The sequence below is a fragment of the Sapajus apella genome, unplaced genomic scaffold (genome assembly GCF_009761245.1).
Source record: "Sapajus apella isolate SASKATOON/1434 unplaced genomic scaffold, GSC_monkey_1.0 scaffold2, whole genome shotgun sequence".
In the NCBI taxonomy this organism is placed as follows: domain Eukaryota; kingdom Metazoa; phylum Chordata; class Mammalia; order Primates; family Cebidae; genus Sapajus; species Sapajus apella.
In genome coordinates this window covers 22,311,984-22,378,113 of record NW_022436942.1, presented here as the reverse complement: position 1 = coordinate 22,378,113, position 66,130 = coordinate 22,311,984, and the positions used below count along the sequence as shown (strand labels likewise).

At 51.2% G+C, this 66,130-nt stretch overlaps 2 long non-coding RNA genes across 3 annotated transcripts; one reads left to right on the top strand and one right to left on the bottom strand.

The window, feature by feature from the left end:
• Positions 1-8,042: 8,042 nt before the first annotated feature.
• Positions 8,043-18,513, bottom strand: LOC116560540. 2 transcript variants are annotated; one of them, XR_004273011.1, is made up of 3 exons: positions 18,259-18,513; positions 13,228-13,370; positions 8,043-8,322 (listed from the first exon to the last, which is right to left on the bottom strand). It is a non-coding gene; the product is annotated as an uncharacterized LOC116560540 (long non-coding RNA). The 2 variants fall into 2 exon arrangements; XR_004273010.1 differs by lacking the exon at positions 8,043-8,322 and having other exon boundaries at positions 13,201-13,370.
• A 19-nt stretch (positions 18,514-18,532) lies between these two features.
• Positions 18,533-24,955, top strand: LOC116560536. Its single transcript, XR_004273008.1, has 3 exons — positions 18,533-19,114; positions 23,844-23,944; positions 24,033-24,955. It is a non-coding gene; the product is annotated as an uncharacterized LOC116560536 (long non-coding RNA).
• Positions 24,956-66,130: the final 41,175 nt, after the last annotated feature.

Sequence of the window (66,130 nt, the reverse complement as noted above, 5' to 3'; positions counted from 1 at the left end):
CACACACACACACACACACACACACACACACACACACACACACACATATCTTAGGGAAAGAGTAGGAAAGAGGGAAGCAGAAGACATTATTTGAAGACCTACTTGTGCAAAAGGCATGAGTAGTTCAGGCATTTCCATGGATACCCCCAGCTAACCCGCTACCAAAGACCCTTTCCTACTTACCCCTCTTGCCCCCGTCTTCCCCAACACTGTGTCCAGCACCCATACAGGGGTTGTATTCACAAGATGGCACTATCGAGGAAGAGGGTGCTGTTATGACTCAGCCCCCTACCGCACATTGGCCCTGAAGCCACAGTTGCAATAATGCCCTCTCTATGGCCAGAATGAGATCCAAACCCTTCCAAAATTCCATGTCCAAACAAGGACTCCTCATTAGAATGACGAATCATCAGAGCTGGAGCTGACCAAAAGAGCATTGCATTGTTTGGCCCCCTCCTGGTATTTGTGGGGCAATGGAGATCTAGAAAGGGTCTGTGATGTGCCCCAGGTCACAAAACCATTGGTAACTAGCTGGGTGCAGTGGCTCACGCCTGTAATCCTAGCACTTTGGGAGGCTGAGGCGGGTGGATTATTTGAGGTCAGGAGTTCAAGACCAGCCTGGCCAATATGGTGAAACCCCGTCTCTACTAAAAATACAAAAATTAGCTGGGTGGTAGTAGTGCGCGCCTGTAATCCCACTACTTGGGAGGCTGAAGCAGGAGAATTCCTAGAGCCTGGGAGGCAGAGGTTGCAGTGAGCTGAGATCGCACCACTGCACTCCAGTCTGGGCGACAGAGTACAACCCTTTTAGAAAAACAACAACAAAAAGTCATTGGTAACAAAACCAGTGCTAGAATCCCAGCAAGTTAGTGGTGGAGCGGGAATTAGAATCCCAATCTGTTGACCGCTTAAATATATACAATTGGTATTCTAAGTGCTTTTCACAAACATTATCTCATTCAATTCTCTCTCTCTCTCTCTCTCTCTATCTCAATAGGATCTCACTCTGTCACCCAGGCTGGAGTGCAGTGACATGATCATGGCTCACTGCAGTCTCAAGCTCCTGGGCTCAAGCAATGCTCTCACATCAGCCTTCTGAGTAGCTGGGACTGCAGGCACATGCCATCACACCTGGCTAATTTTTGTATTTTTGTAGAGATGGGGTTTCACCATGTTGCCTAGGCTGGTCTTGAACTCTTGGGCTAAAGAAATAATGTTCCTGCCTTGTCCTCCTAGAGTGCTGGGATTACACGCATGAGCCACCGCGCCTGGCCTCATTTAATTCTCACAAACCTGTGTGATAGCATCACAATTCCCACCTATAGATGAGAAAAATGAAGGTCAGGGAGAGCCATGATTTGTCCAGTGTCATACACAGTGGAAAACAGATCCAGGATTTGAACCCCTGTTTTACTGACTCCAATTCCAGTGGCCTCTCCACTCACTTCTCCAGCGTTTCCCCCTACCCTCCACACAGCCAAATCAGGCCAGTTTCCCACTTATCCTTCATCCCTGGACATCTCCAGCCAGAGGTCTTTTTTTCTTTTCAGCCCACCTTCTCCCACCCAGGACAATATTCTTTGCCCCAAATTCGGAGGCAGGGGTGTGGTAGCCCCTGCCGTGGTTCTGGGTACAGACCTCCATGAACTGAAGCCATGCACAGCCTGGTCTCCTGTGCACAGCCCTGCTTCTGTTCGTGGCCACGGAGGCCTCAGCCATAAATCCCCAGGTCTCAGCTCATAACCATTAGCAAGCGATTGGGCTCATCAGGACGCCTTTATGAGACTCAGGTCAAATAAATGGATTGCCGGAGGTCAGAAACAAGGGATCTCCCTGCCTTGCCTTGCTTCCGAGAGGCTCCAGAGGCTGGCAGATTCTGTTTGACTCACATCTGTAGGTGGAAGTGGGGGCGTTGTCACAGTGGGGTAAAGATGTACAGTATCCCCTGGTATTCCACACCTACAGAAGGAAAAGGACCTGGAGATGCACATTCTCAGATAGCCGGCAGTCATTAGGGCTGGAGGAACATACACAGAGGCACATATACACACTCAGACCCCCATCTCTGATTCAAATCCATGCCTCAGAAACCAACCCCCCAACTCCACCCACCTTACATCCTCTGATGTCCGGACACTCGGTTCCCTCGTTGAGGTGTTTCCTGAAACACTGCTTCTCAAACACCACTGTACGGCTGGGCGCAGTGGCTCACACCTGTAACCACAGCACTTTGGGAGGCCGAGGTGGGTGGATCATGTGGCCATGAGTTAGAGACCAGCCTGACTAACATGGTAAAACCCCATCTCTACTAAAAATATAAAAATTAGCCGGGCATGGTGGCACGTGCCTGTAATCACAACTACTCAGGAGGCTGAGACGGGAGAATCGCTTGAACCTGGGAGGCAGAGGTTACGGTGAGCTGACATGAAGCCACTGCACTCCAGCCTGGGTGACAGAGCGAGACTGCATCTCAAAAAACAAAGCAAACAAACAAACAAAAAAACCCACTGTGCATACAAATGACCCTGGACCTGGTTAAAATGCAGACTCTGATTCAGTGGATCTGGGGTGGCACCTGAGCTCTGTTTTCTAGCCAGCTCCCAGGTGAGGCCAGGGCTGCTTCTCCAGGGATTTTAAGCGATGGTCCTCCTACGTTGGAGGGGTGGGGTTTTCAAAAGGTAAAAGAGATAGGAGTGTGCAGTACAGGAAACCACCTCTCCCACCCCCATCTGCCAAATGCTGCTGTGCACACCCAGGTGACTGAGCTGTTTCTAGAGTGCTGTTGCCTCACTGTTTACATGGCTCCTTCTCAATCTTCAAACCTCAGCCCAAGTGTCACTTCCTCAGAGAAACTTTCTCCAACCACCCAATTTAAAGGGCCCCTGCTCCGCCCTGTCTGTGATTACTCTCTTAACAGGTCTCACAATTACATGTATGTATTTGCTAATTTGCTTACTTATATTTTTGTCTGTCTCACTCTCTGGAATGTATAGTCCTTGAGTTCAGGGATCATGCCTGTCCTGTTTATTCATGAATTCTTGGCAACCAGTGCCCAGCACATGGTAGATACTCAGTAAATATTGCTGAATAAGCCAGGTCCACGGTGGCTCATACCTGTAATCCCAGCACTTTGGGAGGCTGAGGCGGGCAGATCATTTTCGGCCAGGAGGTGGAGACCAGCCAGTGTGGGGAAATCTCGTATCTACTAAAAATACAAAACTTAGCTGGGTGTGATTGCACACTCCAGCTACTCTGGAGGCTGAGGCAGGAGAATCACTTGAACCCAGGAGACAGAGGTCGCAATGAGCTAAGATTGTGACACTGCACTCCTGCCTGGGTGACAGAGGGGGACTCTGTCTCAAAAAAAAACAAAAAACAAACAAACAGAAAAAGATTATCTGAGAGTATCTGAATCAGGAACTGAGGCCATAGGTAATCTCAGAAAGTATCCTGGAGGAAGGAAAATGGGAGGAAAAGAACATTGTGTGAAGGACTTAAGGGAGGTGACTCAAGGAAAGTGGGGAGGCAAGTGTATCCAGATAAGATTGGCCCCATTGATATGGCAGGGGCGAGGAGGGGTCCTGGAGGGAGAGATCCTGGGGTTAGCAGCAGATGCTGCAGGGTCTTGGAAACCATAGCAGGCAATAAAGAAGACACGTGGGCTTCCCACCACCTCATGGGCAAGGACCTTCATTTATTCATTCTTTCCTACACTCGACAAATTATTACTGAGATCTTGTTAGGTGCTGGGTGCTGAATACTCAGGAATGAGCACCATGGGCCTGATTCCTGCCCTCCTAGAGATCACAGTCCAATGGGAGAGACTGACATTAACCATATTAACATGTTACAGTTGGGCCAAGTCTACAAAGGATAGTGTATGATAACGGGTGTGATAGGTGGTTCCCGAGGGAGAAGTTTCCCTAGGGAGTGACAGTCACCCAGAGTCCTGATGGGTGGGGGTCTTCTGTGCCAGCTCCCTGCCAGCTTTCATCCTGGACATCCCTGCATTCCTCTGCACTGTCCCTTTAAGAGGAGCATCTCTTCCCTGAGCAAAGGAGGTTCGGGCACACAGCCTGAGCCTGCCAAGGTTGAGGGCTATAAATCAACGCTGGCACTCCCTTGGCAGTGGGCTCTCCTCTGAGCTGCCCAGATGGCGGGCAAGCCTGGGGCTCCAGGGGCAGCCAGGCACTCAGGAGGGGGGAGGTGTGCAAGGTGGGGACACAGCTGGGCCCTAGGCCCCTGATGGCAGCTGCCCACCTCTGTCTAAGGGCCCTGGACCAGGGAAAATGCCAAAGTCCTTCTATTCTAGTCCCAGGGACCTTCTGACTCCCAAGTTAGGCTGGCATGGGGCTGTGGGGTTATTGTCCCACCCCTGCCAAGGACCAGGGCCTCATAGGCATCCTCTGAGACCAAGGGTCATGGATGACCTCTTGGGGTCACAGTCTGCTCCAATATTCAACCTGAAAGTTCTGCCTGTGGTTTGACCTTCTTTCCTCTTGCTGTAGCTAAGGTGTCTTCTTTTACACTGCATGAAAGAAGAAAGACAGTAGCTCCCCATTTAGTAGGGCTTTGGGACGGTGGTGAGCTCTCCTTCTGCCTTCATTTTAAGCCTCCCAGAAAAGCAGGATACAAAGATTCTTCAAGGTCAGCTGGAGAGGTAGAACTCTGCCCTCTTGGGGGTTGCCATCCCTCTGCCACCCTCACAGGTGTTGTGACAGAGGGAACATATGTTGCTTCCACCCCAGAGAAGAGAGACAACATCTTAGCAGCCACAGCCCCACAGAGCCAGGCTCAGCAGGCCTTGACAGAACTGGAAAGGCAGCCTCTCTCCTGGGCCTGGCCTGGAACTGGGCTGTGGGTGGAGGGGTGGAAGCAAAGTGTGTAGACCCCTCCCAGAAAGGAATCAACAGGCTTGACTGCTGTCCCCACCCTCACCCCCCAACAGTAGAATAGTGTAGACCTGTGGAAAATTCATGGGTTCTAGAACAACAGAGATTTCCTGGGATGTCCTTGTCCTCAGATTCTCTGTGAGAAGTCAGAGCTTACAAGTCCTTAGAGATTCTTTCTCACACACTCATCGTACTGATGAGAAAACTGAGACACAGACAAGTTCACCCACGTCTTGTTCACGTTGTTTTTACTGCACCATATTTGCCACCTGAACAGAAACTCCCAGAGCTACCGCTAAGCAGATGTATTAGGCTCTAAAGGTAGTAGCATAGATGAAGGTTAGATAACAAATAGAACTTTCTCAGAATAGTAGGTCACAGAGGAAGATGAGAAGCCAAGTAAAGAAAGCGCATTCTCTAAAACAGTGGGGTCGGGGTGGGGAGGGATGGAGCCAAAGAATGAGGTTAGAATTTCGCAAAAAAATATGGAGAACACAGGAGAGGGAGTTGTCAGAAAGCCCAGAGCAAGGGCAACTGGGGTGTGGAGCTTCTGGGGTTCTTCCTTCAGGACTCCCAGAATTCATCTATTCCGGGCTTCTGGGTATCGACAGTAGTTTAAATTCAGGCCTTATTTAGGCTGATTCTCTTGGCTTTCTCCTTGTTCTCCCGGGATGGCTTATCCGGTTGCCAGAGTCATTTGCCATCTCTAATTTGTGTTTAAATTAAAGTTCCCACAAACAGAGGCTTAATGTGGTGTTACCAAGAACTCCCGGGCCCCCTGCAGCTCTGGGAAGTTGAGGGGGCTGCAGAGAGAAGAAGTCAGTCTGTGCGCAACCCATCGAGGCTGCTCCTGCTGGCACTGGACCTGGAGTGGATGGCCCAGCTAAGTGTCTCCATCCTTATTGCTCCGTCCAGAATGGTGATAGCAGGGGGCCGGGCAGGGCAAAGCATGCTCACAAAGGGCCTGGGATCCACATGCCTGTTCAGGGGCTCCTGGGTGGCCGTCACCCTTTTTCGGGATGATGAGGAGAAGGCAGAGGAGGTGGGCAATGAGACGAGGGCAGGGGTGGAAAATGAGAGAGGAGGAGGCTCCATTTTTTAATACTTGTGTATAGCGCTCACTGTGTGCCAGCCCTGTTCCTGGGCACCTCATAATTACAAATTCATCCTTCTCCACAACCTGCAAGACAGGTGTTCTTATCATTAGCCCCATTTTTATAGACCGGGAAACAGAGGCACAGGGAGTTGGGGAAACAGAGGTATGCCCAAGGTCACACAGCTAATGAGAGCCAGATCTGAGGAGTCAAGCCAGTGCCATTTCGCTCCAGATTCCCAGTGCTATGCTGGTACTTAAGCCAAGATTTATCTGTCACCCTCCCAATCCGCTGATCGCAAGGTGAGGCTTCTCTTGGCCAGAGCAACTGAGACAGAGTGAAGCTCCCATCCTGCTCCCCGGATCTTTACCTCTCTGGGCCACAATCTTCCATCTGTAAAATGAGACTAAGATAGTCGGAGGGGTTGAGGGTCTCAGCTTGGCAGTGACCAGCACAGAGTGGGTCCCAGCAGTGGCTGCTTCCCCCGCTGTGGTCCAACCATGAGCCTTCCTGCACTGCCTCTTAATTCTGCATTCAAAGGAGCTAGTGGCAGTGATCCTCACCCCTTAATGAAAACCCTCAGAAGAGGGTTGTCCCTCTTCATTTGTCCAAATTCTCTCTCTCCCTCTGGGAAACCCTGAAAAAGAGGAATAATAAAGCTGACCTGGAGTCCGGACCTGCTCCGTCCCCACCTCCTCTGCAGCCAGGTGAGCCAGTCAGGGCAGCAACAGAGAGCAAATGACACATTTGAAAGCGTTTCACCAGAGGGTTTAATGATGTGACAATTTCTAAAGGCATAGACTAGATGAAGAAACCTAATAAGAGGAGGGTGGCACCAGGATAGAAATAGCACTACCAAATGGGCAGCACTGCCGACGCCAGCTGGGCTCACGGGACACAGGAGAGAGGCCGCTCAGCAGAGCTGTAGCCATGGAGGAACCACAACCACCACCAGAACTTCCGGCAGGCAAAGAGGGAGGCTGGCAGGGAATGGGGGAAACAAACACCCTGACTCTTCTCTCCCCCTTCCCTGCCAGGACCTCTGTTGGCCGAAAGATCGGGGGTCCAGGTGACACAGTCTGCACAGGTCAGCCTCTCCGGACATAGCAGCACAGAGAACACAGGGGGCAAACAGAAAACCATTCCATCTCATCCCATCCCACCCATGAGTCCCTGCTCCGACACCAAAGCCTTCTCTCTGCTGCTTTTTGCTGCCCTTTTTTCTCCCACCCCCGCCATTTTTTTTTTTTTTTTTTTTTTTTTTTTTTTTTTTTTTTTTTTTTTTGCGCAGGTTGGAGTGCAATGGTGCGATCTTGGCTCACCACAAACTCCGCCTCCCAGGTTCAAGCGGTTCTCCTCCCTCAGCCTCCGGAGTAGCTGGGATTACAGGCACGTGACACCATGCCCAGCTAATTTTGTATTTTTAGTAGAGACCAGGTTTCTCCATGTTGGTCAGGCTGGTCTCCAACTCCCAACCCCAGGTGATCCACCAGCCTCAGCCTTCCAAAGTGCTGGGATTACAGGTGTGAGCCACCACATCCAGCTCTCTGCTACTTTTACTGCCACCTCTGTCACTGCCTACAGCCAAACAGTAACTGACAGGGAACGAGAGTCAAGACTCCTTCAATACAAATGGTCCAGCTCATAAGGAAGGTGGGATCCAGGCAGAGGACAGCTTGAGGGAAGAGAGCTGTGTCTGAAGGGCAGCTGGCCAGGGGCTGCTCACTCCCAGCATGGACGGACAAAGAGAAGGGCCGCACTGGGGGGTGAGGATGTCAAATGGCGATAGTAAATGACTCTCTTTCCTCGGCAGATGATACAAATCAGTGTGGATCTTCTTTCCACCGCCCCTCTCTAGAGCGTGAGCCCCTGTGGAGCAGGGATTTTGTCTTGGCTCATCCTCGACATGTAGCACAGTGCCTCTTAGGGCATAATCAGAATTTATTGAATAAATAAACAAATAGATAGGTAAACGAATGAACAAACCCATTTGCAGCTCATGTGCACAGCCCTGGGCCCTGGTCAAGGAGCATTGTTGAATGAATGACACGCAGTACTCCTGCAGAAATTTTATTTCAATCAATTCAATCATCTACCATCTCAGATTTCCTTGCAGCCACTCAGCCATGGGCCACACAGCCCATGTTTGTCTCCATGCTGGCCAGAGGCTACGCTTTGATAGCACCCACTCAAATGTGCAGTGACTTCATCCTCCTGATGGAGGAATAAGGAAAGTAGCAAGTGACTTCATTTCTCACTGCAGCCTTCCTGTGAGCTCTTTCTCGGGAGAAATCTTGATCCATGGCAAACCATCTGTGGAATTCCCGGCTGCAGCCCTTGGTAAGAGATGGGAGGAGAGAATGACAGTGCCAAGGAGGCAGCTGAAGGATCGTCGCCCTGGGAGCCACAGCCCAGGGTTGCTTTTTCCAATAGGCCGTTAAGTCTGAGGGAGTCAGGTGGAAGGGGGGGAGGCACCAGACAAATAAACTAGAGTCTCAAGTGCAGTCATCATGTGCCCACCTGGTGAAGTGGTTATACACAGACGCCGGGGCTGGGCTCACAATCCCTGCTCTACCACCTGCTGGCTGCACAACCTTGGGCAAGATATTTGATTACTGTGCCTCAGTTTCCTCTTCTTAAAAATGTGAATAACAGGCCAGGTGCAGAGGCTCATGACTATAATCCCAGCTCTTTGGGAGGATGAGGCGGGCGGATCACGAGGTCAGGAGATCGAGACTATCCTGGCCAACATGGTGAAACTCTGTCTCTACTAAAAATGCAAAAATCAGCTGGGCATGGTAGAGGGCGCCTGTAGTCTCAGCTACTTGGGAGGCTGAGGCAGGAGAATCGCTTAAACCCAGGAGGCAGAGGTTGCAGTGAGCCGAGATTGCACCACTGCACTCCAGCTTGGCAAAAGAACAAGACTCTGTCTCAAAAAAAAAAAAAAAAAAGTGAATAACAGTAACTCCTGCTTCATATGGTGGTAAAAAAGAGTAGATAAGTTAATAGTTATGAGATAGAGCCAGGCCTGGTGGCATGGGCCCATAGTCCTAGCTACTTGGAAGGCTGAGATGGAAGGATTGCTTGAACCCAGGAGTTCAAGACCCGCCTGGATAACATAGCAAGTTCCCCATCTCTCTCTTTTTTTTTTTTTTTTAGACAGAGTTTCACTCTTGTTGCCCAGGCTAGAGTGCAATGGCATGATCTCAGCTCACTGCAACCTTTGCCTCCCAGGTTCAAGCGATAATCCTGCCTCAGCCACTGGAGTAGCTGGGATTACGGGCATGCACCACCACACTGGGCTAATTTTTGTATTTTTAATAGAGATGGGGTTTTACCATGTTGGTCAGGCTGGTCTCGAACTCCTGATCTCAGGTGATCCATCCGCCTCAGTCCCCCAAAGTGCTGGGATTACAAGTGTGAGCCATCGCGCCTGGCTGCAAGACCCCCATCTCTCTAAAAAAAGAAAGTTATGAACTATTTAGGAGAGTATGTGATCCATGGTAAGCACTATATAAATTTCATTACATAAAATTAAGGTTCTAGTCCCATAAACTTTTTTCCTGTAATAAGCTCAGCCTTGGATACCTCTCATATTTTCTGTGAGAAGTGAACAAAGGCATGTGAAAATCACGATGTATTTATAGTGTTTGTTATTTGCCATCAAGATCACATAACAGGCCTGATGTAGCAGGGGGTGAAGGGATGTGAAAGGGACTGTCAGTCATCAACTTTTGATTATCTGCCTTGTTAAGGTCCCCTTCTTGTCAACATCATCAGCTCTTTGGCTTGTTCAAGTCTTTTGCTGACAATATCCAGGCCTCTCCCACACACAACGGGTGGCACAGCAAGGGATAGAAGGAGAAAGCCTGTGAAAGCAAAACGGGTCCTTCTCTTCATTAGCCGTGAAGCAGGAATAGCCACTAGACAGGAGGCTGTGAGAGGACCTTGGCACCTCCACCTTGGTCACTTTGTCTTCGGGCAGGAGGGGAAACTGATCAGCTCCCTCTGTGCTAGGGCTGCGGGAAGAGATGTTGGCATTTGTTATGAGGTGCTAGGAATAAAAACACATACATATCCCAGTGTCCCAAGCAAATGTTCTGCCACATACAGTATGGATGTGATTTCACATAGCTACTTAAACCCTGAGTCTCAGTTTTTCTCATCTTCACAATGGAAATGTTGATGCCTAATTCAAAGGGTGAAAATCAATGAGATCTATAAACCCCTTTGGTAGACATCTGGTCCAATAAGTGGTAGCTCTTACCAGCTAACATTTGGTAATATCTGCCCACTATCTCCAAGGGGTGGAAAAGTAATGCTGACTTCCAGACTAGGAAAGGCAGTGGTTGCAGAAAGTGATTTATGATTGACATTTTTCACATTTTCCTTCCAGAGCACACAGTAAGTAGTTGTTGGTTCATTCATTCACTGAACGGTGTTTACAAACTTGAACAACTTGCCATTGTTTTGTTCACTTGTATTCATCTTACTCTCACCGCTAGAACTGCAAGTTCCATGAGGGCAAAGGCAGTGTCTGCTGCTTGATGAGTGACTGGATTGAGCTCAAAGCATGTCTGAAGACTGAAATGGGCCAGGCAAGGACATGGCAACTGGAGGCCTGGATTCTGGGCTCAGTCATACCTCCAAGAACATCACTTTCCCTTGACTCTGGAGCCTTCACAGACCTTCCTTCCACTGTAAGATACTGGAGAATCACTTGAGATCAGACTCAGGGAACTTTTTCCTGGTGGGAAGACATTGATTCATATACTCTGTGTCTCTGAAGTCCCAAGAGAAGAGTCTGAATCCCCTAGTCTGAAGAGTCCACAAGTGATCAACATAGCAATCACGATAAAAAGGAAAAATTAATAAAGGAGGGAGTAGATCTACCTCAGTAACAACAGAGGGAGGAAAATTCCAGCTAGTACATGTATTTAACATGAAAGAAGATATGTGCCAAGACCCTACTTTCACAGATATTAGGTGTTCCCAAATATAAGAAATACCCATTTTTGCCCACGGACCTCATTTGATACTATCCAGGATGTCTAGAGAATAAGAGGAAAGGAAGAATCATAATATCCAAAAGGTGGAAACAACCCAAATGTTCATCAATGAATGAATGAATAAACAAAATGTGGTATATCCACACAATGGAATATTATTCAGCCATGAAAAAGAATGAAGTACTGATTAATGTTACAACATGAATGAACCTTGAAAACACTATGCTCAATGAAAAGCTAGTCACAGAAGGCCTCTTATTATATGATGCCATTCATACAAAAGTCTACAGAGACAGAAATCTACAGAGACAGAAAGTACATTAGTGTTGCTAAGGGCAAGGAGGAATATGGGGGGATAGAGAGGTGATAGTTAAAGGTTACAAGATTTATTTTTGAGGCAATGAAAATGTTCTAAAATTAACTATGGTGATGGTTTGACATATCCGTGAATATACTAAAACCATTGAATTGTACATTTCAAATGGTGAATTGTATGCTATTTGAATTATACCTCAAGAAAGTTGTTTTTAAAAAAGGGAGCATAAGGGGTAGGGGGAGGTTGAGATGAAGCAGGAAAACAGTGATCAGAGACAAAGCTCAGGCGCTGTCTGTCCTAGCTGCCCCAAGTTAAAGCCTGCATTTCATACAGGCAATGTTAGGGTAGCCCCCAAGCCACAATTCGGGAAGATAAATTGACCCCAGAAGGTATGGGGCTGGGTCCCTTCTCCTCTGACAGTTCGCTTTCTGTGTTTTTTCTGGCACAAGAAACTCTGTCTTCTTGTATAAATAGGAGAAATTTATGGCAGTTTTCCCTCTTCTTCTCCCTGGTGGGCTACTAGGAAAGCCTAGCGGGAGGAGAGAGCCTGAGATTCCAAAAATATAAATGTGGAAAGACTGGAGGGGGTCGAGGAGCCTCTTTGCCTGCCTTGGCTCTGGCCCCAGCTCTCCTTTCCTTTTGCATGTTTGACCATCTGGGTGATGAGGAGGGTAGAGAATTGATGCAGCCCATTCTTTCTTTATGCCCAAAAAAGACGGGTCCCAAGGCAGATATCTGACAGGAGGGCCACAAGGGAAATCAAGGAAATGGGTTTGGCTGTCCCATGGCATTATTGGAGGAGACACAGACCACCGCCCTCCTTCCCGGATTTGGTTATTTTTGTACCTCCCTGTTTGTTGAGGCAGCCTGATACAGTGGGAAGACAATTTGTCCTAGGTTTAGAAAGATTGACAGAGAAACTAAGTGTGTGACCTTAAGCAAGTCATGTCTTCTCTCTGGGCCTCACCTGTAAAAAGAGGGCAGGCACTGAATTTATCAGGGGTTTTCAAATCGATTTAAACTCTGGGGTCCTTTCTTCAAATAAAACCACGTGTAGTGACCCAACATGAACACAAGTAGCCTGCTGAGCTTCTTGAAGGGAGGAATGGGAGTCCCGGGCCCCTGTGCTGAATGGAGAGGGGCTTGTCCAAGAAAAAGATGGTCTCCATGGCTTTTCCCTCTCTGTCCTCAGGAGGAATTTGCCCCCATGGTGAAAAGGCTCAGCTCTGCACACTCAGTGGGCTTGAAATCCAGTTCTACTCTCTCCTGTATATCCCTCGGCACATAACTTATCTTCCTTCAACCTCGGCTTTCTCATGTGTGAATTGGAATAATACTAACACATACCTCAGAGGATTGTCACATGGATCATACTAAATAATGTGCATAGAGTCCTTCGCATACTATCTGGCTCAATAAATATTATTACATTACAGTTATTCCATGATCTGATGTAATCCTTTTTCTTTTCTTTTCTTCTTTTTTTTTTTTTTTTTTTTTGAGACAGTGTCTCATTTTTGTAGCCCAGGCTGGTATATAGTGGCATGATCTCGGCTCACTGCAACCTCCGCCTCCTGAGTTCGAGCGATTCTCCTGCCTCAGCCTCCCGAGTAGCTGAGATCACAGGAGTGGACAACCATGCCCAGCTTATTTTTGTATTTTTTAGTAGAGATGGGGTTTTACCATGTTGGCCAGGCTGGTCTCAAACTCCTGGCCTCAAGTGATTCACCCGCCCCCGCCTCCCACAGTGCTGGGATTACAGGCACGAGCTGTCGCACCTGGCCTGATATAATCTTTTGAATTTTAAATGATATATCTGGTGTGAGAAGGTGAATTAGGAAGGACGACAGCAAAACTGCTATAACATAAAGGCTCAAAACACAGTAGCATATAGAAAAGAGAAGTTTATTTCTCACTTAGTCTAGGAGGACGCAGTTCCAGACAGCAGACAGCTCTGTTCCACCTGGTCGGCTGGGATGCACATTCCTTTCACAACTGAGCTTTGTCTTCTTTCAGGGATGTCTTTTCAGTTGCCAGGTCAAGCCTGTCTCAGGCACATCTGCCCAGCACATGAAAGACAGAACACAAAGGAGAATTTACCCAATGTCCTCAGGCTTTAGGACATACTCGCCTCACATTCCCCTGTGTCTACACCTGGTAACAAAAGCAGCTGGGAAATGGAGTGTCCAGCTGGGTGTCTCTACCCTCGTGCAGCAAGGAAAGAAGAGATTTTAGTGGACAAAGGGCAGTCTTCATCCAGGGCTCAAACCCACACCTGAACTGTCCTCTTCCCAGAGGAAGGGAAATGAAGTCCACAGCCCAGAAAACAATGTGAACACCTCCCAACACACACACCCAATCAGGTCCCTGCCATTCATCCAAAGATCAGCAGTCTCGGGAAAGTGGCTTGGAAGACTCGCTCCAGAGAGATCACCCTTCTATCCCTCTTCTTCACGTGGGTGGATGTGAGAAGAGTTTCTGTCCCCACTGCCTGCCTGCCACTCCCTCTCTGAGTTTCAGCTCACGCTCTAACCCCTTGTTCCCAGTCACCAGGAGTGACTACAAACGTGGGAGAACAGGAGGACCTGAACCAGCCATAGAAGTTGAGACTGGGACACAGAAGCCATGCTCAGAGGCAGCCTAGGCATGGATTCCGGTGCCAGGAAACCCAGCTACCACTGTGTAACCTAAAGCAGGGATTAAGCTCTCTGAACTTCAATGAACTCTTTTGGAAATAGTGATAAGAAACCCACTTGTCAGGGCTGTTGTGAGCATCAGATGTGATCATGTATGTACCTGGTACATAGTATGCCCTCAATAAATGGTGCCAGCAAGGCAAACCCAGGACAAATCAAATTCATGTCCATTACTCTGACCCAGCCTTTGCATTAATCCTTTTTTCTTCTCCTTCTTTGCCAATGCATGGCTCCCTTCCTCATCTTTAGTTCCTCTCCTCATTCCCAGACCATCTGAATCCTGATCTAGAATCTGTTTTTTTCAGGAAGTCTTCCATGATTGAAAAATTCCTGCTTGGCCACTTCCCACTCCAGCTCTCTATCCGCGCCCATCTTCCATCTACCCCATGGTCCTGGCCCAAATTTACATGTGTCCCATCCCTCCCTTCAAAAAACATGCAGCAACGGAAGGGCTTCAAGTTTGTCGTTGGCAGATCAGAGTTCAGATTCTAACTCCGCTGAGTTCTAGCTTTAGGACTGTGTCAGATCACTTCATCTCTTCGAATCTCTGTCTCCCCCACCCTCTGGTGAGGTCAAGTGTGTGCGGGCTGGTACATAGAGGATATTTAGTCTCCTCTGCTCTACCCAACCTCCCACAACTCACACTCCCAGGACTAACTGTCTACCAAAGGGAGCTATTAGACCAAGAAGGTAATTCTCCCATTACCAGCCCCTCCCCAGCCCCACCCAGGGGAAAAGAAGTGACTTCAAATCTATGGGTGTTAGAGGTACCACCAACTCAAGAGCTACAGCAGAGGAAGCACTTGGACATCCCAGCTTCCAGGGTTATGGGATCTCTCCCTAAGCCCTCTTACGCAGCCCCAGTTATAGGACTAGCTTCAGGGATAGGAGTGAAAGGGTTTATCGGATTCCAGTCTTAGCCTATTAGTAATAGCTCAGCTGTGCCTCTGTTTCTGACCTTTCTAGATCAGAAGCACAATAATACCAATGATAACTAACGCTTATATAGTGTTTCCTATGGGATGGGTATTGTTCCAGGCTCTTTGTACGTATGACTCAGCAGCCTTTGAACTAGATAGTACTAACCTCATTTTACAGACAAGGAAACTAAAACACAAGGGGTGAAGTCACTTGTCTGGGTCATACAACTAATATAAGGAATGACCGAGATTCAAAACCAGACCACCTCGCTGTGGAATCCATCCTGTTAACCACTGTGCCACGAAAAGAGCTAATATTTACTGGCAGTTTCTATGTGCCAAGCACTGTGGAAAACACCGGACATGTATTTCATCTGATTCTGAATAACCCCCTGAGATAAGTTCTATTATTATTATTATTATTTTGGAGATGGAATCTCACACTGTTGCCTGGTGCGATCTCAGCTCACTGCAACCTCCACCTTCTGGGTTCAAGCGATTCTCTTGCCTCAGCCTCACAAGTAGCTGGTATTACTGGTGCCTGCCACCACACTCTGCTAATTTTTTGTATTTTTAGTAGAAACAGGGTTTCACTATGTTGGCCAAGCTGGTCTCGAACTCCTGACCTCAGGTGATCTGCCCACCTTGGCCTCCCAAAGTGCTGGGATTACAGGCATGATGAACCACCGGACCCGGCCAAGTTCTATTATCATTATCCCTGTTTTACAGGTGAAGAAATGAAGGCAGAGAGAAAAGTTAAGCAACTTGCCCCAAGTCACACAGCTAAATATGAATAGTTTCAGAATGCCGTCGGGTGCAGTGGCTCATGCTTGTAATCCCAGTACTTTGGGAGGCTGAGGCGGGTGGATCACCTGAGGTCAGGAGTTCAAGACCAGCCTGGCCAACATGAAGAAACTTTGTCTCCACTAAAAATACAAAAATTTGCCAGGTTTGGTGGCAGGTGCCTGTAACTCCAGCTACTCGGGAGGCTGATGCAGGAGAATCACTTGAACCAGGGAGGTGGAAGTTTCAGTGAGCCAAGATTGTCCCATTGCACTCCAGCCTGGGCAACAAGGGCAAAACTCTCCATCTCAGAAAAAAAAAAAAGGTTTCAGAACCCATAGCTGTTTTGCCTCAAATACCCCCTCCCCACCCCATCCCCGAAGTCCCTTCCTTTCTAGATGAGTTGTTTAGTTCCTAGCACAAGTTCTTCACAAACCTGCCTTACCCCCACAGCCTACCACCTTTGTTCTCCAAAACTGTTACCGACCTCTGTCTCTTTCCCTTCCCACTTTCTCCCTAGTCCCTCCACTCCCCACAAAGTCCCCCAAGCCATTCTGTCCCTCTCCCTCAGCTCCCCTCCCAGCCTCCCCCACAACTCCTGCTGAAACCAATGAATTTCACCCAAAAAGACCATCAGACTTTCCCCAATCCGGCCCCCACTGTGCCTGTGCCTGACACCCCCAGGGTAGGCACCACAGTGGCTAAGCTGGAGAGCCAGAAATAAAATCCTCATTCTACTTCCCTGCCCCCTCTTCCCATCACTCATCTGGGAATCCAGGACGAAGAAGGGAGCTAAAGTGCAGAGCATTCATTTAATATTAACAAATTGAAATGAATTCTTTTAATGCCAATTAACTTGGAGCGGCCCCTTATTAATAGTAATTTAGATTCATACTTGGGAGAAACAGGGACGGGGGCTGGGCCAAATGTGCCCAGAATGTCAATGTGACTGGGAAGCCGAGAGAGGAGGGGCGGCAGTTTTACTTCTGCCCAGTTGGGTTCTGTTTCCCTGAGAGAAATGGGCAGTCACTGGAGGCAGATCTTGTGGAAACATGAATTACTCTTGTAATTTTATTTTTGTCATTTCGATGAATCTGAATAGTTTGAAACCATGTCACACCATTTTAATGGTTTATCTTCACAGTAATGTGAAAAAGAATTTCCTCAGAGCTGGGATTTACTCCAAACTCTCTCTTAAGCCAAATCTTACTGACCAAAGAGAAGAGTCCCCAGGCCAGCTCTCCACCCTTCTTTGTTCAAAGCCAAAGCCAGAGATCAATATGCAGTTCCCGATCCCTGCCCCTTCTACCTTAACCAAAACTAAAAGGAAGAATAAACACTGTGTCTCTGTCTGAGAAGTCTCCCCCAGGAGGTAAGAGACCCAGAAGGCTGACTGCTAAGCTAACAGCTTACATTTAAGGAAGAAAAACAATCTGCTTGCATTTTTCTTAGAATTTAGGGAAAAGATGAGGATTTAAAATTCAGTTTCATGTATCAGAGAGTTGTCCAGAATACAGCCAAGTGGGAAGAACTTAGTTCCAAATGAAAAAGTTGAACAGAAATTCTGCTCTCACTGGTTTTGCCGGCTTGGAGGTCAGACTAGAGGTGTCCTGAACTAGAACCAGAGCATAGGTTCTGACCCAAGAAGGACACTGTCTGCTTCCCGGGCATCCCTCCTTGGCTGGGAGGAGAGGAGAGGATGAGTCAGTTGGAAGCTGAGATCGTGGAAGTTGGGGATGGGGCTTTGAGATGCAGGAGGCAGGCGTGGGAAGGAGGTCAGAGAAAAGTAAGTAAATCTACTAACCTTTGAAGTTTATAAAATAAAAACCTTAACAATGGTTAACATGCAAAAGATCACATTCTTTTAAAAAGTCAGGTTTAAAAGAAGGTAAAATACCTCAAATTTAAACATAATAAAAATGAGGAAAATACATAAAACATTTCAAGCAGATTGTTCTTTAAAAGAGGTTGCAATTAATCAAGAGATCTTTTTTACACCCCCCAGAGTTTCCCAAACAATAAATTCATTTACAAAACAAAAAGAGGAATCAACACAAAACCTCATCCACACACAGAGAAAAAAAAAAATTGTGGTGATTCTGTAACAGCTGAAAATACCAAGAGAAAAATGAATAAACTCAATCTATTAGGTGATATTTATAAATAGCAAAATTGGAGGATGATGTGGCCAAAGGAGTTGAGCTCATCACTGAAGAAGTAACACCTGTGAAAACATAAAGTGTAACATCCCGAAAGAAAAGTAAACTCTCCATAAAGCACCAAGTATAAAAATTGATTGAAAAAGAGGAAAGTACCACTCACTCCCTAATAAAAGTATTAATTTGTATTAATTTTAATGAAAATTTTCTCCGAGTCCGAGATAGGTTACACAAAAGAATACAAAAAGATATTTTTTTCTTTCAACTAAGAGGAAAAACCAAATCCGATTTAAATTGACTAATGGGACAGGAAGGGAGGCTGTGGTTGGCAGGTGCTAGTAAAGGGGGTGGGAGTGGTGAAGAGTTTGAGGGGCAGAGGACCAGCTTACCTCGCTTTGGAGCCGCCATGGCCAACAGGAGTGGGCAAAGGACCCTGCCAGTTCCTGGGTGATAGGGGAAATAAGAAACAGGGGATCCGGATGCCCCTAGACGAATGAGGAGGATGGAAGGACTGGGGGTGCCCATCTCCTCTCCTCTGCCCGCCTCCCTCCTTCCGGTACCCAGGCCTAGAGAGCTACTGAAAGTTACAAATTGCTTCCATTATTAGCTCATCCCGGGCGGCCTGGTCATTGGCCAACCCCTGACCACGTGGTCCCTCGTACCAATCGATCGAATTTCTAGTCGCAATTCTCTGTCTGTCCCTGGGCTCTGGGGAGAAAGGGGGGGCTGTGGCTTGGGGGCTGAGGAGGGGCTAAGGCGGGAGGGGCCCCTCATCCCCTCACCCTCCCTTTTCGCCTTGTGGGGGCCCTGAGGGCCGCCCCAGAAGGGATCGAGGGAATGTTGTGAGCTGGGGCACAACGGCGGGGCAGACACTGGAGGAAGCGAGAGACGTCGCCAGGGACCCAGGGACTTCTCCCTCCAGTTGCCCCGCCCGCCCGGGCCGCTCGCCACTCCCGCTACAGCGCCCACCCTGTCCCGGGCCGTCCCGCGCCAGCAGCGTAGCCCCAGCCCCGGCGCCCGAACGCTCTCCCTCCGCATCACTGCTCTGGTCCCCACTTTGGCGATCGTGCCCCCGAGTCCCGCTTTCCCCCCGACAGCTCTGGATCGGGCGCCTGCGCCTTCAAGGGTACCCGGCTCACTTGCCCTCCTCACCGGCCGAGTTTGCGCCCTTCCAGGAATCGTTTGCGAGAAGGACAAACTTTTGAGCGGATGGAAATCTAGTCTAGAGGAGCTGGTTCGGAGCAGGTAAGCTTGGCCCGGGACGGGTGCGCTTCAGCCCGAAGACAGCGTGTCTCCCCGCCCCGGTCTCTCCCTCTCCTTACCCCACCCTGTTTCCCCTGCAGGCTGACGGTCATCTGCCTTTGCCCGGAGAAATGTGGGCTGGGGCTGGGCTTCTGTCAGGTGCAGTTTTTGCTTCCCCGAGTTTAGGGACTAAGGTGGCAGCTGGCAGGGGAGGGGGGTTTGCTTCTGAAACTGGGGGTTGAGGGGAGGGTTAGGAGCCGAGAAACCCAGAGTCTGAGGGAGACGACTTCTTTCCTCAAATGCAACTTGTGGGAACTTCGGAAAAGTTTTTTGAGGGGAAATGGAGAAGGGAGCGGAGTTGGGGTTTTGAGGGTTAAAATGGGAGAGAGGGTGCTCCGCTTCCCGTTCTGAAGGAAGGTCGTGTCTGCTCGTTCCCCAGTCGGGACCCTTTACTAGCCTAGAAAAACCCAGCTCCGTCCCAAACCCGCCTGCCGCAGCAGGCCCTTAGGGACAGACGCTTGGACATCCCCAGGCGCGCCCCGCAAACAGGGAAGGCAGCGCCAGCCCGAGTTTCCAACACTGCCGGATGGGCGGGGGATCCGCCCAGAGCCTTAGTCAGGGACTGCCCAGGTCCCTGCTGCCCAGGGACCTTACGTCGATTCTAAGTTAGGAGTGACCTGAAAGAAAGAACAACTCCCAAAAAATTTTTTTTTTTTTTTTTTTTTTCCCGTGAATCCAGTTTGAGTCAGAGACCCATTTCCTTAAGATGGAACCCAGAGAGTGCCCCCTCCCACCTCTAGCACAACTTCCAGGTCTTCTCCAGCTCCCAAAAGAGGGCAAGGAAAAGAGGCCCCAACTCCCCTCCCAGGGCTGAGATTTCCTCCCCCACCCAAGAGATGCCCCAGGAGGAAGGGATGGAGAGGCTCTTCAAAGGGCAGTCAAGAGCAGAGGGCAGGAGGTTCAGAGGACACAGCTGAACTTGGGGCCCAGGACAAGCAGGAGGGGCAGGCCCACGAAGGTGTAGAAGCTCTTGAGTGGCTTGGGCAAGTGGAGGAGGGCAGAGGCCGCTGCAGGGGGAGGGGGTGTGAGGTACCCTGGAGCCCGTGGTGTCCCTGGGCAGAGGTCCAGCCAGGCCAGCCGGCCGGGGAGGGTCTGTACTGTGCCTTAGGCTGGGCCCCTCCTGGGAAGCCCCAGGCTGGAGGAGCCAGGCAGAGAACACATTTGGACTCCTTGGAAAGGGCCAGGAAGGGATGTGGATCCCAGGAGAGAAAATTCCCACGGGAACACGTGGTGTTCTGGCCCTTCCTGGGCCCACACTTCCAGATGCTACTAGGCCCTGCCGGGTCAGAAGCCGAGAATCTGTCCAGGACTTTGTTTTCACTCTTCCTGAAGTTTTTCTGCTGGTGGAAAACCTCTTCCTGGTGGCCCAGCAGCTAGTCTGGCAGCTGCTCAGCATCTGCTCATTGGCAAGCCCCAGAAGAGTTGGACGGCCTAGCTGAGCAGTTTAGGAGGGCTTTGGCTGGCACTGCCTACAAGGAGTTTGGCTTGGTCTCCCGAAAAAGGGGTCTTTGAGGCCGCTGATATTCAAAATGAATGTAAGCCCTTTTCTCTGTCCTCACATCCGGTGGCCCTTCACACCTCTGCAGCCCAGAGGATTTAGATGGAAGGCCTCATCCATCCCCAGTCCCAAAGCAAATGTGGGAGCCGGCTTGGGAGCAGTCTTGCAGGCTGCTGGGGCTCTGTGTGCTCTGAGGGGTATGTCTGGTCCTCTGCCTACCCCACTCCCCCTTTGATGAATGTGGTCCTTTTTGCTCCTGCCTCTCCAGTGCTACCCCCCTGCCCCACCTCCCCCAACCCAATCCCACAGATCTATGGGAATATCTCTCTTTTCCTCTTTCCTTTCTCCTCTTCCCCTTTCTTCTTAGGATTGATGGAGTGACAGCAGTTTGGCAAGGCTTCCCTAAGCCTGTAGTGGGGAACTGTGGACCCAATCCTGACTTCTCACGTAGGGGAAAACGGGGAAACAGCTCTATTCCCAGGCCCTTGAGATTGAGTCTCAAGTTGAGAGGAGTTGAGAAATAAATGCATGAAGGATGACTGGGCTGACACAGGACAAAAACCTCGCCTGGGGAGGGGCCAGTGTTATGCCATGTGCCTATTGCCGAGAGGGAATCTAGAAACAAAGGAAGATAGGAAGAAGGTCTAGGAAAACAGCACAAAGGACTGGAAAAATCAGAACAACAAAGAGAAGAGACTGGGAGAGATGAAAAGGCCCTAATGCTGCAGACAGAAAGGTACTCTGCAGGGTGGAGGGTGGCTGGGATGGAGGTAACATGAAAGGAATATTGATAAAAGGCAGAAGGAAGAAGCAGGACTAGGTTTGTTTGCATTTTTAAGATTGGAGATAGTCTGTGCCCTGTTAAAATAGAAAAAAGATTAGAGATAAAGGCAGAAAGGAAGAGAAAAGAGAAAAATAGGGAAAGAAACAGCAAATGAAAGGGGGGAGCTAGAGAGTAAAAGAAAAAGGAAGGGAAAGAAAGGGAGGTAAAAGTGAGAAAAAAGAAACGGAAGGGAAACAGAAAGAAAGAAAGGTAGACAAGGAGGAAAGATAGGCACAAGGGCAAGAAGGAAGGGAAAGAAGGATGGGAAAGGGAAAGGAATGGAGGCAAAAGAGAAAGTGAAGGTAGGGCAGAAATGAAGCAAAAGAAGAAAGGGAAAATGAGAAATGAAGATACAGTGAGATAAAGAAGGAAGAAGGGGCGTGAGGAGAAGGGGGGCAGAAAGAAGGAGAAACACGAACTCAGCTGAGGTTAACAGTTAACAAAAAGGGGCCGGGTTCCTGAGGAGCATGAGGAGGGAAGAGGAGATGAAGGGTGAGCAGAAAGAGGCCACTTGCGGCCTCTCCTAGCTTCACCTTGGGCTGCCGGGGTCCTGACCTACCACGACCGCTCCACCATCTCCAGGACCCAGCCCTGAGTGACGGCGGCCTGTGAAACGTGGGAAGTAGAGGCAGAGGCCGGTCGCCTGCTTACGGGCTTCTCAAAGCAGCTGAGCTACCTGGAGTTGTTCCTGTAGCCCTACCTGCTCCCGGTACGGCCCGCCAAGCTGGACGCGTGGCCTTGAGGCCCTGTGACACGCAGGTCAAGATCTGGTTCTAAAAACTGCGCATGAAGTAGAAGAGGCCAGCGAGGCAGGGACTGGTTGCAGATTCCCACGCTGGCGGCCCCTTCTCCCGGGCTCAATCCCCTCACCCACGGTCCCAAGCGCTTCCCTTCTGACCCTGCTGGCAGAGGCTGTCTGGAGACTGGGCAGCTTCGTTCTCAGCTTGGAGGTGCTGTCGTTCTGTGACCTTGGGACTCAGTTTGATCATTTGTTAAATGAGCCCATTGCACTAGAGGGTTTTTCTCTAGTTTGGGTGAGCGTGCCTGGGTATGTGCACGTGAGAGAGGGTTGAAGATAAGGCCTGGTCCACTTTGCAAAGGTGGGGGCTGGGAGAGAGATCTTCATTTTCTTCCATTGGTCAGAAGAAAAGTCTGCCTCCTTTGCTTTCCTTATCCTCACCCCTGCCCCAGAAAACCACCTTCCAAGTCAGGGAGTTTCTCCATGCCAGGAGGGGCTGGATTTATCTTCTAAGAGCTTGGCAGGAGGTTTGCAAATCCTGGAAGAGCCAGAGAAAGGATCTCATACATGAAAGGGAAGGAAGACATTCCCTACCAGGGCAAGTGGACCTTAGGTCTGCAGTAGATTTCACTGAATTCACACACACAAAGAGACTAATTGGTAAGGGGACTTTATTCAGCTACAGAGAGGATCACTTGGGGTTGCTGGGTATCTTTAGGCTGTTGGGCCTGCACTCTCCACGCCCTGCTCATGTGCTCTGGTTGATTCACAAGGCTTCTTAGTGCCAATTCCTTTGTCTTCCAAAAGTGGAATGGGGCAGGTCACTGAGGTCAGCCAGTTCTTCCAAGGGCAGTGGAAGCCTTGAGGATGGGCTGGGGCACCCCCAAACCACTGGCTAGAAAGATGTGTTCATAGTAAACCTTGCAGTGCCCTCTCAGGGAGGCCTCTGACCAGTACTGCCCAGCGTTGCTCTTTAAGCTTTTCCTCCCCTCTTTGCTCTAGCTTCTTCCTTCCTTTATTTCTCTTTCTCTCTTCCTTCCACCCTTTCCGATTTCTCTGTCTCCCTTTTCATCCAGTCCAGGTTGGGGATCTTATACTATCTTCGTACCCGAAACGGCTCTGCTCGGAGCCCTTTAGGCTGGTTAACATGCACCCTGCCCTCAAGAGTTCATTATGCGGGATGCAATAGCAGGATAAGAAGATGGGGTGGGGGTGGCTGGGCTCAGTGGCTCACACCTGTAATCCCAGCACTTTGGGAGGCCAGGGTGGAAGGACTGCTTAAGCCCAGGAGTTCAAGACCATCCTGGGCAACATGGCAAAACCCTGTCTCTATTAAAAATACAAAAATTAGTCAGGCATGGTAGCGTGCTTGTAGTCCCAGCGACTCAGGAGGCTGAGGTGGGAGGATTGCTTGAGCCCAGGAGGCACAGGCTGTAGTGAGCTGAGATTGTGCCACTACACTCCAGCCTGGTTGACAGAGTAAAACTCTTTCTCAAAAAAAAATGAGGAGGGAAATGAGGAGTAAGCTTTGCTAACCAGATGTGGGATGTATCAATTGGTTTTATGTAGTAATCATGATTATGACCTTCACATCCCCTTGGCTTACCCCTAGACAATTCTTCTGCACTCCCAGCCATCTGCAAGCCACCGTCAGCCTGTCCCTGCTCCTGAAAATGGAATTGCTGATGCCCCCTAGGCTGTTACTCTCCCAGGGTGAATGAGAGTGAGGTCAATGATGCCAGGTCGGAACCTCAAACTCTTAAATAAGCAAAGCATATTTCCCTATTCCTGATGCATTTAGGGGTCATCTATCCCTTGGAATGGAGAGGCTGGCAATTCTGGCTCTTGGCTATCTTTCCACGGAACACCCCTGATTAGCCAGACCCACCACCATCTACATCTGCTCCGCAAAGAAGGAAGGCAGCTTGTTCCAGAGGTTGGTGAGCGGCTGCAGACTGCCTGCCTAGAACAGCCTCCTTACTCCAGCCTGGCAGGAAGAAAGGAACCTGACTCGCTTCACAGGATACGGAATCTCAGTGGGCAGAGCTGAGAGCCATAGCTTCGTCCTGGAGCCTGATGGCTAGAAGCAGCTTCTGTCTTTGGGTTCTCCCTGCTGCCTCGGCCTCTGCTCTGTTCAGTTTGCTGTTGTGTTTTTCTCCCTCGTGTTGGGGTGGTGGGGTACAGGGAAATGAAATGTCTTCTCCCAAGCCCCTGATGCTTCCCCATGCCTCCACCAGCCTCAAAGCTGCTGACAGTAATGAACTGCAGCTTCCAGCCCTGCCCATAAGCTACTCACAGCAAATTCAAATTCTCTTCTGGGCAGGAGGAAGGGCAGATGCTCCCTCCTTCTCAAGCCTCCCTGGCTCATTGATCCATTTTGAGGGCATTTGAGGGTCAAAATTGAGACCAGATTGCTTCAGTTGATATAAAATTAGCATTTCTTATCACACCAAAGGCCACACCTGTTCTCTGGCCTCACAAACCAGTGAGGATGTAAAGGTTTGTCGAGGTGGAGGAATAGAATCGAAATGAACAATCTGCTCCATTTAGAAGTCAGTCGCTTCAGCGGTTCATTCCACTAATATTTATCTAGTACCTACTCTGTGCCAAAAATTGTCTCTACCTCAATTTGCCCCAACTATCAAAAAAAAAAAAAAAATCCTTGCCACTGTGAGGCTTCACTGTGTTGTGGACCAATATACAAATAAACCAATGGAAAAGAAAGTGTGGTTCGGAGTCCACTGATTTTCATTGCAGCTTTCCGTGTGCGGGGTCTCAGAGCCCGCGGGGTCTCAGAGCCCCCGACTTCCCAGCTCCAGCTACCCAGCCCCAGCTGGTTGACAAGCAGGACTTCCCTGGGGCCCATTTGTTTTCCCCACTGGAAAAAGGTTAGAATAAGAGCAAGAGGCGTGTGCTGAGACCTGCCTCCATGAAAGCCTGAAATAAAGGGTTTGGGATGGTGGGCCGTGGGGCCCTCCAAAACTGCTCAGTCAGCCGTGTGGGAGGGTAGAGGTGATACACGTTTCTCCAGGCTGAAGAGCAGGTCTGTGAGTTTGCCTTGATGTAATCACGTGTCTGAAGGTGACAGCAAGGGTGTGAGTGTGCGTGTGCGTGAGCTGAAGGTGGGCAGATAAGCGTGCCTGTGCCAGGCTTGTGTACACCGGGCTCAGACCCCTGCACAGGTGCTGGGGTGTGTGTGTGGAGGGGGGAGGGGTGCATGCAAATCTGAACATATCTCTCCATACATGACCCTCAGTGTATGTGAGAGTGTGTGTACCCGCTGAATTATTATAAAATTACACTGACCCTTACAGAAAATCCATACCAGCCTCGGCCTTTCTCCCCCGACCTCTCGACCTCTGGGGTGCCTGAGGAAAGAGTTGACCCGGTCACTGCCTCCCCCTAGTCAATGAGTCCCCCTCCATTAGCATAAAACATGAATCTCCTGGCAGCTTGACAAATTATAACTAGCAGCCAGAGTTTTGCCAACTGGCTGGCTTGGGCGCTGTCTATTTATCATTGAAAATGGTAAATCATAAGAATCCAGATGACTTAATTATTCAAATCCACCCAGGACCCAGAGAAGCTGCAGGCCCGTCAATCTCAGCCCTGGGGTCTCAGAGAAGAGCAGGGGAAATGCTGGATGAAGCAGGTTCAATTGCCGCCTCTCCCATGCCCGGAGAGCAGGATTTTTTTCTGCAGCCCCTTCTGCTCCCTGCCGTCCTGCCCACCTCTCCAGCCATAAGCCTGGCCGATTGTTTTGGCTGCTCGCCTCCCGAGGCTCTCCCTCACCCGCCTCCTGCTGCCCACCACCCGCTCCTCAGGCTCAGGCGGTGTTTCCCGGCCTCTCTTTGTGTGGATCTGTTAGCTCTCTCTTTCTGTTTCAGTGCCTTCATTTTTATTTCTTCTCTTTCTCCTATTCTTTTCACCATTTCTCTTCATCTCTACTCTCCCCACAGATAGACACTGAGCCCTGCATGGCCTCCCTGGGGGAGTTTTGCCTGCTCTCCTGGCCCCTTTGTCCTCACTGTCCCAGAGGTACCAACCTCAGGATCCCCATGCATACACACCCCAGCCTTAGCCCAGTGCTCCGAGTGCTGGAAGGCCTGAATTCACGTCTCTCCGCTGTGGGGCCATATGGAAGCACACATGTCAGCGAGTAATACTGGGCCTGGCCCCCACACCCCATACACACAGCCTTTCTGTCCCTTTCTTCTGTGGATTTCTAAATCCCATTATGCATAACTTGGGAGGGAGTGGTCAGGCTGTCAGAGATGTGCCCCCCACCACTGAGGCAGGGCTTCATCTCAAGGAGGCTTATCCCTCACTCCCAGCGTGGAACCACCTCAAGCCCCAGCAGAGGGATTGCTCAACCGTGAGCTTTCCCAGAAGGAGAAGACACCCTGTTTACAGAACAAATCCTAGATCCAGAGGTCTGTGTGCCGAGCTTCTGGGGATCCTTTGATGTTTGGGTCCTTTCATCTCTGTGTCCCTCACAGTCCGGTATAAATACATCCTACTTTTCTTGCAGTCCTGGGCCCCATGAGAAATGTATGCCCTTCCAGACCCACAATGTCAGGTGGGGAGCACACATTCACCAATGCTGATATTGCTCTGACCCCAGAGGAGAATGCAAGGAACAAGGAGGCCGCCAGAGCCCCTCTGCTTCAATGGCATCCTGGTCTAGTCTTTCGGAGAGCTTGCTTTACCTGCAAGAGCCCTGGAGGCTCCTCAGAGCCACTTCTGTGTCTGCGGATGCTTGTCATCTTGGTTCTGGGATTCGGTTTGGTTTTGTCGGGGTGTGTGTGTGTGAGCACGTGCACACCTTTCTGTGGATCACCTGGAGCCTTGGCATACTGACGGGTCGTGCCTGGTGGCGTGCATGCCTGCACAAGTGCGCCAGTGCTCGTGGTGTGTATGTGGGTGGGTGTTTATGAGTACATGAACACACACTTCCAGAAAGAGCCCTTGCACTGAAACAATGAGTGACAATGTCCCCACCAACAGGACACCTGAGGAAACAGCTCTCTCCATTCCATTTTAAGGCCTCTGAGCAATGGTGCTCTCAGTGAAATATTTGGGCTCGGCATAGTATAAAACTCTAAAGAAGGAGCTACCTGTTTTTGCTACTGAAAGTAAGTTCTTCCTAGAGTCTAGCCTTCTCTTCTTTCAGGGCAGAATATGAGTATAGTCAGAAATCTTGAGGGGGGCTCCCTACTCCTCTGAGAGAACACACGTGGCATATAGGGGGCCTTTCCACAGCCAGGCTCATCCCCACTGCTGCTAAAGCACTGCATCCTCTCCCTCTTTCCTTCCTCTCCACCTTTCTAAGCCAGAGTGATATTTGACAAGGGCAGCGGTGAGGGGTGAAGCTTGGGGCGGGTGGTGGGGGGAAGGATCAAGATTCAAAAGCAGGCCAAGCTGCTGGAAGGCAGGAGATCAATAAGGGGAGACAGATTGGAGACAGGTTTCTCTCACTGCTCCCCCACCCCTCGCTGGCTCAGCACCCCCGCCCCAGCTCCTGAAAACAGGTGGAGGACAGAGCCAAGCACTGGCCTCTCCCTGCCCTTATAACTCAAACAGGTTCCTAATCCCTGGGCAGAGGGTAAACAGCCTCCAAGCAGGGCCAGGATTAACCACAGAAATGCCGCTAATGTATTTCGGGGCACTGCTCCCTGCCCCCACCCCCACCCTGTGTTACTAATTAGCGCAACAGCAGGGAGAAGCTTCGGAGGAGCAGCTCAGCATGCCTTTGTGCAGGCTCTGAGAGCCCAGGTCTGGGCTCTGGACAGTGTCTCTTGTGCTAGACAAGCTGGGGTGGTAGAGGATTCCCACCGCCTCCCCACCACTCCTAAATCAGCTCAAAGGCAGACAGGGTTTTTTTTCTCTGCGCTCTCCCTGAATCCCCCTGTCTCTCCTTTGCTGTTCACAGCTGGGAGGCAGGTGGGGGACAAGAGGGAGAGTGGAATCGGCTCTGGAAATCAAACGATGCAATAAAAAATTAATTGTCTAATTAAAACCACGAGGAAGCCCCTTGCCAGAGTTTGGCTCTGAGTCATCAGGGCTATAAAGGGTGGGAAAATGAGTCTCAGCTCCTAATAAATTCCTGATTTGCAGCTTGGTCTATCAGCAAAGGAGCACTGAGCGTCCCACTGGCTAGGCCTCCTGGAGGTCACTTCACCCCCCTCTGCCCCCAGACCCGGCCATCACACCCAAAATCCCACACAGGCCCACAGTCAGGGTTTTCCCAAAAGGAGAGAAAGGGAAGATCCTGTCTCCCTGATCTGATGCTTACCCATTTCTTCCTGGTCTTTCCTCAGGAAAGGAAAGTTCTAGAAACTTCCTCAACCAAAGAGTTCTTCATTTAGGTTAACTAATAACTGTATGAACAAGCTTGCTATGTACGTTCATTTTGACCTCACTTCCTCCACTTTTGTGAAAAGTATAATTTATGAACTGATTTATGATTCGCTCTCTTAGATCTTAGTGCTGATTTTTGCAGGTGAATGACAGAGAACCAAGCTAAGAAATTCATCTCCCCTCTAAAAGAGGGCTGTGCACCCTGCCCAGTTGACCACATCCTCTGGAAGAATGAAGACAGAGCTAGTCCAGAAAGCAGTGCAGAGTTAGGCAACTCTCACGTGCAGGTGGAGCCCAACCTTCTCCCTGAATCACTGCACCATTTCTTCACTTGGGTCTGCCTGTGTAGACACAGCCTCCATGCCTCTATTCCCTCCCTTCCTTGGCAAAAGCAAATGCATTATTAGAGGTATTAATTCATAATAGCAGGAGGAGGAGGTAGTTAGCATACTGCCTTCAACATCATATTACATTATTTTATTATACAGAATACAATATGGACTTTATATCTGTGATTAGCTTCTTTTAACAAACTTCAAAACAGTCACCTCCAGAGAACATACACTCATTCCATATGTGGCTCTATTGATTCAAACATTTCTGCAAAGTCTCCTTTTGAAACTGACTTCAGAGCTGGTTTACAAAGTATTCAAGGCAGCCATTATTAACTGATATATATATTTTTGGCTGACTGATTCCAAAAAAGCAAAGGATAAAGCTCTACCACCAATAAGGACGATAAAAAAAACTGAGTCACATACTCCGAACACAATTCCAGAACAAGAGCTGCAAAACATTGTCTGTGTCACTGCAACCTTGTTGAAATAAGGGGGTCTCCCCACAAGGTGACTACTCAGAGGCAGCGGTGCCCGTCCAGACCCAGATCTCCACAGCCACATCTGGAGCGCATTATTCATCACTCCTGATGATCTTTCGTTCATCTGGTTGTTATTTTTCATCCTAAACAATGGACTAAGCTTTCCCTAAGAAGGAGAAAAGAGAAAATAACAAATTCCTGACCTCCATCTAGGTGAGGTTCCCATTTCTGATTTCAGCGAGTTCCCATGCACATGTGTAGGCATGGTGGCTAGGCCGCTCTGCTTCTAAGACCCGCACACCTGGAGACTGGAATGTAGATTCTGATTCTGACTCACCTCATTGTTGTTATTGTTGTTTATTTTTTGTTTGCTTTTTTGTGGAAGTTTTCTTTGAGGCAGGATCTTGCTCTGCCACCCAGGCTAGAGTGCAGTGGCACGATCATGGCTCACTTCCGCCTTGACCTTCTGGGTTCAAGCAATCCTCCACCTCAGCCTCCCAAGTAGCTGGGACTACAGGCACACACCACCATGCCTGGCTAATTTATTTTTTATTTTTTGTAGAGATGGGGTCTCCCTGTGTTGCCCAGGCTGGTCTCCAACTCTTGGCCTCAAGCAATCCTCCCACCTCAGCCTCCCAAAGTATCGGTATTATAGGCATGAGCTAGTGCCTCGCCTCATATTAACTGCCTACCTATCAAGTGCCAGGCCCCACTAGGTGCTTACATATGGGTTATCCTTTCCAATCTGGGGATTTTAAGACTGTTTTTCTTCCCTGATAATGGACTTTTGTCATTTCTAATCCAGCCTAAGACCATACACTGCTCCATGGCCCTGTTGTTCTGGAAGGCAGCTCCCATTCCTGGACTTAACTTCAGAAATCATTTTGTCCATCTCTACATCTCTGGGCAAAGCCTTACTTGAATATTGCTGGTTCTCATGTTGACCAGCTCGGGCTCCTAAACAGAGCCCTGACCCAAAAAGGGCATCAGGGTGACCCATAGTTGCACCACTCCTCCAGGGGAGAGGGGACATCTTACCCATTGACTTCTATGTGAATGGCACCACCTAGAGTTGTGCTCCAGGAATGCAGTGAATGGTGCTCTCTGGAGCTCAGCAATGCTGCCCCGCCCTGCCACCCAGCGATGCCTGCCCGGTGATCAAGTCAGCCTCACACAGCATTCAAAGATGAAAAACATAAGTTTTGACAACTAAGTTGTCAATATCTCAGCACCCCAAAAAAGGGAGTGGAGATCCTCTCCACCTCATTGACTGCTGAGAGACCCTGCTTAGCACACACCTAACCAATCTTCTGTCCATCAACTTCCAAGTCCCCTGCAGCCTCAGGGAGGCCCCGAAGAGTAGGAAGCAAAGCTGGTTTGACCTGAGCTTGCTGTTGGGTGGTGTTGCCCGAGCACAGGTCAGGCTAGGCCTAGAAATCACAGTGAGACCGAAGACCCCATCTTGCCTAGAGTCTGGGAAGGGAGGGGAGTGGGGACTGCAGCGGTGGGTACAATCTTCAGAACATAGTATATTGCTTACAATCTCCCAGGTCCCTCCTAGACATAAGGCCTGCCAGGCTCACACTCAAGTCCTCCTTAGCAGGCGAAGCTGTTTCACCTCCTCACCCTCTGTCAAGTTTATCCCATATGGTCATCCTCCTTCAGCCTCTCCTAGCCCTTCCTTCCTCGCCTCTCAGTTCCTTTCCTATTTTCCTCTCCCAGAGACTCTGAATAAAACCCTCTGACCTCTGTAATCTCTACGCCATTCCTCTTGAGCACTGATTCTCTCAGCTGACAGAGCCATTCGGGCCCTATGTCACTAGGACAGGAGCTTCTTGACGTGGCCTATTCACCCTCTTATGTCAGAACATCCCTGACTCAACAGTTCGTGTAAGCTCAGCCCTCAGAGCCCCAGACAAAGCCACCACATGGAAGACTGAGGCACCAGCACTCACAGAGAGGGTCAGCTGGTCCACAGCCCACCTATCTGGACTGAACTCTTCCTTCTTGAGAGGCACTGTGGGCCAGAGAAACAGTAGGGGTAGTCTGGCCCCAAAGAGCATTTGGTCTCATGTGACAAAAAGGAGACACAAGGCCAGGCGCAGTGGCTCACGCCCGGAAATCCCAACACTTTGGTAGGCCAAGGCGGGGTGGATCACTTGAGGTCAGGAGTTTGAGACCAGCCTTGCCAACATGGTGAAACCCCACCTCTACTAAAAATAAGAAAATTAGCCAGGCATGGTGGCACATGCCTGTAATCCCGGCTACTCAGGAAGCTAAGGCAGGAGAATCACTTGGACCTGGGAGGTGGAGGTTGCGGTGAGCCAAGATTGTGTCATTGCACTCCAGCCTGGGCAGCAAGAGTGAAACTCCATCTCAAAAAGAAAAGAAAAATAAACCATGGATCTTTACAAAGCAGGATGAAAAGAACCAACGCTAGAGTACACCCAGGGCACATGGGAGCACCACGCACACACCTAAACCTCCACGGGAGGGGAAAGGAAAGGGTCATGGAAGGCTCCCTGAAGGGGAGGAGTATGGAGACCATGAGCGAAACTATATGCAAAGGGTGCCCCTTCTTTCTCCCCACACGCCTCCGAACTGAAGGTCACCTTCCACTCAAAAATAAATCCTTGGTTTCTTAAACCAGGGTTACAGTGGGGTGTCAACACCCCAGCCACCGCTCTCACTCATCCTCAAATGATCCAAATCTGAACTGAAATTCCAGCCAGATCTGGGGTGCCTCCCTAACCCATGGGCCCACAGTCCACCCCACCCTGCCAGCATCATGACCAGACACTCTCCGATTCCTGAGACCAGACAGAGCCTGGCAAACAGGAAGGGCAGCGCCTACTGTCTTCTGGAATTCACATACCCTACAGCCTTCCTCTTTCACGCCTGTGTGGAAGATGCCCCTGTTCCCCACCGGTCTCAATCTTGGATCCAGCTCTTGCCCTCCCCCTGCTACGGCTGCTCCTCCTCCCCCTTTGGAAGAATGCACCCTCCCCTCAGCTTTCCCTCCACTGCGGGCAGAGCAGGAGGGAGGCTGCAGATGGCCCCATTTTCCTTGGCCTGGGTTGGCTATTTGGAAGCGAGAAACCCCCTTGCCCTTTCTTCCCCTCTGGGGAGCACCCTTCCTCCCCTCTCCACATTCCCCAGAAGTTCTCAGACTGAGATCCGCCCTACGTGCAGTTATGTGGTGAAATCACTGCTTTCCTCCCCCCGGAGGCGCCAAAGCTGGGAAGGGAGGGTACTCAAACCTTTGATGTAGGCACGTTTCAGAAGGCCCACCTGTCCCCTCTCTCCCCAGCCCCCAGCCTGAACGGCTGGAGCCCCTCATCACAGCTTTTCTGCCTGGATCAGGTGGGGGTAAGATCAGGTCACACACACTCTCTCCCGCTGGGGGCAATCAGGCCCAACCACACTCCGGCAAATAGGGGGCAATCCCAAACTCAGGGGTTCTGTGACACTTAAAAGCTTCAAGCAGGAAGGTCTGTAATTTCTCTTGGACCAGGGCCTGTGGGGAGGGTCACTCAGAAACCCTCGTTTGATGTTGCGCTTTCATGGCTGTGGTTTGATCCAGATGTTCCCCAATTGTGGGATTTTCTCTTTGGCAGGGAGGGGCCCTTGGCTGTGAAGACATTTCCAGCATGTGCACATTTGGATCCGGGCCTGCTGGGCAGGGGAGCTCTTCTAGCTCTCACCAACCCTGCCCTTCCCTCTAGGATCACATTCTGTCTCTTCACATCCAGAGAAGAGAAGAGGATCCATAAGGGGGCATTCCCAGCTCCTTGATGGTTTGCTGTGTGACTGTCCAAAAATGTCTCTACATCTCTGTTCTTCTGGAACCATAAGCTGAAGTTGGTTCCCAAAGATGGTTCCCAGGTCATGGGAAAAATAGGCCAGGGTGCTCAAGAACCAAATTTCTGTCCAAGAAAGAAGCAATTATCTAAGAAATTGCGAGTGGAACGGGACTGAAAGTGGATGAGTCAGGGCTCTTGAAAAAGAAGATGGCCGTCCCTCTTTTGAGTCAGTTCTGCAAGAGTGGACAGAAACCCTTCCAGACTCCCAGGCCTCTCTGCTCCCTCAGAGCCTGAAAAGATTCAAGTCATTCCTCCTCAAGGTCTTCACTGAAACCCTGGAAATCTTTTCTTCAATTTTAAGAGATTCCAGTTCTTCCCATTGTCCAGCCTCAGTCCCTACTTGCTGTAGCAGGAGGTGGCTTCCCTGAGGGAAAGTGCGCCAGGCCCACTGATTGGTCCTCTAAGGCCTCCCGGCATCCCTAAGACACTTCTGCCTCATGGTGTCAGAAAAAGGGCTGCCAAATAGATTTAAAAGCCTCAGGCTCCTGGAGTCGTGCTGGTGCCTGTGTAAACACTTGGCTGCTCACCTGTATTGTGGGAATCGCAGGTGAGGAATTGAACATGTGGATGTTGAGCAGCAGAGGACAGACAAACAAAGGAATCTCCAAACCCTGCGGACCAAGGCAGCAGCCCACGAACGGGTGCAAAAGGACTTCCACCAGCCGCAAGTCCGGGTAAGTGGGCTTTTTTTGGGGGGAAGATGAAGCAGCCTGGGATGCTTTTTGCAGGAAGAGGAGTTTCAGAGGAGACAAGAGAGGTTAGAAGCCACTGAGCGCGTGAGGAGGGTCCAGCCCAAGAGGCTGGGGACAACCATGAGAGGTCAGTGGGAAAAGAGGGCACTGTTCCCTCAGAGGACGAGGCAGAAGGAGGGGTGGAGAGAGGCGTGCAAGGAAGGAAGGAGGAGGCTAGGAAGCTCCCCGTGGCTGCCCCACCTGGAGAAATTGAGCAGCTGTTCCCAGCTCCTTTTGCTCTGTGAAATGTCAGGCAAATGCACGTTGAGAAATCAGCTTTTCCTCTGAAGACCTGCAGGCCAGCTCTCAGGCCTTCCCCTCCCTGTGGACTTTCATCCAGTCTGACACAGATGGGTCAGGTTGTGATGGTAATGGGGGTGGTAGCATGGGGTCCCCCTGGTTTGAATGTTTTCTTATTCCCCCATGGCCTCTCCTTCTTAGGCAATAATTCCTCCTTTTGCATGGTCTTACACACCCCACATGTGTACAGCTCAGAGAACTAAGAAGCACTCCATCATTGCCACCTGCAGGCCCCTCCCCTTCCACACATACCTTCACACCACTGGGCCAAGTGTTTAGCTTCCCCATGGCCCCTCCAGCCCCTCTCCCTTCTTATCTTTCTGACTACAGTCACAGCCTCCTCACCCTGTAGGGGGGTGGGAGGGACAAGGTCAAGGATCCTCACAACTGGGTAACAGCTATAGAGCCTCACCTGCCCTGTGCACTCACAGTGACTCCATGCAGGGAGCCAGCAACAAGGGGAAAGGAGCTGGGAATTCGTGTGGGGACAGGGGAGAATCCTGCACTGGGATTCCCTGCCTGGTCTAGTCTGGTTCGCGACCAGGGCAGATGCTTAACAAGGTAGCCCAGGTCTTGGGGAGGGGCTGGCAGTGGTGAGGCACCAGCTTGCTCAGGGCATATGAAAGTTCATTTTTCCCGAGGGAGGTGGGTGGCGGGAGGGATAGCATTAAAGTATAACAAAATAAAATCTTAGCCCGGTGCAGTGGCTCACACTTGCAATCTCAGCACTTTGGGAGGCCGAGGTGGGCAGATCACCCGAGGTCAAGGGTTCAAGACCAACCTGGCCAATATAGTGAAACCCCATCTCTACTAAAAATACAAAAGTTAGCTGGGCGTGGTTGTGGACACCTATAACCCCAGCTACTCAGGAGGCTGAGGCAGAAGAATTGCTTGAACCTGGGAGGTGGAGGTTGCGGTGAGCCGAGATCACATCGTTGCACTCCAGCCTGGGTGACAAGAGCGAAACTCTGTAAAAAAATAAAATAAAATAAAAAATTTTTAAAGATGATATAGCCAGGCGCGGTGGCTCAAGCCTGTAATCCCAGCACTTTGGGAGGCCGAGGCGGGTGGATCATGAGGTCAAGTGATCAAGACCATCCTGGTCAACATGGTGAAACCCCGTCTCTACTAAAAACACAAAACATTAGCTGGGCATGGTGGCGCGTGCCTGTAATCCCAGCTACTCAGGAGGTTGAGACAGGAGAATTGCCTGAACCCAGGAGGCGGAGGTTGCGGTGAGCCGAGATCGCGCCATTGCACTCCAGCCTGGGTAACAAGAGTGAAACTCCGTCTCAAAAAAAAAAAAAAAAAAAAAAAAGATGATAAAAAAATCCAAAAAAAAAAAAAAAAAAGTTCTTTTTCCCCCCCCCCCTCCCCCCCCCCCCCCACTCTCCATGACTGTGGAATCCAGGTAAGGACGCAGCTGTCACAAGTACTGCCCTCATCTCTCCCTGTGACTCTACCTCCACCCCCCATGCCCACTTGATCCCTCTGCAGGGTTACCAGAGGCTGAGCCAGGTTTGCTACTCCAGCGACAGACAGACCTGTTCCTCAGCTCCCAGAGGTGCTGGGCGTGGAGACACTGAGATGGGACCCAGAGATCTGCTCCTGTCTTCTCTCCTGAGGCGCTTGCAGAAGCCCCCTTCTCAGAACCACCCCTCCCAGGCTGAGGTGAAGAGGCTGAGAAGGGAAGGGCCATAATGCTAAGGCTGGGGCTGGGGACAATGGCGCCCTCCATGCGCTCTTCTGATGAGTGCAGGTAACATAAGGGTTTCCCCCAAATGTGAGGGTTCTGCTTTGGTGCCATGGAAGGCCCTACCAGCACCTGCTGCCCCTCTTGCTCCTCCTCCCCCTTTTCAGCCCCACAATTACCAAGGCCAAGTTCTTGGGGCAAGCTGTACCCCCAGGCCTATGTTAAGAAGTCTGGGTGGGAGAAGAGAAGTAAGAGACACTTCCTTAGTGTTTCCTGTGAACCCTGCCAGGCTAGAGGTGCCATGATCTTCCCTGTATCAGATCCACAGAGTCATCCCACCAAAACCCTCTGGAATATATGTGAGCCCACTAGACTCATGGCACTGGCAAATAAGAAGATGGCCAGTAAGCAGTCAACACTGAGCACCCACTCTGTGCTTGGCACTGGGCCAGACTCTGCTGTGGGAGATTGGGGGAAAGGCCCATTTCACTGGTCTCGCACTCCACATGCCAGTCAAGCCAGAGAGGTACATATTACAAATACTAGACTCTCGTGCTTGAATATAATCCTGTATCCTTATACCCACTCCCATGCAGACATGTGGTCATATGTGAAGGTCAAGCACACAAGCTAGACCGAAGAAAAGACTTCCCTAGGTTGTCAGTGCTGCAGAGAAAAATCATCAGACTTGAAGGCCTCATTCTTGGAAGGTGATGAACCGGGAGAGCCCCCGACATGCTGGGCCAGGGGTAAAGTAAGGCTCCTGTCTGAAGGCAGGGGGACGGCTGAGATGACCCCTCAAGATGCCACTCCGGATAAGGCAGAGAGGTAGAGGTTCCAGTAGAGGGGCATGAGGAGGAGAGACAGATGGGTGGAGGGCTGGAGAAGTGCGGCAAGCAGTGCTGGAGAGATGAATGGTCTTGGCTGGACTGATGGGCGAGGCCAGGATGGATGGATGGCGGCTAAGGTTTGTTTACTGGCAGCCCCCAGCCCGCCACCGCCCCGCGGAGAGGAATGGTGGCTGGCACATCAGAGGGCTCTTAGGGAAGCTCATGGAGATGATTTAGATGGGAATGAATCAGCTCCATATGGATTAAGTGTCCCTGCAAATCCCAGGATCTTACAGATGAGGGGACGGGGCAAGGGCACTGAGGGGAGGGGAGACAGTGGGGAAGCAGCCTGAAGCCAGTGCAGGGAAACACAGTCCTGGAGCCATGGGAAAGGCGCCCTCAGAGGGCACAGGGCAGGTCAGCCTGGCACAGACACAGCCCTGCCTGGGTCTGTCCATACCACTGTTCCTCTTGTGTGGTACCAAGCTTAAGGAAAAGGCCTCCTTCTCCACACCAAACCATCTGTTGGGAGTGTCCTTCTGAGTCACTCTGGTCTGTCTCCTCTTGCCTCTGTCTCTTGTTCTTTCTGCATCTTCATGTGTCTTTCATGTTCGTTTTTCTGTCCCTCTCACTACCCGGCCTTCGCTCTGTTTCTGTCTCCCGCTTCCACGCTCCCCCCAACGTCTCTCCGTCTGTTTCTCTAGGGGTATAAGTGGTACAGGGATGCTGCCAGTTTCTCTGAACTTCAGCCTCGGCTCTGCCTTCCTCCCCAGGGCTCAGGTTTAACATCTCCATCCCTCTAAGCTGTTCTCTCACGCAGCCCTCAGGTTTGGAGGTGGTCAACGGAACAGGGAAGGTGGTCGGAAAAGTGACTTTTTGGCTACAGAAAGTTATTTATGTTCCTCTCTGCCACCCTGTCCTCATGTCTTCAGCTGTCCCTTCTCCCAGTGTCAGAGGAGGCTTGGATTGGGCACCCATGCTCTACGGACAGCAGCGAGTTGAAAAGACCTTACCATCATTCCCGGGGAGGCAACAGGTCATCTGCTGCCTGGGGCTATCAAAGGCCCCATCTCCCACTCCCTCCCATGCCCCAAAGTGAAGGCCCCAGAGCCGGCTGTGGTTATGAAGCTGGCTGCCATGTGGGCGACCTGGAGTCGGAGCACAGGGCAGTCACATATGACAATTGGTTGAAATATCACAGCCACTCTCCCCCCACCCCCACTAGTGATCTATGAGCTGCGTGCCCTGTAAAAATTATTTATCGGGGCCTCAGAGTGTCCTGATTTAGTGCCGCTGCCTCTGGGGCCTTCGGGCCTGCCTGTCCGCCAGAGTCTAAGTGTTAAACGACGCTAAAAAGTTAAACAGCCAACGTTGGGGGCTCACTCGAGGAGACGCCATAAAGCTGTCGGAGCTGCTTAAATCAGGAGCAAGGATTCCCCGGGACATCTTCTCTCCATATGCCGCAAGCCAAGAAGGCTCTCCTTACCCCTCTGCCATTCACCCATACCCAGCAGCCCGCAGAGGGCAGGGGACACGTGGGCCGGGGACCTGGGACAGAGCCAGAGAGGAAGCCCCGGATGACCCCTCTGCAGGGCTTTCTCCAGCAGGACGGGGGCCGTGGCTCAAGATCGCAGGGGTCATGTTGTCCAGCTCACCAGCTCTGGGCAGGGGTCTTCTTGTTCAGATCCAGTTTTTAAAGACTTCCAGCAAAGACATTGCCAAAGTCTCTCCCATGGGCTCCTGGGGAGAAGTTCTTTCCCAAATCTGTCTCACTTCAATCCATGCTTCTGTGTTTCGAATCCACTGGAACTCGGTGTCTTCCCACTCAGGTTTGGAGAGGGTGCTGTGACTTCTGGCCTCCTTCCACCCCTCCGTACCCATTTGCATGGCTCTCTGAGAAACAGAACCCTACCTTTCCATCACCACCCTCCACCAATGCACCCCTGGGTGCTGGCATGATGCGCAGCTTCACAGATGGTTTTTCTCAGCTGAAGCCAGGTCCCTGCTGCCACCACCCGGCCGCTGAGCAAGAGGGAAGGTGGGTCTATGCATGCTGCCTATCACACCTTCTTTCAGCGGCAATAAAACTCACTTTTAAAACCTCCGTGTGGGTCCCTAATATTTGCCTGGCTATATATCTCCGATGATATATGGAAGAAATTGCTCATAAACGGCTATAAAACCTCTTAGTCAAGCTAGGGAGGAGGTGCATGAGGGTGGGCACGGCCCAGGCTTCAGGAGGATTGGGAGCTCAGCCACTCTGCTGAGCACCCTAAACTCCACTCTTCATTCCAGGGGCCAGTGGCTGGGTGGGGGGCCTTGGCAAGGGTGGAGGAAGAAGACCCAGAGGAGGATCTTCAAGTCTCGCATGTGGTATTATGGGGCTGTCTCACCCGGCTGCTCCAGCAATGTGCTGTGTGGCCTTGGGCAAGTCACTCAGCCATTCTGTGCCATGGTTTCCATCACTAACATGAGGATAATGACACCGACCCAGGCTCCCTCATTAAGTTGTCATGACAATCAAATGAGAAAACATACAAAGAATTCATCAATGCTTTGTAAAGTGGAGAGATTGCATCTATCAGGTGCTACCTCCAGATGGGCACAGTGCATCTTGAAGGCGTACTATGTGCTGGGTACTTCCCCTAATTATCTCTAATCCTGACACCACCTGCCGTAGAGATATCACTGCCATCACGCTGCAGACAAAAACCCTGAGGTTCAGAGAGATGTTCTTGGGTAGTCAGCACCAAAGACGGAATTCAAACCCAGGCCTGACTCCAAAGCATCAGAATGAAATCCCGGCAACAGGAGGGATAACAGGTAAGTCACTGGGGGGACTTCCCAACAGGGCAGGCAGATGGCTGAAGGAGGCCTCTGTCCCTGCTCTCCCCTCCCCAGAGTGCAGACCTGTCTCAGAGTCAAGTGGTTCCCCTCAGCCTGTTCCCCAGAGGAAACAGCTCCCAGGGTGGAAGGCAAAAACCTGGGGCTTTGTGGGAGGACAGAGCCCTCTAACCAGGACACCAGGAGACAGGTGGGAGACAGGGAGGAGACGCCTTTGTGGGAGCAGGCCGTATCGACAGAGTTCCTGGTTCAACCCCCCACCAGCCCCAGTCCCTGGCTATCCCATCTGGTTCCCCTTCCTCTCCCTCTGCCAGCCCCGATGCCTCTTCACTCCACGAGGCCCCACCCTCTTCTTCCCCCACCCCATATCCCCTCTGCTTACCCCCATTCTCCCTCTGCCACAGTATCCCCCCCGAGAGACTGGCTGCCCTCTCTGGCTGTTCCACAACCCCCTCGCCCACCCATAGCCCCTGCAGCACCTGGCTGCTCCCTCCCTCCAGCACCCAGGCAGCTGCTGGCTCTCTTCTCTCCTCAGGTCCCTTCAACCCCCAGCTGTCCCTTCTGCCTGTCCACCCTTTCCCTCCCTCCAAGCATCCCCCAGCTCCTGGGTGCCCCCTCCTTTCCTGACCCTGAAGCCCCCAACCTCCCCCTAATGTGTCTCTGGTCTTTTCTTACCTGCCCTCCAGGACCCCAGCCCCTGGCCTGCCCTTTGTCCCCTTCTTGTGACAAACCAGACAAACAGTAGGAAGGCCATCCTTGTGCCCCACACCTCCCCTTCCCCAGTGGCTCCCACCCCCAACCCCACTTTTCTTTAAGTTTCCAAATCAACCTTCCTCCAATAATAATGATAAAGAAGGAAGCCGGGCCGGAGGACAGTGCAGATTTTTCTTCTTGACATGGAGTTTCCGATTAAAGGCAAAGGGACATAAATCCTCCCGCGTAATTGCTGTGCTCCAGCTCGGAGCCACTTGGAAGGAGGCTCCCACCCTCTCTGCCCCTGCCCCTGGGAGCCCCACCCCCAATCTGAGCAGGGCTTGGTCCCCAGAGTCTGGGGGTGGATTGGGAAGAAGCAGAATGTTGCTGGCGTGGGCACAGCTCTGGGAAGGGGGTGGGATAAACTTGAACAGGGCTCCTGCATTTTCCTTCCAGGGGTCCAAGCCTAAGAGAGCCTGTGGGCCATGGCCCAGCTCAAAGCACCTTTCTTCGCAGCCGGGGAGCCCTTCAGCCTCTCACATTAAGAGCTTGCTTTATACTTGGACAAAGCTTGCTGACATTTATTATCTCCTTTGTAAGAACCTTGAAAATTATTAAACAGATACCAGATGGGGGAGGGGCCCCAAGAAATAAACAAGTGCAACTCCTCTTGTTTTACAGATGGGAAAACTGAGGCCTGAAAAAAGGACTGTCTGGTGGCAGAGCTGGGAGCTAAGAACTTGACATCTCATGCACCACAGAGGGGCTGGCACCATTTACATCTACTGAATCGTGGGCCAAATAGCTTCCTCCCAAGTCGTTTCCTCACGCTAGAGAAGCTTTTTAAAAAATCAAGAATGTGGCCGGGCGCGGTGGCTCACGCCTGTAATCCCAGCACTTTGGGAGGCCGAGGCGGGTGGATCACGAGGTCAAGAGATCGAGACCATCCTGGTCAACATGGTGAAACCCTATCTCTACTAAAAACACAAAACATTAGCTGGGCATGGTGGCACGTGCCTGTAATCCCAGCTACTCAGGAGGCTGAGGCAGGAGAATTGCCTGAACCCAGGAGGCGGAGGTTGCGGTGAGCCGAGATCGCGCCATTGCACTCCAGCCTGGGTAACAAGAGTGAAACTCCGTCTCAAAAAAAAAAAAATCAAGAATGCTTGTTGTTGTTATTCCCTCTCTATAGACTGGAGAAAGATGACACTAGAAGTGGGCGGGAATTACCCAAGGTCAAGGGCCAAGGGCAGAGCCTGCCATCCCTTGGCTTCCTGAGTCCACGTTCACCCTCTTCCCTTCTCAGATTTTTACACCCAGAGACATCAACGTCTGGTGACTCCACAGGTTGAACTCAGCCTGGCCTGGAATCAGGCCAACCCTTTGAGAGCCACAGAGTCCCCCCAAGGGACCTCCCCAACTCTGTGCCTCCCTTCTTTTATTTTTTATTTGCATTTGTATTTATTTATTTTTGAGACAGAGTTTCACTCTTGTTGCCCAGGCTGGAGTACAATGGTGAGATCCCAGCTCACGGCAACCTCCGCCTCCCAGGTTCAGCGATTCTCCTGCCTCTGCCTCCTTAGTAGCTGGAATTACAGGCATGAGCCACCACTCCCGGCTAATTTTGTATTTTTAGTAGGGATGGGGTTTCTCCATGTTGGTCAGGCTGGTCTCAAACTCCCGGCCTCAGGTGATCCGCCCATCTCAGCCTCCCAAAGTGCTGGGATTACAGGCGTGAGCCACTGTGCTTGGTCCGTCTTTTCCAGCCTCTTGCCCATGCTTCTCCTCCATGAAGCCCTCCTGATTTGAAACCCTTGGTTCCCCTTAGTTTCTCCCTGTACTCAACAAGCCCCTCCAGCAATTCCTAAGTCAGGTCCTGGTGTGACTGCCTTCTCTCTCATCAGACTAGGGGAACGGGCCTGTGTCTGCTCCCTCTGAACCACCATCAACTAACCCCACCATACCCATTGCCTCCACACCACCTCCCACGCCCCCCAGACTCAGACCCAAAATAGATCTGCAAGGCATGTGTGTGTGACCATGGGAACCTGGGAGCCCTGTCTCCTCTTCATCCACAGAAATTTCCATAGAAGCCCCATGGATTCCCATTTCAGGTATAAACCACCATAGTCTTTGGGTTTCCCTGGCCCTCGAGGGACCATCTGGCTTGTCCTCCCAGACATCTTCCCTCAGCACCTCAGGGGAGGGGAAACCCTCATTTTCATGCTCTGGGCACCCACCTGTCCCTCTACCACAGCAAAGCTTAGTGGAGAGCAAGGTCCAATAGTGAAAGTGCTTAGAAGGCTTAGCTGCTCCTAAAGGGGCTGTATTCAGCTTCCTGGGCCATGTCTGGGGTGGCTCTGTGGCACTGCCCGGGCTGGGTAGTTCTGGATGTTACTATGGGGATTTAGGGGTGTTGTTATAGATTTTGGAGGCTGTGGTAGAGTTTGGAGCACAACTACGGAGTTGCCCTGGAGATTATGGTGGGTTTTCTGGGCTTCACACTAGGCTTGCTTTGGGGATTTTGCAGGGTTGTTCCAAAGGGCCACAGCCCTGTGCTATTACCTGGCCCAGAGGAAGGGAGGGACTAAGGCTGTCAAAGAAAGCTAGAGAGTTTGGAGGGGAAGGAAAGAGGTGACCCAGCTTCCTAGAGGAGGGCATAATTTGAACTTGCAGGGCAGCAAGGCTCTGCTCTAGCCCATCTTGGTATTCAAGTCCCAAACCCTGGCCAACAGCCTCCTTTGTTGGCAATGAGGGGCTGGGAATGGAGAAGGCTCCTTGCTTCCCTGGAGTGATGGCAGGCCAGATGCTGTGGTACGCTCCCAGCCTTCTGTAGGGAGGAAGGACGAGGCCTGGTTCTGGGCAGCAGTATGGTCCTCCTGGGTATGTGTTCCCAGCAATAACTGAGCCCAGAGCTCCTACCTCATTCTTAGAGCCCTGCCCTGGGCGTTGCTGAGGTGGGGCAGAATCCAGAGGGAAGTGACATAGACCCTTCTCCCTAGGAACCCTGAACTTACAGGAATGACAGACCCTAATCTTGGACCGAAGTGAATAGAGAACTCTTCTTGCAGGCTTATCATGAAAAACTCCCCAAGAGACAGAAGCGTAGAGCCAGGACTGGGCTGAGTCTGAGAAGGGAGAGGGTTCCACGTAGGAGCAGCTGAGGGGAGGTGCAGAGGTGAGCAAGGATGAGGGTAGTTTAGCCCCAGAGACTTGGCGTAGGGAAAGAAGAGTCATTCACTCTTGTATCCATCATTCAGTTAGCAAACAGTCACCAGCAGTCATGAGAGCAGCTCTGTATCAGCATGGTACCAGGAAACAGAGATGAATTACACAGGCAGGAACAGCAACTGGAGGGGCTCCCAAAAACTCAGTCCTCCTCCAGAATCCTAGCACCAGCTTCAGAGTTCTCTGGGTCCATGCTAGCTGAGTTTCTGCCTCCCTGCCTCTCCAATCCAAAAGAAATCCATTCTCCAGTACTTCACTTCTTCCCCAGAGTCCCACCCCTGCCTCAGTCCTTGCCCCAGTCCCTGCCACTCAAATATGCCATGCTCCTCCCCTCTGGGCAGACCTTGGAGCACCTTCTGGACCACAGCTATAGCAGGGGGGATTGGGGCTAGACATTCTGAGCACCTTCTCAGTGGCAGAGAGGAGTGGTGCTGAGGAGCTGAGCAGGGGCCAAGGAAGGGATGTGAGCTTGAGTCCAGGCCTGAGATCCTCAGCCCGACTTTGCATCTTGCTGGGAGAGGCATCATTCATCCACCCAGGGGTGGATATGGGGCAGGGGGAAGGGAATGAAAAACACCCACAGCCCATTAACCTGCTTTTGCAACTTCATTAAAACAGAGTCTTCGACATGTTGCCATAAATTGTCTTCTGAGGAGGAAGCCAGATCCAACATCAAGTTCCAGCAGTGAAGCTTCAGAGAAGAGGCTGGAATAGCCAGGGTAGAAGGGACAGTGAGTGTGTGTGTATGTTGTCACTGAAAGATTTTGCAGGCTGGGCCAGTCTGGCTGCCTGTTGCAGGGTTTTCTAGGTGGGCAGGCCACTGAGTGAGGGGCAGGGAGGGAATTTTATACACTGTTGTATCATTCTTGCCCTGATCAAGAACATTCACAGCTTCCTGGAGTCCCAAAGATGCTCTTCTCAGCCTTTGAGGCCTCCTTCAAGAAGCCCTTTTCTTTGAAGCTCAGGAAACTCATGGACAAAAAAGAAGTCCTGTTCTGCCCTGAAGCCCCCTTCTGGAAGGTGTGCACTGAGCATTAGGCTTTCCAGCCCTGAGTACAGCAGACCCCAGCGGCCTCCAGAGAACCTGAGGCCAGCAGCGCCCTAGCTGGGCAGGTGGCCTGGTGCAGTGGAAGGAACACTGGCCCACAGGTCTGCAGGGATGGGTACCAGTCCCCTTATATGAATAGCAACTGAGGGCCCAAGTCCTGGAGAGGGGCTGGCAGGATTCAAATTCTGCCTTTGCCATTTAAGGACCTCAGCCAAGTTATTTAACCTCTCTGTGCCTTAGTTTCCTCATGGGAATAATGATATGTCATAAAGTTGTTGAGTCTCAAATGGGATGGCCTATGGAAAATGCATGGTGGCCAGGCACAGTGGCTCCTGCCTGTAATCCCAACACTTTGGGAGGCCAAGTTGGGTGGATTACCTGAGGCCAGGAGTTTGAGACCAGTCTGACCAACATAGTGAAATCCTGTCTCTACTGAAACTATAAAAATTAACTGGGCATGGTGGCACACACCTGTAATCCCTGCTACTTGGGAGGCTGAGGCATAAGAATCGCTTGAACCTGGGAGGCGGAGGTTGCAGTGAGCCGAGATCACACCACTGCACTCCAGCCTGGGCAACAGAGCAAGACTCCATCTCAAAAAAAAAAAAAAAGAAAAGAAAAGAAAATGCATAGCACTTAGGACCTGGTGAATCATCCCTGGGGTCAAAAACCATGTTACTGTTGTCATTATTAGGTACTTATTTACCTAGGGTTTCACAGACCTGAAAAGGACCTTTGGAGTTCAGGGAATCTGCTCATCTGGTTTGACGCATGAGAAAACGGAGGCCCAGAGAAGCAAAGTGACTTGGGTCAGAATCAGAGCTGCTTTTCCCAGGCTTCCTTTCATCCAACCAAGGGTCTTCCCCAAAGAGGCCCCCTCTGGGCCTTGGTTTCTTCAATTGTGCAGTGAAGGGATTAGAGGATACCAGGAGGTTCCTTTTCTGTCATCATCATCATTATTGCTACTATTATTATTATTGCCTTAGAACCTCTTTTCAAACCATCCTCACTCAGAATCCCAATATGCAAAAGTGGACTAGGTCTGGAGAAAGGCAGAAGAGCAGGGGGCGGGGTGGTCTAGAGCCTGAGCGGTGGCCCCTCTACCCAGCCACAACCCCGGAGGCCTGTCGGAGAAACTCTGCGAGGTCACAGACCCGGGTCAAGACCCTGGCGGGGATGATGTCGGGGCTTCCACCACTGGCACTTCACGAGGCTGGTCCCCCCAGAAGACCAAGAACTCCCCAAAGCCACACTGGGAGAAGAGAGAGGCCTTAAGAAGGGCCTCTGGGGATAGGATTATCTTGACACTCTCTCTATACAGAAAGGGGGTGGAAGAGGCAGGGATGCAGGGAAATGGTCCAGAGGGCTGCTGTGGAGCACCCTGTTCTCCCTGTCCAGGGACCCCACCCTGGACGTGCCTCCACCTTCTCTCTGCTTCCCAGTTCTGAGCCGCCTGCATTCCCACCATAGTTGCAGCCCACGAAAACATGGCCATAAAACAGACATTTGCTTTAATTTTCACTTGAAGGGGCAATTTAGCACAGGCTATTTGCAAGCTGTTGGAGTTCTTTAGGAGGCTTTCTCATGTTTTCCCAAAGTGCTCCCCTCAAAGCGAATTCCCAGGTCAAAGTTCACACATAACTATTTAGGGGGAAGAGGGAGCATGGGAGATTGTAGAGACTGGAGAATACATGTATTTTTTAGGTCAGGTCAAGAGTGGCTGAGAAAAGAAGAGCAAGAGAAAGCCAGGCTGGCCTCTGGTTGAGGCGAGTGCTGCGTGATCTCGTCCAAATATTTTCCCTCTCTGGGCCTCCTCCAAGCAAAGGCCAATTGCAGGCGTAAAAATGAAACATGTGACTCAGCCCCAGCCTCTAGGGCTCTCACCCTTGCAATGACCTGGATGCTGTGTATTTGCAGCCAAATCACACTCAATGAGTCTTGACTTGCACTCTCTGGTTTTGATCTTCCCTCCTGCCTACTTCAGCCCCCAGCAAACTGCTGATCCTTCCCTGCCCTCAATTTCCCCCTCTGGGTTTCTTCACTTGATTTCTAGGGTCCTTCTTGCCTAGGAGAAAGGGCTAAATATTGCTAGGCCTCCCAGCTGCTCCAAGGAGGGGAGAAATCACCAACTCCACCTCCTTCCAAAGCTCGCGTGGTTCCTCCCTTGATTTTCCCACAGTCCTTCCCCTCTTCCCTACAGGGCTCTCGGCTCAGCCGCATCAGTGGGAACAAACCTCTCACGCTGTAAACAGAGCGGCTGCTCCTGAGGTTGGATGCACCCAAGGTCCTTGGAGATGGCAGAGTGGGCAGTGGCTGGGAAGCTGGGACACCCGGGGCACCTTGAACGTACGCCAGTTCCCCTTCAGCTCCCTGCAAAGAAAATTTCCCGCCTCTAAGGCCTTTTGGAGACTGGGATACGGGTTTGGGGGTATACTCGGGAGCCACCATCCAATGCTTTCCCAAGGGTGACTTGGGAAGTGGGGTGAGCCAGAGGTCATAATGTAGAACAGGGGTCTCCCCTCACTCAAGACCCTACCCCCTTCCTCACATTTCTGAGGAACTTTCCTGGCCTCCATGGACAATTCCAGCCTCATTATTCCTAGGAAAGGGAAATGAGGCAAGGGGGACATTTCTCCGGCTGGGAGAGACCCCCGAGGTCAGGATCAGATAGAAGGCAGGATGTGTGGGAGGCAGAGGAGTCAGGAACATGAGAATCTGGGGTGGTGGGAAACCCTGTGGTTCCTGCAGCAACAACATGTGCAAAGGAGACTCCACCAGAGGAGCTGACCGGACGCGTCCGCACCAGGCCCTCTGCAGGCTGCCAGTCAGGGACTCCACCGGGGCTGATGTGAAGGGAGGTGAGTACAGGCTCTCCCAGGCAGTTATCAAGAGGAAAAGAAACAGACCATGAGGGAAGAAATGAGAAGGGACAGTGGCCCCAGACACAATTCTCCAAATAAGTTCTTCTGTGTCCTGTGTGTAAATTAAGCCTCTGCCTACCTAAAGTCCAAAGGAATCCTGTAACGTCAATCCCATTTTTCGTATAAATAAATGGAAGGTGCAAGAGGCAAAGGAAGTGGCCCAGATCACAAGGGTCTGCCTGGCCATATGTCTAGTTACCAACCCGCAGCCTCCTCACCCTCTGTGTTGTAAGGGGCTACCGATGCGTCTGTTTATGTCTGGCTCTTTGTCTCCATTCTCACCACCACAGAAACAGAATCTTAGAGTGGAGAGGTCCAACCTCCCTATGGTACAATGAGGGAACTGATGCCCAGAGAAGGGAAGCTGCTTGCTCGGGGTCACAGAGCCAGAAGAACCAGGGCAGGGGCTTCATCCAGTTCAGAAGGCTGCTCTTTCCTGGAGCCAGGCTCTCAGCTATTTATATGTACAGATGCCAGACACTATATTAGGCACCAGGGAAATAAGCATTAGTGAGTACAGGCCCTGCCTTGAGAGGCTCAGAAGTGAGGGACAGGGCTCCCCCAACCCAACCTGTAGAAAGACATCCTCCAGATGCCAAGGACCACATGCTAAGAAAGAAGCTGCTCTAAGCTGGAGAAGTCACAAAGGCCACCTGGAGGGGTGGGCCTAAAACACGATTAGAGATGTGAGTGGGAAGACGGCACTTGCTCTGGTGATCCAGGCGGGAGGAAATGTGAGTGCACAGGACAGTCTTCTTGCGAAGATACTCATGTTGGAGGATTATGGGAGACAAAGCTGGAAAGGCAGGTTGAGAACGGACCAGAGAAGACCCTGAGTGGAGCTAGAGGGTCTGAGCTGCACCCTACGGGCGCTGGGGAGTTATGAGAGGTTTCTGTCAGGGGTGATGGGGGGATCCATGCAAAGGGATTTATCAGGAAATTTACCCTAATAAATTAGGGTAATAAATTAGGGAGCAGCTTACAGGGCAGACTGCCTGGGAAAAAACCTGAGGCATCAAGCATGTCGGTGTGTCTGTGCGTTGTCTCTTGGGGTGACTCTGGTGTGTGTGTGCATGCACGCACGCACACAAGTGTGGTGCTAACACCAGGAAAGCCTGGTTTCACAAAACTGCTCCAGTCTGCCCTGGTGGAGATGATGGATCACCGGCTCCCCACCCCTCTGTCTCCCTTTCATTACCACCCTGAGTGTGAGCAAGAGCGTAGTCGCCTCCTCCAGACCTTCTGTGTACCCTGCGCCTCCAGCATGCACATGAAGAATGCATCCTAGAAGCAGAGACACGCACACACACACCTGGGAGCACAGTGAGCAACTTCCTACCTAACCTCTTCCCCCAAGACTCACGCCAAAAGAGAAGGGCACCCAGGGCACTATAAAAGACAGGGGCGAGGGAGGGTCCACCCCACAGCCTGATGAGCTTAGGAGGACAGTGAAGAGCTAGGTGGGGGAAATGAAGGGGGCACTGCTGCTGAGGACAGCCCAACCATTTGCAGCCCACAGATACCCAGAGATGGGGGTGATTGGGAAAAATGCCCTGGGGAGACAAATTCAGATTGGCAGGGGACCATTCAGAAAAAGACTCACTGGGGCCGGGTGCGGTGGCTCACATCTGTAATCCCAGCACTTTGGGAGGCTGAGGTAAGTGGATCACCTGAGGTCAGGAGTTTGAGACCAGCCTGGCCATCATGGTGAAACCCCGACTCTACTAAAAATATAAAAATTAGCCGGGCATGGTGGTGGGCGCCTATAATCCCAGCTACTCAGGAAGCTGAGGCAGGAGAATCGCTTGAATCCAGGAGACAGAAGCTGCAGTGAGCCAAGATTGGGCCACTGCACTCCAGCCTGGGCAACAGAGTGAGATTCCGTCTCAAAAAAAAAAAAAGGACTCACTGGAACATGAGGAACCTGCCTGCACCTGGCCTACCCACTGCCTTCCACACTGACCTCAGGGTCTGCCTACCTGGACGACTGGTTTATTTTCTTCTTTTGGGAACAGGGGTACAAAGGGACTCAGGGTCCCCTTCCCCCTCTTCCTCAGCCAAGAGATGCCCCCAAAATGGGAGGACTATGAGCAATGAAACCTGGTGGAGTTGTCATTACTGTGACCTGCAGTATCATTTAATAAGGATAGCAATTATCAAAGCCACATCATCATAACTACTGCCACCAGGAGAAGGGGGCTGGCAGCCAAGATGCCTGGTGTTACTCACCAGCTCTGTGCTCAACCCTTCCCCACCTTCCCTTCTTGAAACCTGCAGAATCCTAATTTTGGGATTCCTAGGATCTCAGAGTCAGAAGAAATCTTGTAGCACTTCCATTCCCAAACCACCTGTTTGCCTGCCTCCAGCCAGGGCACTCACACCCACCAGGCACCCCATTGCCCTAGGGTGTTGTTGAATCCATACCTCTGCCCCCTAAGACCTTGGTGTCCCTGGGGAGAAGTCTGGAGGAGTTCCATCATCTTTACAGTCCTGGGGTCTTCCCCATCCCTCCCAAGCCAGGCCATACCCAGAGCCTCCCACACTGACATGTCACAACCTCCTCGAGCGTCCAGTTCAGTGTCACCCAGCCCACCACCCCGACAAATCATTCCCAGTTCTACCTCCGGCCCTCCTACTCTAACTCCAGCCTACTTCTGCAGCTGTTTGCCATGAGCCACCCACCAGACAGCAAAATGATAATACGAGTAGTCTTCTAAGAAGCTTTCCAAACCTCTATCTCCACCTTTCTGTCTTTTGCTCAAGTGCACTTATCCCTGACTGCCAGGACGTTTGCCTTGATATTTAACCTGAATCTTGTCCTCTGTGGGAAGTCCTTGGAGAAAGGTCATTCATTTAATATCCTATCACAGTCTCCTAAGTCACTATGATGCACTTCTTCCCCTCTATCAACCTTCCAGAAGCACTCCCCGCACTCCACACCCCAGGTTAGTGCCCCCACACGCCCCTCATCCTAGGGCAGTTCAGGGAATGCCTGCCTGCCTCCAGGCCTGGCTGTAGCTCAGGTTGTCAGCCCAGCCCCAGCGGAGGAGAGGGGGTCTCCTGCAGCCTGGGGCCAAGCCCCCAGCCCTCAGCCCTCACTGAAGGAGGAGGTAATTAGGAGCGTGCAGTCCCTGTCCCCCAACAGGTACAGCTGAGCAGTTGCATCCATCATCGAGGCAGCTGCCAAAGAGCGGGAGGGTCACGTGGCTCCGCCGGACCAACAGGAGAGTAGGGGGAGGCCTTGGGGCCGGGGATTGGCTGGTCTGCAGCAGGAGAGTCAAGGCTGCCTGGGATAACCTGAGAATGACCTTGTGGGGGCTTCAGCACCCCTGGCGCTGCTCCTCCCTAGAAATCTCTCCACCTGCCCCCAGTTCCCGACCTGAGCTCCTGCCTGCCACCCGGGCCCTGGCATTTTCTCTTCCCCTTCAGTGTCATTTATCTGGGTATAAGGGTCCCTCGTACTCTTTTTAAAAGGAAAATGACCTCTTGTGTGCTTCATAGGTCTAAATGGGATGGGGGAGGTCGTTTTCTGGCCTGAATAAGGGCTGATGACTCCATGAGGGAGAAGGGGAAGGAGGGAGGGAGGAGGCCCTATGTGGATGGAGGAAGTGTTGGTGCAGGTGCATTTTTCTCTAATTACCTGCACTAGTGCCAGGATGTGAGTGTGAAGGAGCATGTGCTGGCAGCCGTGTGCACTGCGCATCGGAGTACCAGCCAGGGTGTAGCCTGAGACGTGTTTTGCATACTTGCACTGACCAGGGTACATTACCACGCTGCAGTGCACTTGGGCACAGATGGGCGTGTTGACCTTGTGCCTTCTTTGTGTGTGCACAGGCTCATGTGCACACGTGTACACGTTGCTGGGCCTGTCCATGCACACTGACACAATGGGCTTTCACCTTGACTGTTTCTGACCCAGAGAGGGGAGCCCCTGAAACTCACCTGTGTCTGGAGGGTCCTTCAGCACAGCACATCCCCCAGCTGAATGGGCAGGGAGCCCCCCACCCTAAGAGCCACAGGTCAGGGTTGGCAGCTGGCAGGAAAGAAGAAAGGGAAAAGAGGAGGGGTGGCTCCGCCAACACCTGCGAAGGTTCTTCGTTATATATGCAAATGCCCTCATTAGAGATGCACAGCACTTCCCAGAGCTAATTGCTGCTGCTGCCACCGCTGCGGGTTCTGTGTGATGGGCTAAAGGAGAGAGGAGGCAGGACCACAGCTCTGTGGCTGGTCCGTGCCAGGGTTCCCATTCCTCAAGACCGGCCTACCCTGGGCAGTCCTGAGGAGGGGTTGGGAAGAGCCCAGACTAGGGGGAAGGTCTGCTCTAGGCAGGCATGGCGTAATCACAGGCCGCAGCACCAGCCCCTGGCTCTGCCTGGGCAGGCCGACCTGCACGGAGCCCCCACTCCCACTCTGGGTCAGGACTTGCCAGGAGGGTCCTAGGAGGAGTGCTTTTGCCAACCGCACACCCCACCCCTCTCTCCATCCACCACGTCTTCCACCAAGCCCAAAAGTGAACGTCTCTCTGGATCCTGGAGCAGGTGGCCCTGGCTCCTGCCCCCTTAGTCCTCATTTCTTCCTTTTGTCACCTCGGCCATCAAACACCCAGAAAAACAGTCTCATTGTGACCTTTTCTGTTACCCCAACCTTAGAGAAAGAATCCCGGCTCTAGTCAAGCCCCGCCCCCCACTCCTGTCTTTCAGCCCCGCTGGACATCCGTTCCCAGACTAGCCATCGCTGGAGGCTGCCTTGTGTTTATTCAACCTCACCGCCAACGTGGCACCAGAGACAAACACAAACAGTAACACACAGTCAACTCATGCATGCCCTCAGAAACAGGCAAACACTCCCTCTCCCCTCACAGGGTACACACTGTCCTGTTATATTAACTTGTCCTTAGACACACTCCCACGCAGGAAGAGTCCTGCCAGCCTCCACTGTCCTTGTGCACATCGTCACCCCATTTTGGGGACACAGTCCACAGAGTCCTCCCCTGCCCTACCCCCACCCTCTCCTTTCTTCGCTTCTCCCTCCCACTCCCGCCCTCCTCCCTGGGCACCCGTTTGCCAGGGTTATTTATAGAAGCAAGCGATAAATTCAGTGTGTTTCTCGGCGCGCAAAGCTATAAATAATGGCACAGATCATTAAACCCCGAGAGCAGGCCCAGCCGCCCCGCAAACAAGATGAAGTGCAAACCACCACGTGAGGAAGAGAGAGGGAGGTGCAAGGCAGAGCCCCAGACCCAGGGCCAGCGGTACCCAGCCTGCATTCCTCAGCTGAGTCCCAGCAAACCTGCACCTCCAAAGGGAACTGCCTAGGCACCAGGGGAGGGGAGAGGGTAGGGCTGGTCCTGGGTTCATAGGCTGTTGAACAGAGCTTGCCCACCTAATTCCCACACCCTCCTCTTGCACTCTTTCCCATCTCCCCACTTCTCCCAGTGTTCTTCCGTCTTTTCCTGTATTTCTTCTCTCCCTCTCTCCCCATATTCCTGCCTCTCTCCTTTACTTTTGCCTTCATTTCTCCCTCTACATCCACCTGTTCTTCTTTCCAGCCTTCCCTTTGTCCCACCCCAAATCCCTAGGCCTCAGGAGGGACCCTGATCCCACCAAGGAGCCCTCAGAGGCAGAAAGTCCCCTGTCAGCAGAACTCAGGAGCTGGCTGCTGATTCAGTGACTGTAATCTCCCAGGCGGAGGCGGCAGTGGCGGGGGGAGGCGGACAGGAAAGATAAATGAAGAACAGAAGAACAAAATGGCATGGACACTGGGGACAGGCTCCAGGCTGAGCGAGGTTCTGGGGAGCAGAACCAGAGCCCTGAGCTTCAGCCCATCCTGCTCAGTCGAGTGCAGGAAGTGCTTTCTGGCTATCAGCGAGCCAGAGCACCACAGGGAGAACAGGCGAAGAGAAGGGAGCAGGGAGTGGCAGGGAGAAGCCACTGAAGACGTCAGAGAAAGAGGGGTCAGGAGGAAGCCAGAGAAGCAAGGAGCACTGGTAGAACAATGACCCCTCCAGTCTCACCGCACCCCCAGATCCAGTGTGGACCCCCCGCACTCATATCATGTTCCTGAGACAGGGCCACACATGGAAGGTTTGAGGGTTCCAACCACGGCTTCAACACGTCTCACTTTTAGGGAGTACCTCTATCCTTTGGGGTTCTTCCACCCTGACTCTGGCCTACTTTTTGGAGGTTTCTCTCAGCCCCTGCTCTAGGTCACCTACCTTCTAGGTCTTTCATTCCTTCCCACTGAGAAGTTCGTAATTCCTGCTTCAATCTGAGCCTCTCTCAGGAGGGCAGAAACCACCTACAGCCCACATGAGCAGAACGGGTTCCCAGAAAACCAACCAATGCTCAGCTCTTGGAAGGGAGATGAAACCCAGGATGGTAGTTCCCTCCTTCTCTAGTGATGTCGGGCAAAGAGACTTCCAATAGAGTGGCAGGGGTAAGACCCAACATCAACCAGACGTGCTGGCACTCAGTGTCAGGAAATGCCAGGATGGGGCAGTCAAATCCCCTGAAAGTTGGGTGGGAACCCCAAGGGCATGAACAAGGTGCAGCCTGGCTCTGTGGACAGGGGTGGACAAGAAAGCCCCGGAGCCTTCCCCAACTGCCCCTGCCCTCCCCACCCCACGGCCCAAGCGACCATCTGCTCCTGCTCACTCCCCTGTCGGTGGCTTTGATGCAGAGCTTGGTTATTTGCCTGGGGATTTATAGTAGGAGCCAGGCCAGCAGCTAAATCCCCCAACCATAGAGGTAAATCAGCTGCTGCGATGGGCCGGAACGAGGGAGCTGTTGGGCTAGGAGGCTGCACAGCAGAGCTGGAGAGGAAAACACTTGTCCCTACTCCCTGGGGGCAGCCACCAATAAATCCCCTCAGGCACCAATTAGGGTCAGTGGCCTGACCAGATTTTGAGAGCTATCAGTGCTGGTGGAGACTTTACACCACAGCAGGCAGTGCCCAGAGAAATGGGCTTGAGGATGGACCACAACCACTGCTCAAGGCACCTGGGCTTTAGCAATGGGTGAGGGACCAAAACCTATTTTCGCAGGAACCTGTGTGAAGCGGTGTGGCTGTTAGGGCAGGTTCCCTGAAGCCAAAGCACCTGGGCTCAATCCTGTCTCTGCCACTTATTAACTGTGCCACCACAGACAAGTTACTTGACTTCCATGTGCCTCAGTTTCTTCATCTGTAAAATGGGGGTGAGAATAGTAGCTACTTCCCACAGTTACTGGGATGATTAAATAAAATAATATGCTTAAAGTGCTTAGACCAGTGCCAGGCAATGCATCGTTAGTAGCACTGTCATATAAAATAAGGTCTGGAGGCTAGGCTGAATCTGGATTTGTGCAGAGAAGAGAGAAGGGACCAAATGACTTTTGGAGGAAGCTGGGGGAGCCAAGATGGTATTTAAAGAAAGGAGGAGGTGGTACAGTGGCTCACACATGGAATCCCACCACTTTGGAAGACTGAGGTGGGTGGATCACCTGTGGTTGGGAGTTCAAGACCAACCTGACCAACATGGAGACACCTCGTCTCTACTAAAAGTACAAAATTAGCCAGGTGTGGTGGTGCATGCCTGTAATCCCAGCTACTCGCTACTCAGGATGCTGAGGCAAGAGAATTGCTTGCACCCAGGAGGCGGAGGTTGTTGTGAGCCGAGATCACACCATTGCACTTCAGCCTGGGCAACAAGAGCGACACTCTGTCCAAAAAAAAACAGAAAGGAAAGGAAGAGAGAGACAAACAAAGGGAGAGAAGGAGGGAGGGAGGGAGGGAGGGAAGGAGGGAGGGAGGGAGGGAGGCTATGTTAGTCTCACTGGGAAGGAAAGCGAGATCAGCTTCTTCCAGGGCTGGACTTGACCCCTGTGGTTGAGAGCACAGGCTCCTTAGGCAAGCAGGCCTGCAATCAAGTCCCAACTCGATTAACTGTGAGACCTTCGGCAAGTTATTTAATTTCTCAACCTGACTTTCCTCATCTGTAAAATGGGGTTAATATATCCATCTCATAGCATTATTGAGAGAATTACATGAGATCATACACCAATAAAGCGTTTACCGGTGCCTGGTCCATAGTAAGTGCTCACTAACTTTTAGTCTTGTTATGACGATCATTTCATAAAATAAATAAAGGGAGGGCTTCACAGCGGGCCCTGAATCTAGAGGCTAAATGCCCTGAATCCAAGCAGTACAACTGACAGGAAAGTGCTATTGCCAGAGAGGGATGGCAACAGAAGGGGAGGAAGGCGGAGGTGAAGCCTGGCCCAGGGAGGCAGAGGGGGTCAGTAAGAAGAAGGAGAGCCAGGAATGCAAGAGCAAGACAGAAGCAGCAAGGAAGAGAAAAGATGGGGAACTTACAACCGGAAAGAGAATAAAGGGGATGGCACAGAGAGGAGAAGAAGGGAGACATGGGGGTAGGGACAGAGGGGAACCCACTGGGGCAGAAATGGATGGCAGAGAAGGGGAACACACGAGGGAGCCGGGGATGGGGGAAACAGGGGTATTAACAAGCAGAGCCTCGTAGCACAAGTCAGGCAAGTGGAAGGGGAAGGCGGGAGTCCAGGTGGCTGCAGGCAGTACTGAGGGGCAAAGGGAACAGGGGCCCCCGGCCAGGAGAGAAAAAAGAAGGAAAGAGACCAGAGCACGGGCTGAGAGACAAAGGAGGGAGAGCCCTGTCTGGAAAAACGACAAGCCAGAGCCAGCACAGCTCGTTATGCAAACATGATTCCAGGCGTGCTCCGCTGCCCCCTCCCCAGCTTTCATTTTCAGCTTGGCTTCCCCCTGGCCTCCCTCCTGCGCCCCTCCTGCCAGCCTCTACTTTCTCTCCACCGAGCCTGAGGGCACACAAACCAGCGGGGAGGGTGAGGGCTTGGACTCTGTTCACCAGGGGGTGAGGAGAGGAGGAAGGAAACTGTCCCCAAAGCAGCACAGAACCCAGGGGTCCACACCTCCTTCTGGCAGCTCCCCCTTCATCCACATGGAGAAAGGACAGTGGCTGAAGGAAGTGCAAGAGTGGAATAATAATAGTAGCAGTGAAAACATTAGCATTTTGCAGCCTGCAAAGTGTTTTACAAGCCCCAGCCTCATCACAACCCTTGTAAGGAGGCGGTATTTACTCTATTTATTATCATCAAACAATTACATGATGCTTGCTACCTGCTAAGCATGTCACGTGTATTAACTGTCTTAGTCCTGACAACAACCCTACTATTCCCGTTTTACGGATGACAAGCTGAGGCCTAGAACGGTAGGTACCCTCCACCCCATGCCCCTCCCTCTTTGCGCCTCCAATGTCTCCTCCTGTCTTCCCTCGTCCAGCTTTCTATTGTCTCATCTTCTCATGTCCTCCCTTAATTCCCCTTCCAATCTTGCTGCCTCACTAAACTTCCGGCTGGCTTCCTGCTCAGTCTCAAGGCAGCCCCTCCAACCACCAACAGGACCTGGTGTGATTGCACAGGATCAGCAGCCCCTTCATTTTGGGGCCAGTTGTTAGCAACTCCCCAAAAAATCATACAGCATCTGAAGTGAAATATGACAATGTCTTCGGAGCTGCTGTTTTTACCCACGTTCTTTCCAAACCGGTCTGAAATGACCTACCATATAAGACACAGATCACCAGGTGCAGTGGCCCATGCCTGTAATTCCAACATTTTGGGAGGCCAAGGCAAGAGGATAGCTTCAGTTCAGGAGTTCCAGACCAGCCTGGGGAGTTAGTGAGACACCATCTTTACAAAAAATTTAAAAATTAGCCAGGCATGCTGGCACAGGCCTGTAGTCACAGCTACTGGGCAGGCTAAGGTGGGAAGACCCCTTGAGCCCAGGAGTTTGAGGCTGCGGTGAGCTATGATCATGCCACTATAGTCTAGCCTGTGCAACAGAGTGAGACACTGTCTCTAAATAAATAAATAAAATTAAAAAGACACAGATATAACAGAACCATCAAAATACCCATGAAAGAACAAGAACGGATAAAGAAGTGAGGATTTTTAAATGTCCTGGGAAAAGAAACCTAAGATTGGACAGCTACTGCAGAGGAACCCAAAACTTAGCCCTCAGCTTCCTAGATGAAACCAGGTAGTAGCTAAAAAGCCTCCTCACCTACCAACAGAAATAAACAGAGCACCTACTATGTGTCATGCATCAAAGACATGATCAACAACACTGAGGACCTGGAATTTTCTTTTTCTTTTTTTTTTTGTGGGGGGGAAGAAGTCTCGCTTTGTTGCCCAAGCTAAAGTGCAGTGGCGTGATCTTGGCTCACTGCAAACTCCAGCTCCTGAGTTCAAGTGATTCTCCTCCCTCAGCCTCCCATGTAGCTGGGACGACAGGCGCACCCCACTACACCCGGCTAATTTTCATATCTTTAGTAGATACGGGGTTTCACCATATTGGTCAGGCTGGTCTCGAACACCTTACCTTAGGTGATCCACTCGCCTCAGCCTCCCAAAGTGCTGGGATTACAGGTGTGAGCTACCATGTCCGGCCCGGACCTGGAATTTTCTTTCTTTTTTTTTTTTTTTTTTTTTTGAGATGGAGTTTTTCACTCTTGTTACACAGGCTGGAGTGCAATGGCGCAATCTCAGCTCACCACAACCTCCGCCTCCTGAGTTCAGGCAATTCTCCTGCCTCAGCCTCCTGAGTAGCTGGGATTACAGGCACGCGCCACCATGCCCAGCTAATGTTTTGTATTTTTAGTAGAGACGGGGTTTCACCATGTTGACCAGCATGGTCACGATCTCTTGACCTTGTGATCCACCAGTCTCAGCCTCCCAAAGTGCTGGGATTACAGGCGTGAGCCACCGCGCCTGGCAGTGGAATTTTCTATTCACTCTACAAGTTTGAGATTTTGACCAAAATGTACTGGTACATGTGCCACAGAAAATGTGAAAGGACTCTGGGCTAAAAGAGCTTAAGAGTAGTGAGGAATATAAAAATTGGGGCCCAGCCCAGCACGGTGGCTCACGCCTATAATAATCTCAGCTCTTTGGGAGGCCAAGGTGGGCGGATCACGAGGTCAGGAGTTCAAGACCAGCCTGATGAACATGGTAAAACCCCATCTCTACTAAAAATACAAAAATTAGCCGGACATGGTGGCACATACCTGTAATCCCAGCTACTCAGCAGGCTGAGGCAGGAGAATCGCTTGAACCTGGGAGGCGAAGGTTGCGGTGAGCCTGGATCACGCCATTGCACTTCAGCCTGGGTGACAGAGCAAGACTCCCTCAAAAATAAATAAATAAATAAATGTCAGAGAGCATGGGACCTAGAGAGAAGAAGGGCCCACGCAAAGTTGTCGCAATGCTAGTCCCCCTCCCAGAACTGAGAAACTGAGTCTGAGGTGTTAGTGATAGCCCTGCCCCCAAGCCCTTTCAGCCCCTTCCCATTCCTAAATCGCTATTTGGGATCCAGTCCCTGCCAGCCAGTTGGTGGCATGTGATGCTGTGAGGGCTGCTCCTGGCTTCTCCTGCTTGTTAGCACATCAGCATGGGGATCATCAGGGACTGTAATAAATCAAATGAAAATAATCTCTCACACTCTTGCACAGAAACAAAATCCACCCTCTCTGTTGGCACAATTTCTGGCCTGCAGGAGGAGTGAGTACAAGAGAGTGACCTCAGGCACAGGGGACAGGAGACACACAGGGAGGAAAGAGATAGATCCTGGCCAGGGAAAACCCCAAACTTGCAAGCCAGGCTCCTCCTACAAATAATCACAAAATGCTGCCCCTTCCCAGCAGCCAAGAAAAAATAGTCCCCACCCTTACATGCCTGTGTGTGAAATGCATAGGCATTAAACTTAAGTTAGTTCTTAGGAAGGCTGACACCCAGTCTGGCAAATGCTGGAGGTCTCTAAACAGGAAAAGTCTCCAGGCATCTGGCATTGGCAATAGGCCCTGGGGCCCCCACTCAAGGTCAGGAGACACTGGCATTGGCCGGAGGGTGGGGGGGGTTGAGTGGTTGGTAGAAATCAGACCGAAACACATTCATGGGCAGGTAGGTCCCAGTGTTTACCAGCATAGACAAGTGATGATGTTACCTGCTCACCTACCATGAAAAATGACCTCCTGTCAGGTCACGCCTGTAATATCAGCACTTTGGGAGGCTGAGGCCGGCGGACCACAAGATCAGGAGTTTGAGACCAGCCTGGCCAATACGGCGAAACTCTGTCTCTATTAAAAATACAAAAATTATCCGAATGTGGTGGTGTGCACCTGTAGTCTCAGCTACTTGGGAGGCTGAGGCAGAAGAATCACTTGAACCCGGGAGGTGGAGGTTGCAGTGAGCCGAGATTGAACCACTGCACTCCAGCCTAGGTGTGACAACAGCAAGACTCCTTCTCAAAAAAAAAAAAAAAAAAAAAAAAAAAAAGAAAGAAAAGAAAAGAAAAAGAAAAAAGAAAAATGACCTCCTTGTTTTTCCCTTCTTCTCCCTTGCCTGAGGCATAGTTTGTTATCAGGGGCTTCTAGGCGAAAACAAAACAAAACAAAAACCCCGGAGTTAGGGCAGAAGCTCATAAAATTTTCCACAGAATAAAATTACTCTAGCTCTTTCCCAGAGGGGAAACAAAAAACAAACAAACAGAAAAACCTCACTGTAGCTCCCTGGCAACCCAGGGACCATTCTTTCACTTTCCAAGCCTGACCAAGCCTCCAGTGAATACAGACAGACCACAAGAAGGGTCCCACCCCATAAGCAGGTAAACTGGAAGATGGCAAACCCTTCCCCAGAAGCACCTCTCCCAGATACATGTATCTCCTCATGGAACGCCTATTCTCGGTGCCCAAATGCATTCAGAACAAACGGCATTCACACCGAAGTACCGATTCCTCAAGCTGGCGTGCAAAGCCCTCCTTCATGCAGAACCACGCTGAGCTCCCACAGCTTTTCCCTCTCCGTCCCTCCCCCTCTCACCAGCTACTGGTACCTTTATAGTTCAAGGAATATGCCCTGAACCATCCTGCTTCTGGCTCACTTTGCCTGGAATGACCTCTCCACCATTTTCCAAGGCCCCCATGTGCTCATCAAAGCTCTCTCCATCCTCCTCCAAACCAGATTTAATCCCAACTTCTTTTACTCACACAAGCTGTCTGCCTCCACTAGACAGGCCTCCTGTTCACCTGTGTGCTGGGAGGTGGTCTGGATCGTGTTCATGGAATTGCATGAAAACCCCAAATCTGTTCTCTGTCACGAGATATCGGGTATCTCCAGAGCCCCGCTTCCCCAAGTCAGGGGTGGGACCCTGAGGGAGATGCTGTTGTGGGCGATGCTGCAGGTGCTTCTAGGCTTCCTGAGACCACTGAGCTGGGTACCACTAAGGGGCTTTGAGGGCATTTAAACTACTGACCTTGGACCTCCTCTCTTTCTTTGGTTCCTCTCTCCCTATCTCTCAGTCTCCTTCAATCTTCATCACTCTCTTTTTCAGATTTAGGCTGAGGACACCATCTGCCTGACAGACCCCTCCTCTTGGAGTCTTGTTTCTCAAAATGTGACCTAAGAACCAGCAGCATCAGCATCCCTGGAAGCTTGCTAGCAATGCACTCTCCAGCCTCAACTCAGACCTATTCAATCCAACTCTCTGGTTTAACAAGGTCCCCAGGTGATTTTTATACACAATAAAGTTTGAAAGCAATAAAGAACCAAAAATGCCAGACCAGGGGAAACTGAATGCCTAAGACATTCATTCATTCATTTACCCATTCAATAAATACTTAATAAGCACCTACTGGGTGCAAAGAGTTGTGCTAGGCATTGGGGATATAATAGTGAATGACTCAGATTAGGTGCTCAGGCTGCAGAGGATGAGATGAATGTTCCCCACCTGGCCTGTTTCAGCCCAGCTCCCAGAGTGGGAGGGAGGCTTGAGGCCCTCCCCAATCCTAAACAGAGAATCAGTCAGTGAGAGACAGAAGGGAAGGAACAGTGAGAACAAGGAAGAATGCTGAACAGAAAGAACAGGGAAGATGAAAATGAGAAAAAGTGAGTCTAAGACAGTCCCTGCAAATACCCACCCACGATTTCAGAAGCAAACTCAACCATGCTCAGCTCACCAACTTCCTCTAGGCTAGCACACGGCCTCCACCCCAACTCCCGGTGCTTCCCATGACACAGAAGCACCCTCCACCCCAGGGTCTGAGAGGGGAGCAGACAGGTCACACCTGGGGGAGATGACCAAAAGGCAGGGAGACTGGTTTAAAGGACATGGGAATAGCAAGAAACACACAGAGCCAGGAGACGGTGCTGAGAGCTTTGGGGGAACATGACTGTTATGTGGAGAATGGACTGTTGGGGACACACAGAGCAGTTAGGGGGCTGTCGTGGTCAGCAGCAGTGGCAAGATAAACAGTGCATGGCTAGGACTGTACAAGTGGAGAGTGTGAGATGCCGTGTGGTCTGAGTTAGGATATATTTGGATGATAAGGCCAAGAGAACTTGCATATGAATCAGGGATGCGGGAGAGAGGAAAAGAGGATACAGACTTAGGTTTGGGGCCTGAGCTACTTGGTGAATTAGGGCAATAAAAGGTGATCTGTCTATCAGCCTTGGGTCAGGCTTAAAAAAAAAAAAAAAGTGATCTGGGGAGGGGTTCTGGAAGAATGAGTCAGGGTAAGGAAAAACCTAGGGCATAGAATGGGAAAGAGAGTCCATGTTGGGAAGTCATAAGAAAGGAAAGCAGCAATAGAGGGAAATGATGAGAAAATCATTCAAGGATTCTTAGTTCAAGTGTTTTGAGGGCAAAAGTTGTATCTTGTTTCCACTGGGCACCTTAGAGTCCTCCACTGCTATTCTGCATGCACTGAGTATAATCAGGTACTCAGGAAAATCAGGTACTGGAACATCCATGGCTTGTTGAGAAGTGATTGAAACGGCAAGGCGGGCTGGTATAAACAGCACTCAGCTGTGTTTAGGAGCCCTGGCCACCTAATGGCAGAGGGACTTAGAGAAGCTCACTGTTGGGCCAGGCATAGTGGCTCACGCCTGTAATCCCAGCACTTTGAGAGGTTGAGGCAGGAGAATCGCTTGAACCCTGGGGCTGAAGTTACGGTGAGCCAAGATTGCACCATTGGACTTCAGCCTGGGCAAGGACAGCAAAACTCCGTCTCAAAAAAAAAAAAGAGAGAGAGAGAGAGAAGCTCACTGTTTCTCAGTTTCCCTAGTGGCAAAGCAGTAAAGGTGAACTAAGGGTTTCAGGTCCCATCTAGCCTCAGTTCTCTTTCCCTGGCTCCAGGACCATAATGCTGAGCTTCCAGAGACCCTGCAGGTTCTTAAGCAAGTGTGGCATGAGGTGGTCAGTCCGGCTGCTGTGTGGCGTTTGGAGGGGAATGAAGCAGAGGCCCAGACAGTGGACTGGGACCATCTAGATATGGGCCAATGAGGACCTGCCCATTCTCAGGGCAGCTGAGAATGAAAAGAATGATCAAGCCAAGAGCCCCCACACCTCTTCCCTAAGTCCTCCTCCCTGAGATGTCAGCATTTTTTTTTTTTTGGTACCTCCACAACTTGTTTTTGTTTTTTTTACTTGTTTTTTTTTTTTTTTTTTTGAAAAGGTCTCACTCTGTCACTTAGGCTGGCATGCGGTGGCACAATCATGGCTCACTGCAGCCTCAACCTCCTGGGCACAAGCAGTCCTCCCATCTCGGCCTCCTGAGTAGCTGGGACGACAGGTGCAGGCCACCACACCCAGCTAACTTTTGATTTTTTGTAATGACAGGGGTCTCACTATGTTGCCCAGGGTGGTCTTGAGGTCCTGGGCTCAAGTGATCCTCCCACTTCAGCCTCCTAAAGTGCTGGGATTATAGGCGAGAGCCACTGCACCTGGCCCCTTTTGTGTCTTAATCCTATGACAGATGAATGTACCTCTACAACTTCTAAATATTGCAGTGCCTGGACTCTGTCACTGGATGCCCTTTACTTTTTTGCTTTTTGAGACAGAGTGTCACTCTGTCACCCATGCTGGGGTGCAGTGTTGTGATCACTGCTGCAACCTCTGCCTCCCGGGTTCAAACATCTCTCCCTGCCTCAGCCTCCCAATTAGCAGGGATCACATGCCCCCGTCACCAGGTCTGGCTAATTTTTGTATTTTTTTAGTAGAGATGGGGTTTTACCAGGTTGGCCAGGATGGTCTTAAACTCCTGACCTCAGGTGATCCACCCACCTTGGCCTCCCAAAGTGCTGGGATTACAGGCATGAGCCACCATGCCCAGCCACCTTCACTTTCTATCTGCGTTCACTCCTTAGGGGATCTCAGTGTCACTGATTACTCCCAAATTTCTATCTCCGCCTGGACGTCACCTTTAAACTATAGACTTGTGCTGGGCGTAGTGGCTCATGCCTGTAATCCCAGCACTTGGGAGGCTGAGGCAGGCGGATCACAAGGTCAGGAAATGGAGACCATCCTGGGGCCAACATGGTGAAACGCCGTCTCTACTAAAAGTACAAAAATTAGCCGGGTATGGTGGCGCATGCCTGTAATCCAAGCTACTCGGGAGGTTGAGGCAGGAGAATCACTTGAACCCAAGAGGCAAAGGGTCCAGTGAGCCAAGATTGCACCACTGTACTCCAGCCTGGCAACAGGGCGAGACTCCATCTCAAAAAAAATCCCTATAGATTTGTGTATCTATTTACCGACTAGCTCCCTCTACTTGGATGCTTAACAGACATCTAACATTTCCACAGTTGATAATACTGCCAAAGCCAGCTCCTCCTGTGGTTTTCCCCCATATCAGTTAATGGAAAATCCATTGCTCTGGCCACTGGGCCAAAAAGTCCTGGTCTTCTCTACTCCTCTTTCTTTCGTGCCTTCTCTATAACCCATCAGCAAATCCCTTGGCTCTCCCTGCAAAATCTATCCAAAATTTGGCCACTCCTCACCACCTCCGCTGCCATCTCCCTGACCCAGGCCCTCAACCCCCTCTTACCTGACACTGCAATCAGCTCCTGACTGGTCTCCCTGCTTCTGCCCTTGTTTTCTCAATCTGTTCTCAATACAGCAGCAAGAATTTTCTGTAAAAACACAAGAGAGATCATGTCACTCCCTTGCTTGAAACCCTGCAGTGACTTCCCATGTTACTCGGAGTGTGAGCTTTACTGTAACTTATTAGTCTCTAGTGATGTGGCTCCCCATCACCTCTTAGATCTCATCACTTGTTCTCTTCCCTGATTTCCTCGGCACCAGCCATATCCGCCTCATTGCTGTTCTTCCAACACACCAGACATGCTCACATAAGGGCCTTTGCCCTTGCTGTTCTCTTAGCTGGGAAACTCTTCCCCAGGAATCTGCATGGCATTTAGCATCTGCTACACGGCAGCTCCATATGTTGGGGCGCCTGAGCACAGATAAGAAAGGGAGTGAACTGAAGAGGAAACAATGCAGTCAGGTCCTGCACAAGAAACAAACTGCCCGCCTTGTTTCCTCTGTCTTCCTCAGGCACCTGGCTTCAGATGCTCAGGAGGGTCTCCTGCCCGGGGGACTTGTCCCACTCCAATTCTTCAGAAAATACCCATATCCATCCTAACCTCAAAAAAGTCTGAAGCCCTGAAGGAACCACATATCTCTGGTGCTCCTGCAAACCTCCCAAAAAGGAACCACCGCACTCCCCACCCTGAATGTGGCGGTCCTCTCTGCTCTGCCCATAAAGGGTGTAGGGAAGAATGGGTCTCTTCCAGTCATCCACTCACCATATGTATATATTTATTTCTCCTGTCTTCCGCTGGGCCTGGGCCCAGCCAGGGTAAGCCCACCATCCTCTCCCCACATTCCTCCTTTTTTTTTTTTTTGAGATGGAGTTTCACTCTTGTTGCCCAGGCTGGAGTGCAGCAGCCCAGCTCACTGCAACCTCCGCCTCCTGGGTTCAAGCAATTCTGCCTCAGCCTCCTGAGTAGCTGGGATTACAGGCTTGTGCCACTACCCCTGGCTAATTTTTGTATTTTTAGTAGAGATGGGGTTTCACCATGTTGGCCAGACTGGTCTCGAACTCCTGACCTCAGGTGATCGGTCCGCCTCGGCCTCCCAAAGTGCTGGGATTACAGGCCTGAGCCACGGCGCTGGGCCTTCCCACTCTTCCTAACCTACGTTTCCCTTCGTTTCCTCCCCGGCCCTTTCTCACTGTTCCCAGTCTGCAGGCCTTCCCCTCAGGCACACAGGTGGAGGGAAGCTGAGGACTGAGCAGGGAGCCCGGTGGGGTGAGGTCTCTGGGTAACGGGGAGAGGGCAAGGCGGCTTGAAGGGAAGGGTTTTGGGGTAAAACGATGCAGAAGGCCAGAGACAAGGAGACTGGAGCAGACAGCCAGAAGCTGTGATGATACCGTGATCCAGAGAGAAGTGGAGGCCGCATCCGCCAGAACAGGGGGTCAAAGTCAGAGACGGAAACAGCAGCGAGAAAAGCAAAAGCTGACAGATGGCAGGAGCCGCAGACAGGCAGCGCAAGGGAGAGGCGGACACCCAGAGAGAAACGCGGGAGCAGCCGGAGAAGGAGGGAGGCCGAGGTGCAGGCACCCCAAGAGATGGAGAGACAGAGACCAGAGCGAGAGACACGCACGCGGACAGACCAGAAGGCTGCAGAGAGGGCGAGGGAGAAAAAAGTG